This window comes from Scyliorhinus canicula, chromosome 15 (genome assembly GCF_902713615.1).
Source record: "Scyliorhinus canicula chromosome 15, sScyCan1.1, whole genome shotgun sequence".
Lineage (NCBI taxonomy): Eukaryota > Metazoa > Chordata > Chondrichthyes > Carcharhiniformes > Scyliorhinidae > Scyliorhinus > Scyliorhinus canicula.
The window spans coordinates 102,647,882-102,719,970 of record NC_052160.1 but is presented as its reverse complement, the minus strand read 5'-3'; positions in this window follow the sequence as shown (position 1 = coordinate 102,719,970).

The window sequence follows — 72,089 nt, the reverse complement described above, 5'->3', positions numbered from 1 at the left end:
TAAACCCCGGAACCTGCAACAACCATTCCTGTCCCTGCTCTATCCATGTCTCAACCTTGGATAGAGCAGGTTCCACCAACCTTGGTGTCATCCGCAAACTCACTAATCAGACCACTTACATTTTCCTCCAAATCATTTATATATACTAAGAACAGCAAAGGTCCAGTACTGATCCCTGCGGAACACCACTAGTCACAGCCCTCCAACCAGAAAAGCACCCTTCCATTGCTACTCTCTGCCTTCTATGACCTAGCCAGTTCTGTATCCATCTTGCTAGCTCACCTCTGACCCCGTGTGACTTCACCTTTTGTACCAGTCTGCCATGAAGGACCTTGTCAAAGGCCTTACTGAAATCCATATAGACAACATCCACTGCCCTACCTGCATCAATCATCTTCGTGACCTCCTCGAAAAACTATCAAGTTAGTGAGACACGACCTGCCCTTCACAAAACCGTGCTGCCTCTCGCTAATACGTCTACCTGCTTCCAAATGGGAGTAGATCCTGTCTCAAAGGACTCTCCAGTAATTTCCCTACCACTGACGTAAGGCTCACTGGGTGATTGTTCCGTGGATTATCCTTGCTACCCTTCTTAAACAAAGGAACAACATTGTCTATTCTCCAGTCCTCCGGACATCACTTGAAGGCAGTGGGGATCCAAAGATTTCTGTCAAGACTGCAACAATTTGCTCCCTTGCCTCCTTCAGTATTCTGGGGTAGATCCCATCAGGCCCTGGAGACTTATCTACCTTAATATTTTTCAAGACGCCCAACCACTCGTCTTTTTGGATATCAATGTGACCCAGGCTATCTACACACCCTTCTCCAATTCCTTCCCTTTGGTGAATATTGATGCAAAGTATTCATTTAGTTCCTCGGCCATTTCCTCTGGCTCCACACATAGATTCCTTCCCTTGTCCTTCAGTGGGCTAACCCTTTCCCTGGCTACCATCTTGCTTTTATGTACGTGTAAAAAGCCTTGGGATTTTCCTTAACACTATTTGCCAATGACTTTTCGTGACCCCTTTTAGCCCTCCTAACTCCTTGCTTATATTCTACACAGGCTTTGTCTGTTCCCAGCCTTCTAACCCTGACAAATGCCTCCTTTTTCTTTTTGATGAGGCCTACAATATCTCTCATTATCCAAGGTTCCCGAAATTTGCCATATTTATCTTTCTTCCTCACAGGAACATGCCGGTACTGAATTCCTTTCAACTGACATTTGAAAGCCTTCCACGTGTCAGATGTTGATTTACCCTCAAACATCAGCCCCCAATCCAGGTTCTTCAGTTCCCACCTAATATTGTTATAATTAGCCTTCCCCCAATTTAGCACATTCACCTTAGGATCGCTCTTATTCTTGTTCACCAGCTTCACTTTAGAACTATTAGGTCTCTTACAAGTGAATCATGCAGATTTTCCTAGTTACATGTTTTAGCTAAGAGCTTGAGATCTGTGCTAAAATTATTCACAGGTTCACCAATTTTTTGAATTCTCCGATGAAATTTCAGTCGTTCTAAAATCTCATTTTTCTGCATTTTGCAATGTTAATCAAACTTCGCTATCACTTGATCAAATTTGGTTTTACCTTCATCAACACTAAAATGAAATGAGTTGAATATTTTGATTACTTACTGTCCTGCAAGGGATAGAAATAATGTGATCCTTCTAGCTTCTGGTGCTGCACTTAAATTACTAGCTTCTAAGTAAAGTTGAAATTGCTGCCTGAACAACTTCCAATTTAAATTTAAATTGCCAGTGATCTTCAGATGTCTTGGTGCTTGAACTTGGTCTATTGATAGGTCGTTTGCGTCAAATTTTCAAAGTTGCGATGATTGCTATAGTCGAATAGTTGAATCAGTTGTGCTTTTTTCTTTCTTCTTTTGTATGCTAAATCTTTGTTAGCCTTTCTTAAAAGATGTATAACTTGCTGGTACCATGTTATATTTTAAATAATGACTTATCTAAAATATATATACATATTACTCTTGAATCCACCAGGATGATAAAATGACCAATAGTTTTCTTGTTAAAAGATGAACTATTTAATGAGTAATAAAATAATAAACTGTGAGTCCTTTTACTCAATACTAAACTAACAATAAAGAATTAAAGTACAATACAGATAACTATATAACTATACACTATTATAACAAACTAGTTCTAACTTCTCTCACTCTAGCTATTCTATGTCTTGCTTGTTCTGAATCACAGCATCATGTCATCATCTGACTTAGAAAAGGCGGGAAACCAGTTCTTATAGTATCTGACTGTGAGCCAGCTAGTGTTGAAATGACTGTACTACATTTACATACATTGATCATGTATATTGATATCTGAATATCAGTACAGTAACTTCATTGCAATGTTAGGGGCTGGTTTAGCTCACTGGGCTAAATCGTTGGCTTTTAAAGCAGACCAAGCAGGCCAGCAGCACGGTTCGATTCCCGTACCAGCCTCCCCGGACAGGCGCCGGAATGTGGCGACTAGGGGCTTTTCACAGTAACTTCATTGAAGCCTACTCGTGACAATAAGCGATTTTCATTCATTTCATTTCATAATGTAAGACTGCTTGTGACAATAAAGATTATTATTATCATAATGATCATGAAACAGCTGGATTGGTGTAAAAACCCTGTTCGGTTCACTGATACCCCTCGGGGAGGGAGGGGGGGGTGGGGGTGGTTGAAATCTGCTGATCTTACATGATCAGGCAAAGCAATGTGGTTGACTCTTAACCACTTTCTGAAATGGCCCAGCCACACACTCTTACCATCTTCTCAAGGGAAACCAGGCATGGGCAATAAATGCTGCCCTTGCCAGTGATGTTGGTGTGAAAATATAGAACGGCTACAGCTTCTTTGTTGTTAAAGCAGCTGACTGACTGTCCAAAAGTTCAAAAGGTCCTGGGAGATTGGATATTATCTGCAGAAACAAGTCGTCTTCCGAACATTCCACAAACCTGAAAATAGTTCACGCTTGGGATATAGTTGCATCTCATTGATTGAAAGTAATATTCATAAAACCACGACAAATCAAATCATCAACTTAGATTCTACAAACTCAAATGATTGGCAGTACTGTATCTAAGAGACAAAAAGAAAAATGTTAAGGTTGAAGTGATCTCATATTCTCATAGCAATTCAAATTTCAAATTCAATTGCATCAGGCACTTCAAACATTCCTTCAGCTGAGAAGTAAAATAATCCATCCCCCATTGTGTTATATAATAAGCATCTTCAGATATTTTATTATGTTAAAGATGCCATATAAATGTATGTTGTTGTTGTATTTTCACCTAACAGCATATCCTATAACTTTCTGTGACCAATGTGCCGGAAAGCAGGAACATTTGGAGGCTGTTCTCGCTCCAACAATAATTAACTAACTCTGGAGCAATCTAGTCTGTGGCTTTGAGTGTCAGAGTATACTTTGAGGTTGCTTCTATATTGATCCCTGTCTATAACTATAGGGTAGGCAAATGACTGCATTCACCTCTTATTTGCAATTGAGCGGAAATACTGATTATGGTTGTTGTTGCATCTAATGCTCTATTTTGCAATTTGATGACTGGGTCACAGTGGAAAACAACAGTGCATCTCCACAATAATGTCTATGTTGGGAAATTATACTTCAAAATAACAAAACCTGTCCTGGCAGTTTTGCCAGATGTTTTCATTGTTTTGCTGGTTACTGTACTGGAAAAATATTGAAAGGCCATTCTGGAGACTAAGTCCGGTAATGGGCAGGAAAGTTGGAATGATTCCTGTTGGGTGGCAGGTTGGATGAACCCGTGCATATGCCCGGTGCAGTTCTCTGACTGGGCGGTGCTGGTCGTCCTGCTCATGAAACCGGATGGAACAGTTCGCTTGTTTTGCGACTATAGAATTATGGTCAACCGTGTCTCTCTACTGGACTGTTACCTGGTTTCTCGGATTGAGGATCTTTATGCGGAACTCAGCAGATGGCGCACGTTTACGAAATTCAACATGAGTCACGTTTCCGTCTAGTTGGTCCTGACCCCCAAGTCCAGATGCTTCGTAACCATGAACACACACAGGGGGCTATATGAATACACCCGCCTGCCCTTTGAGGTATCCTCCGCATATGCGATCTTCCAGAGGGTAATGGGAAACATCCTATGAGGCCTACCCCGCATAGCGGTCTGTCTCAACCACATTCTGATCACGGACTTGTCTGACCAGGAGCACCTATATGATCTGGCCGAGATGCTGGGGCATTTTGAGAATACCAGCATCTGCCTCCGGCAGGAGAAATGTGTATTCGGCGCCATCGAAGTAACGTACCTCAGATACCGCGTAGACGGCCATGGCTTGCACCCAGTGGAAGAGAAGATACAAGCAATTCGGCAGGCTCCTGTACCAAGTAGCCGGACAGAACAGCATTCGTTCCTGGACATGGCAAACTACTATGACAAGTTCCTTCCAAACCTGACAACCACTCTCGCCCCCCTCCACTGTCTGTTGAACAAGGGCAACACTGGGAGTGGGGCCAAGAACAGCAAGCGGCTTTCATTGAGGTGAAACAACAACTCTCCTCATCATGACTGCTAACCCACTTCAACCCATCCCGGCCAATCCTGTTGACCTGTGACGCTTCTCCATTCAGCGTTTGGGCCATGCTGGCCCACAAAATGGATGTCGGATCTGAACATCCAATCATCTTCGCCCCAAGAATGTTGGCCAAAGAAGAGAAGCATTCTGCCCAGAACGAGAAGGAGGGTTTGGCTGTCGTTCGGGTCAAGAAATTCCAGCAATATGTCTATTGCTTCACCATTTTAACGGACCACAAGCCCCTCCTAGGGCTCTTCAAGGAAGATCAAGCGATTTCTTTTTTCCCCCATTGCTTCGGCCCGCATCCAGCAATGAGCATTGCTGCTCACAGCATATGACTATGTGTTAGAGCACTGCTTCGGGACCAAGATTCCCCATGCTGACGACATCTGTCCTGCCGACCAGACCACCCATACCATCAGCGGCTGGAGAGGCCATTGCCACCCTCCATTTTATGGATTCACGACTGGTCACGGCATCCCATCTGTAGCTGGACCCAGACTGACCCTCAGCTATCCCGTGTCCACCTTATGGTGCAGTATGGAGCCCAGCACTGGGCTGTACCGTGGGATCTAAAGACCTACACCACAAAGATGCTGGAGATTAGCATAGACGATTGTGTGCTTCTTTGGGGGGCCATGTGGTGGTCCGCGAATGTAGATACAGCGCGCTTCTGACAGATCTCCATAATGGACACCCTGACACGCCCAAGATGAAAACGTTAGCTCAAAGGTACGTTTGGTGGCTCGGCATCGAGGTGGACATCGAGCGGGTGGCCTAGAACTGCGTCCCGTGTCAGGCACACCAAAAGTTGCCTCCTGCAGCCTGTTTCACCCAAGGGAATGGCCTGCTCTCACTTCCATATAGACTTTGCAGGCCCCTTTCAAGGGTGATGTTTCTCATCCTTGTCGATGCCCACTCCAAGTGGATGGAGGTCCTCAAGATACAGATGACCACAGACTGGACCACTGTAGAGAAACTCCGGCACATTTTCAGCACGCAGGTGCCAGTATCAGACAATGGTAAGTCGTTTACGAATGCCAAATTTGTGGCATTCACGTCCACCAACGGGATCTGTCACATGAGGACCGCCCCATACCACTCAGATTTGAATGGGTTGATCCAACGGGCCGTGCAAACCATTAAGATCAGCATGAAAAAACAAACATCGGATCTTGGGAAACTCACTTAGCAAGATTCTTATTCCGCTACTGAACAATCCACATGCCACAATGGGTATCGCCCTGGCAGAGATGTGGGTGGGTCGCCTCTCCACACCCGTTTGAATCTCATCCTTCTGGATATTGGCGGAAAGGTCCGCCATGCTCAGGACCGAACCAAGGCAGACTCTAGTTGCAGCAGGTGACGCGGTACACGTCCAGAGCTTCAGCGGCGGGGCCACTTGGATCCCAGATGTCATGTTGCCGAAAACAGGTCTGGTTTCTTACCAAACACGGACACAGGGCCCCGACTCTGCCGACTGTCGAGGATTCAGCGGTAATGTTTGAGGACACCGAGATGCCAGATGAAGAGCCACCTGGCTCCGATTCAGAAACTGAGATGGGCATTCTGCCACCGGCGGAGGTGGCCGTGACAGCTCTCGCGGCCATGCCCAGATGCTCGTCACTTAAATGTTACTTCCCGGTCCGATATATGCCCCCTGACGCTGCAAGATCTGCGTCTGAACGCCGTTTGCAGGCGAAATGGTTGAAGGGCCCGGTACACATATCCATGGACCATACCATTTCCCATGACCTCCCCGGAATATGAACTTCCTCTTTAAGGCAGGCCTTTAAGGGGTGAGGTTTCCCCTTTACAAGGAGAGCCCCAGCTATATATAAACTCCAGCCAAGCTGCAGGTTGGGGAGGAGCACCTTAGGGGAGTGAAGGAGTTTTGTACCTGTCTTGGAATAAACCTGTTCATTAATTTCTACCCTGGTCTATGCATACTGCTCCTCGCAGATTCAAAAGGTCATTGAGCTTACTTCTCCTTAAGCAAAATCCACACACATATGCCATATGCCACTTATTAATACAGTTAACACTCAGTAATTTACAGATTTATCCACAAAGCCCTCAGGAGAGAAGTTTTCAGAAATCAGTCTGAGAAACATACCTCTTTTCCACACAAACCAGAGCAGAACCCTTAAAATGTAACAAAGACAAACAGGGCAGGATTGAAAACAAAATTAAAAACTGACCCAGTCCTGCCCATAAGTGACATCACAGCCTGCCTAGCAGTTCATCCTTTAATCACCGTTTCAGCGAACATATCATCTGGATACCTTAGGTTCTTTTAATAACTTACTGCAACAGACACATAATATGATACATGTAAAAATTCCTTATATTCATCACAGAATGAATGATCTGATACAGTCTGACAGAGTGAGCAAAACTTCCACTCACTTCAAACTCAGACTCAAATAGGGGCATCAGACAGCCTAAGGGTAAGAGCCCACAGGGATGTCACACATGACCAGTAGATGGGACAATCAGGACTGAGTGTCTGCCAGCCACTTTAAAATCTCCATCTCATGTAAGACCTGCACAAATGGCATCTTAATTCCTTACTGGGAAGCGCTCAGCAGACACAACAGGTATGCATGCTTGTGAATTTCTCTTCCATCCATAGAGCTCACAGTCAATCCATCTGTCTTCATGCAGGACAAAATCTCCCACAACAAAAAGGGGAAAGAAAGGACAGGAGGGGAGACCTCAAAGTCGAGGGCACCCTCCACACATGAGGAACAGGCCACCAAGCTGGCAGGAGAGGATAGGGATTGTTCCTTCATGGAACACAGAACCAGCCTCCGCCAACAAGCCAGTAACATTGACCACATGGGGACATTGGCTGGGTTTCACTCTTCTGGGGACTATGTCCCTATGCCGGCGGGAGAACCGGCGCCAATCAATCCGGCGTCAACAGCCCCCAAAAGTGCAGAATTCTCCGTATTTTCGGGGGCTAGGTGGATGCCGGAGGGGTTGGCGCTGCTCCAGCCGGCACTGAAGGGATGGTGCGAGATCGTGCATGCGCTGAAGGGCCGGCGTGATCTCGAGCATGCGCAGGCCGGGCTGCGTATTTTGGCCCATGCACAGGGGGTTCTCTTCTCCGCACCGGCCGTGGTGGAGCCCTACAGGGGCTGGCGCGGAAGGAAGAAGTGCCCCCACAGAACAAGCCTTCCCACAGATCAGTGGGCTCCAATCGCGGGCCAGTCCACCGTGGGGCCCCCCTGGGGGACTGATCCCCACCACACACCCCCCCCCCCCCCAAGGACTGCCCACGCATACTCACCTGCCAGGTCCCGCCATGTGGGACCTGAGTAACCCACGCCGATGGGACTGGCCAAACATGGGTGGCTGCTCAGCCCATCGGGGCCCGGAGAATTGCCGGGGGTGGGTGGGCGCTGTCAACGGCCCCTGACCGGCGTGTCGGGAATCCCGCCCCCGCCCAAAAAATGGCACCGGAGAATATGGCAGCCAGCATCGGGGCGGGATTCGCATGGCCTCCTGGGGATTCTCCGGCCTGCCCAATGACTCTGAGTGACCTATGATATAAGGCCTGCCTGGTTAATCACAAATTCTCCCTTCTCTCAATTCCAGGTATCAGCCGGTAAAGGCAAAAGATGTCCTCCTGCAAGCATCACAGCGCACCCCCCCCTCCCGTACACCCCAGACTACCTCAAATGCCGAAGAACCATTAAATGGAGACCCATCAGCTGCCCCCTCTACCTGTGCAAATACAAACACGTCAGTGAGACCAACATTAGGATGTTTTTCCAAAGCATACTTTGCAATGGCAGTTATTTTATGACAATGAGTTCTTGGGAATGGGAGTATTCATCGTTAGGCACCAAATGCCAAAGTAATACAGGACTTACCTTGGCAGCCTTCTGATGAATTCTGACTCATGAAAGTTTATAAATAATCAAACCATGGTCCCTCTGAGTCACTCACTGTGAGGACAAGGCAAACATAACTTTCAGCTTTGGGTGCATGATGTAGAGCAACAGGTCATTGCATCCTGTTGTCCGAAGACATGTTGGGGTTCAGTAGTAAGATGAGAGTTGGCAATTGGAGAGATGGTGATGTCCGGATGCTGCTCCTCTTGAGACAGTCAAGTGCTTTAAACACTGCATGGTGTTTTTCCTGTTAGCAATGCCTTGCTAAGCTGCTGTCATAGTGGCATGAGTTCATCTCTATGCAATGGCATTTAAGCCATTTGAAAGGTGCCATGCCCACTGACCTATTGACACCATGGCTGAACAAACTACACTCTGTGTAGTTATTTAAGGAGGTGTGTTACTCGAGCGCTAATCACTCAAAATATACGAACTGCATGAGCTCGCTGGGCACCGAGCACAAACATGCACGATCTGCTTTTTGTAATCACAAATTAGCTGGACATTCAGAGAGTGAAATTATTTTCTCTTCATGAATCTCACAGGCTGCTGCCAGAGAGCTCTCAAGGCCACATGTGTATAATCAATGGCACCCTGCGCTCGTGAGAAACCTGAGATTGTTGTGCACCCAACTGTTCTGGCTGCCTGGAAACTCACCTAAGTGTGTAACATCAGTAAAGGATCCGAGCTAATTCATTGTGCATGACCTCCACCCCACCCCCACCCCCAGTCCAGCACTCAATTGAACCAAGGTCTGATCAGGGATCTTACAGAGTGCCCCTTCAATTGACCCCAAATTGTTTGGTTGAACTCCTCCCATTCACCCTGAGAACTTTCCGCTCTTGTGTTCCCCCCCTACCCACTAACCCCCATACCCCCGCCTCAATCTCATCCCTCCCATGCCTCCCATGCCTAGGCTTGGTGTAGCTGGTCCTACAGGTTGCCAATATTGCTCAGCTATTGGCTTAGAGGAAGGCAAAGCAGCATCTACTGACCTCCACGTTATGGATGAACTGAAGCTCGCCAGGTGCACACTACTTATTTAAAACAGACCATTTTAATTATCCACTGACAGGCCATGTAATTTGGAGGGGGAGTTCCGACGAGTTGACCTTTTAATGAGCATTCATGAGATGCAAATTAAAGCAACAGCGGTTCCTGATGCAGGAAACTCAACGCACCATTAACCCGCCATCCAAGTCGGAAGAACAAAATTCCAAATTACGATTCCGCTGGTGGGAAACAGGCTTTTCCAACCACACCAAATTTAGTGTCCCCTCCTAGTCACTTGTGGGGGGGGAGAAAAATTCTGTCCAAAGTCATATCACAATCAAAATATTTAAAATAATTATGCTCGCACACAATCCTTTGCCATATATCCAGCAGCACAGGATGATCCTGGCAGTGGGCGGGGCTGTATGATTTAGAATACAAAAAGGGGGGGGGAATGGTTGACTGGGGGACAGACTTCAGTGATAGAACAGAGTGAATGGTCAAAATGGGCTTTTCTCAATCCTTTGTTCATGTTCCAGCCATTCCAATGAACAACAAAAATTCGAAACAATCAAATGTTGAACTTGTACATTAAAAATTGCAATACATTAATCAAGGTAATGATGAACAGTGTTAGCATAGTCAACCTTTGGAAAACAAATGACCATGATCTGTATTTACTTCTGTTAAGGTTTTTTATTAATGACTTTACGGGTAGCAATAAATACTGATTCAAATCAGCATATTCTAATAGGATGGGATATATCTGCGGAGCATAGCTTCTTGAAATTCACTTGGCCTCTATTCCGCTTCCAAGATCAGAACCTATCTGTGATTGATTACCAAATGCAGGATGCACACTTTGTCATATCATGCCTAAAATATATCTTCTCTCTCTTCGACAATCCCTCGCTAATGAGTATGATTGTCCACCTTCCGTGGATTGCCATACATAGAATATATTTGAACCAGTAACAAAATAGCCGCGGATAGAAAACTTTGTTTGATGCAAATCTATGCTCTGCTGATCCTAGTCATGTGGTGTGTTACTGTGCAGATGTGCTCAGCTCTGAATAGTGTGGAGACTGCTTCGAGCCTGCAATTTTCAAATGGCCATTGCCTGATTCTATCTGCAAACGTGCGGCGAGCGAACGAGAGGTAGAAATAAAAGCAGCTGATCACTAGGGCTGTCCTGATAGGCTATTTTGTCTCTCGTTTCCCAGATAACATATTTTCCATTGCAATTTACTCACAATTATTTTTAAAGTTATAAAGCAAATAAAAAAGCTACAAAGTTGAATTATATAAATATTGCTTCACCTTGCTGTCATAATATATACCAATATATCATGGTCCAGACACACACTGATGGACACACACAGGGACCAATCAACATGTACAAACACTGCAGCCAATCACCATTTAGAATACACACACTATAAAGGCAGAGGGCACCACAGTTCCCGCTCATTCTGGGTGCTGCCTCTGAGTGTAACAGGAACTTATTCAGCCCAGCACAGACTCACAACACGTGCTGAGAGAATCAACTGGTTCGGACAAGGCTTAGGTCTCTAGTTCAAGTTAGCATTATTTAGACCCACAGTCTTCGTGTGTTAGTTAGTTAGAAGTAGTTAATAAAATTGAGTTGAACCTTCATCTGTGTTGGAAGTGTCTGTTCATCTCTCAAGCCTACACAAGCCAACACATCACTTGCTTATTTTGCATCTTATCCTCAGTGATAAGAATGAAAATACCCGCTGGTATCTGGTTTCTGAAAACACGATCTGAATTACTTTCTGATTCACAGTTGCCTAATGTCATATTGCAACAAATCCAACGGTTTGTGGGAACCATGAATGGTTTTTCGACTGATTGTAGTTGTATATTTCTTCAGTCCATCCCGACTGCAGGATATACACTCAATAATGAATTGCCTGCAAAGACAGCAAGCTAATCATGGGTCTAATTCCATTACTAGTCACTGGTCACTAAAGGCGAGGACAGAAATTTGGGTTGATGAAGATCGAAGGCCACAACTAGAATGCAGAGGGTGGAGGAATAAAAAAGGCTCAGGTGTTATGGAAGGGGCCATCATACCCCTCCACCCCCAAGTATTGTCTCTGTTAAAACATGTAGTGGGCAGGTTTGAGATGTGTCCATGTTTCAAATTGTTACCATTTTAACATCCCACCCAATCCAAACCTGTGTTTTTTGGGATTTACAATTTTCCCCATTGTTTGAGAATTGGGCTCAGTTCCTATTTTGTAATTAAACACCAAAGCCCATAACTTCTGTGAGTGGTAATCAGAGATGGGTTTGCCACTCCGCTCCCAGTTTTTTACCTTAAAATCAAGCCGCTCCATTCTTGCCCATCCTTCTGACTTAGGCCGGGTGAGAACAACACAGAGTAGCGGGTGTCTGAGTCCTTGTGTCAATGGCTGGAGAGTTATCGGTAATGAAGACAAGCACTCGTTGCTGTAAAGCAGTTACATTTAACGGTCCAGCCACTTTGAGAGGCCACGGAGAGGTTACATTTGTAAGGTAAGTGGGTTGGATTGGGGGTTGGGGCATCGGTTGTGTGTCAGCTGTTCAGGAGGGTTTGAGAGCCGGTGGTAAATGGGGTGGGGGAGTTGGTCTTAAGTGGGGGGAGTGGTCAATGTTGAGGGTTTAGGTGGTCAGTGGGGGGCAGTGGGAGTTAGGTGGTTGGGGGAGGGTCTGGAATTTGATAACAGGGTTGCCAGTGTGGTGGGGTTCAGGTGATCCAGGGTTGTTCAGTAGTGGAAGGGGGGGGGAGGGTGGAGTGCAGTCAGGGGTCCCATGGGGAGTAAAGGATACCATGGAGGGTTAGTGGTGTCCTATGGTGTATTGGGGAAAGAGTTATGGTGTGGAGAAGGATACAGGGAGTCCCATGGGGGAGCTTAGGAAGGGTAGTCAGAGCGGGGAAGGGGGCAGTCAGAGTGGATGAGGGGGGGGAGTCAGAGTGGGGATCGGGTGAGGTCAGTACTAAGTCAGTACAAAGAAGTGGAATCTCTTGTTAAGAGGAAGAAGGAGGCCTATGTGAAGATGAGGCGTGAGGTTTCAGTTGGGGCGCTTGATAGTTACAAGGAAGCGAGGAAGGATCTAAAGAGAGAGCTAAGACGAGCAAGGAGGGGACATGAGAAGTCTTTGGCAGGTAGGATCAAGGAAAACCCAAAAGCTTTCTATAGGTATGTCAGGAATAAAAGAATGACTAGGGTAAGAGTAGGGCCAGTCAAGGACAGTGGTAGGAAGTTGTGTGTGGAGGCTGAGGAGATAAGCGAGATACTAAATGAATACTTTTCTTCAGTATTCACTCAGGAAAAAGATAATGTTGTGGAGGAGAATGCTGAGACCCAGGCTATTAGAATAGATGGCATTGAGGTGCGTAGGGAAGAAGTGTTGGCCATTCTGGACAAGGTGAAAATAGATAAGTCCCCGGGGCCTGATGGGATTTATCCTAGGATTCTCTGGGAAGCCAGGGAAGAGATTGCTGAGCCTTTGGCTTTGATTTTTATGTCATCATTGGCTACAGGAATAGTGCCAGAGCACTGGAGGATAGCAAATGTAGTCCCTTTGTTCAAGAAGGGGAGTAGAGATAACCCCGGTAACAATAGGCCGATGAGCCTCACGTCTGTTGTGGGTAAAGTCTTGGAGAGGATTATAAGATATACGATTTATAATCATCTAGATAGGAATAATATGATTAGGGATAGTCAGCATGGTTTTGTGAAGGGTAGATCATGCCTCACAAACCTTATCGAGTTCTTTGAGAAGGTGACTGAACAGGTAGACGAGGGTAGAGCAGTTGATGTGGTGTATATGGATTTCAGTAAAGCGTTTGATAAGGTTCCCCATGGTCGGCTATTGCAGAAAATACGGAGGCTGGGGATTGAGGGTGATTTAGAGATGTGGATCAGGAATTGGCTAGTTGAAAGAAGGCAGGTGGTTGATGGGAAATGTTCAGAATGGAGTTCAGTTATGAGTGGCGTACCACAAGGATCTGTTCTGGGGCCGTTGCTGTTTGTCATTTTTATAAATGACCTAGAGGAGGGCGCAGAAGTTTGGGTGAGTAAATTTGCAGACGACACTAAAGTCGGTGGAGTTGTAGACAGTGCGGAAGGATGTTGCAGGTTACAGAGGGACATAGATAAGCTGCAGAGCTGGGCTGAGAGGTGGCAAATGGAGTTTAATGTGGAGAAGTGTGAGGTGATTCACTTTGGAAAGAATAACAGGACTGCGGAATATTTGGCTAATGGTAAAATTCTTGGTAGTGTGGATGAGCAGAGGGATCTCGGTGTCCATGTACATAGATCCCTGAAAGTTGCCACCCAGGTTGATAGGGTTGTGAAGAAGGCCTATGGTGTGTTGGCCTTTATTGGTAGAGGGATTGAGTTCCGGAGCCATGAGGTCATGTTGCAGCTGTACAAAACTCTGGTACGGCCGCATTTTGAGTATTGCGTACAGTTCTGGTCGCCTCATTATAGGAAGGACGTGGAAGCTTTGGAACGGGTGCAGAGGAGATTTACCAGGATGTTGCCTGGTATAGAGGGAAAATCTTATGAGGAAAGGCTGATGGACTTGAGGTTGTTTTCGTTAGAGAGAAGAAGGTTAAGAGGTGACTTAATAGAGGCATACAAAATGATCAGAGGGTTAGATAGGGTGGACAGTGAGAGCCTTCTCCTGCGGATGGAGGTGGCTAGCACGAGGGGACATAGCCTTAAATTGAGGGGTAATAGATATAGGACAGAGGTCAGAGGTAGGTTTTTTACGCAAAGAGTGGTGAGGCCGTGGAATGCCCTACCTGCAACAGTAGTGAACTCACCAACATTGAGGGCATTTAAAAGTTTATTGGATAAGCATATGGATGATAATGGCATAGTGTAGGTTAGATGGCCTTTAGTTTTTGACTTCCCATGTCGGTGCAACATCGTGGGCCGAAGGGCCTGTACTGCGCTGTATCGTTCTATGTTCTATGTTCTATGTTCTACTATAGTTACCCATGTCATGATATGCAGACATGCACATAATGAGATACAGACAGGCAGCTAATGAACACAGAGAACGGGACATAACCAATCAGCAGGCAGAACACTTGGGGGTGGTTTCCCATTATAAAAGGCACGAGGCACTCACACTCCACCTCTTTCCACTGGGGACATCTACAGAGTGAGTCAGGTGTATATATCACATAACCCATCCAGCACGTGGCTAAGAGCTAGTCTGGTTCAGTCAGACAGAGTAATCACACTTAGGTTAGCAGAGAGTCGAACTCACAGAGAACTGTGCAAACTGTGCGACAGGTTCAATAAATCAAACTGAACTAACTTCAAGGTCTGGAGTATCTTTCAGTTAAAGCTGCATCCAGTTGCAGCTCGTGTTATCTCAGTGTGCTTAACATGACAACCCAGAAGTTAGAAGTTGTGTTAGTTTTTCTAACATTTTCTGGATAACTAGAACTGTAAGGCAGTCAAAACTATCCAAAGTTTCAGATTTATATCGTACAGTTGATGGTTCCCAGTGCAGAGGAATTGCGAATGGAAGTTTGAACTTCCTGGACAATTGCCGTGCAATCCTTAAATAGGGACTTCTGGGTGTGGATTTCCCCAGTGCATCTTTGGATACCCACCAGTTACGAGCCCCAGAGCTCATGTTGTTCTGCCACCTTTACTTTTTCTAATACTGTGTATAGCAGAACCTTGCACAATGTCTTGAATGTCTTCATTCAAACTGAATCCGAGTGGGTTCGATGCATGAAACCATAGATAAACAGTCATCGTCCATCAGATTTGCAGTTCAGATTCCAAATACTGATATCCATCTAACTTAGTGTCAGCTACAGCTCATTTGGTAGCATTCTCAACATCGAAGGTAATGGGTTCAAGTCCCACACAAGAGGTTTGACCTGATATTCAAGCTTGACCTTCCAGTATAGCACTGAGAGGGGGCTGCACTGTCAGAGGTGCTGGGTTGTTTTTTGATGAGAGATTAAAACTGAGGTCCTTTCATCTCTCTGAGAGATGATAAAAAAAATCACTTGGCACTATTTTGAAGAATTACAGCGGAGGGTTCTCCCCAGGAGCCCGAGAAATATTTATCCTGCAACAAATACCATTAAATCTGCTTGGGCGCCATTCTCTGAAAAAGTGCTGTAGTGAGCGGCAATTACTGCGGGTTTCCCGGCGCTCGGCCCAGCGAGGCCAGCAACATTACTCAACGTTAAGTGGTCCACTTAAAGAGGTCTCACAGGCTTCTCACCCCGAATGCCGGCTCGCCAGCCGCCTGCTAACAACGTCGAGCAGCACTTAGGCTGCACTTGCTCAGCCAACCCCAGCCAGCTCGCAACAAAGGTGCTGAGGAGACCGGACCCAAGATTCAGGGATTTTGACCTGGGAAGGCTCCTGGATGTGGTGGAGGCCAGGAGGGAATGTCCTGTTCCACTGAGTGTCCCGGAGTGTGAGCCACAAGGCAACCAGTGCTGCCTGGGGCAAGGTGGCGGCAGCAGTAAGCTTGGGCAGTGTGACAGGGAGAACTGGCCTCCAGTGTCGGAAGGTCAATAACCTCGACAGGGTAGCACGATTGAGTCCCACCCCCCAACTCCACAAGGGAGCATCCCCCCAAGTGACCCCCAATCCTCTCTCCACCCCAACCCTCCCTTCACACCCGCCTCCACAACGGTGACCCACGCTTGTGGCTAACGATACCCTCTGTGTCCTCTCATGAAAAACTCTCCCATAATTGGTGGGAGAGGGCCCAGACTGGTGTTGGCGTGCCAGACTTCAGAATCCTCACCTCCCTCGGGAGCGGGCCTTAGAGATGACTGGGGTGGCTGAGGACAAGGTGGTCAACTACGCAGAGGCTGGCTGACACTGCAAAGGTGAGGGACCATCAGGCTCCACCCGGAGGACTTGTCAAACATGAGTTGTTATTGCCTTACTGACTGACCCATCCTTCCCACTGACCACATGTCCATTCTCCCACAGGTCCAGCAGCAGATGGCACCGGCCCATCCCAGGCAGGCACCCTCTCCTGACTCCGAGGAGAACACCTTGGAGGAGAGCGCCAAGAGTGCAACAAGAGTCGCGGCAGAGCTGTCATCCCCACCCTCCGACAGCGCTGATACACACACCTCCAGTAGGACATGTTAGTGGTCAGGCTTCTGGGGCACAATCTGGTGAGCACCACACTGCTGCTGATGTACATTTGGTGGAGGCAAGAACCCTCAGTTGAGACAGCAGTTGGAGGTCTGATGGATCCCTGCATCCAGCTGGGTCCCAGCCTGATGCTGAGCCTCTGGCACAGAGTTACCCGGTGTGTTGTTCCTCGTGTCTTAATAAAGCTCATAGTCTCAAAGGTGGAGAAGATGCTTTATTGTGAATTTGTTCTGTCTTCAGAGCTTAACTTACAGCTACCTCAAATGCTGCCTGCCTGTGTCTGCCAGTCCTGCTGCCAAGTCCCCCTTCTGTGAAGTGTGTCGTCACTTCCTGTCCCTGTGTATTTATAGCTCTCCCGTGCTCCCTCTAGTGCTTGCTCAGTTATATTGCATCTACTCAGATGTACAATCACCACATCCCCCTTTTTTCTTTACATATTTTCTATACATCGTTAAAGAAAATTGTACAAAACAGTTACTTATGATATGTGTGTCTATACAAGTGATGGTGCTATTGCATATTTTACAAAGCCAATTTATATTTATGAGTCCACTCTTAATAAAAACATTTATGAGTAAAAACTTGATGATATTGTTCACTGAGTTTTTTCTTTTGTTGTTGTTGACGTGGTGATATTGATATTGCAACTCCGTTGTGAATATTGTCAGTGTTCTTGTTATTTTAAGTAACCAATTTGTCATCCCGAGGTGTTTGCATGGTTGAACCACTGATGTTGACTGACATGGACTTTGTTCTGTGCTTGTGGTATCGATTTATTATCTCATCCGCCTTGAATGCTGGTGTGCTTGCTTGTTCTGGAGCAGATGTGAGTTTGTGCGATTCGTTGTCATCATGGCATGTTTGTAGTCTTGTCATTGTTTTGCAGTGTGCTGTGGCATTGTCCTTCATGTGCAGAGTTGTACCATTTTGTACAAGTCGTTGTTTCATTGCTGTTGTTTCTGTCGTTCCTGTCTTTGTTGTTGTCGCTATCTTTGTTATACTTCTTGTTGGTTTTGTTGTTCTTCTTGTAGTTTTTTGTCATTGTGCTTGTAGTTTTTGTTGGTGCAGTTGTTGTTCTTGTTTCTGCAGTGCTTCTTGCGATTTTTGTTGTTCTTGTCGCACTTCATGTTGCTTTTGTTCTTGATGTTGTTGTTCTCGTTTCTGCTGTGCTTCTTTTGGCTTTTGTTTTTCTTGTTATGCTCAATGAGTGTCCCGTGTGGATAATTTGAGTCATTGTCACAGTTGGTGCGAGTGTCCTTTGTGGAATCTGTTGCATTGAACGTTTCGTCTCGAGAATGGTGAGAATGATCTGATGTTGCATTGATGCTGGTGACATCAGTCAGTTGTGGTGGATTTGATTCCTCATCTTTGCTTTCTTGGTGCTCCTCTTCTGGAGTCAAATTCTTCACAATTTCATTTGACGAGGTCTCTCTGGACTCTCGGTGCTCCTCTTCTGGAGTCAAAATCTTCATGATTTCAATTGACGTGGTCTCTCTGGACTCTTGGGTGGCCCTACTCTGTGCTTCTGTACAGACAACCTGAGAACTGTCAGTCTCGCTGTGATCCTGTACCTCCTGTATGTCGAGTGTGGTCACCTTGTCACTGTTTTTGCATGCAGTGGGTAGATGTACATTGTCTTCTTCTTGTTTATGTGAGCTTGGTAGACTTTCATAGTCTGCTTGCGATTGCTCAGATACGGCGGGTTGACCTTCATGGTCTTGTTCATGCATGGTGTTCGCCAGGGAGTGTTTGCTTGCTTCCCTTTTGGATTCTTTCATCACTCTCACTGTGGAGCCTGTCATCGCTCTCTCTGTGGAGTCTTTCTGTGCTTTCTGTGTGGAGTCGTCTTCATCTTGGGTATTGCTGTCATCCAATGTATCGACGATCTGCCATAGCACCATGGTGTTAGATTCATCTACCACGAGTAGATTCGTGTTGAGCTTTGCGACCGTGTCGCTGATGCTGTGATCAGCATATCCGAATAACTCAGCCGTGTCTGAGTAGTATTCTTCGAAAACCAAATCATCTTTTTTTGCTTCGGATTTGGTATCGTTGTCTTCATCATTTTTTGCATATCCGAATAACACAGCCATGTCTGAGTAGTATTCTTCGAAAACCAAATCATCTTTTTTTGCTTCGGATTTGGTATCGTTGTCTTCATCATTTTTTGCATATCCGAATAACTCAGCCATGTCTGAGTAGTATTCTTCGAAAACCAAATCATCTTTTTTTGGTTCGGATTTCTTTTTGTTCTCTTCACTTTGGGTGGTGCAGATTGCTTTTTCCAGGGTGTTGTGCGAGTTGTTTTCAACTGCTGGTTTAAGTTCAGGCGTTTTTTTGTCTTCTGAGGCAAGAAAGTTTGGTTTTACCGCTTTAAGTATCTTGTTTTCAATTATCGGGCATTTCCCTTTTAAGTAGGTGTGGTACGGATGCTCAGACGTCATGACGCTCGTGACATCATGCGTATGAATCAATTGCGCATGCGCAAATCGGCCTTCCTTTACTGTGCGGTTTTGTGTCCACTGCGCATGCGCATAACGATCCGCGACCAAAACGCTTTGAGACTGTGCATGCGCGGCTTGCGCATGCGCATAATGATCAGCAACACAAACTTTTTTAAACTGCGCATGCGCGGTTTCTGTTTCCTGCGCATGCGCAGACGCAGATTTTAGTTCTTTGTTTGCCAGAGACTGTAAAATGTGCTCCGAAGCCATTTTATCGCGGATTTCAGCGTTTTTCTTTCTGATAGTTGTAAGTTACCTTTTCCTTTTGATCTGGACTGCATTTCAGCGTTTTGGCTTTGTGAAAAATTCAAGTTATTTCTTCTTTTGATCTGTACTTTTCACTCGCGATTTCTTGACTGAACCCATTCTGTTTTGATAGTGATTGTTTGAGTTTTGCATCACTGAGTCTCTGTGCAGTTTGGCCTCTGAGCATACCGTGCTGTTCAAATTCCATACAGTACTCTTCAAATTTTTTTAGTATTATTTGTAAGTTGTTGCTGTCTTCATCTTTTGAGTATTTAAATCCATTATATACTTTCCTAGCTTCATGTCCTGCGATGAGCATTGCTATTTTAATTTCATCTGAAGCTGCTGCTACATCATTAGCTATGATATAAAAATTGAACATTTGTTTAAATATTTTCCAGACATTTCTAACATTGCCGGTCATGTCCAGCAGAGGTGGGGTTCCAAGCCACATCCTCGAATAAGCGATGTCTTCCCAAGTCGAATGTCCAGTAGGAGTTTTTCTTGCAATTTTGGTCTTTCTGTGTCTGCAGCTGAGTTGTCTTGTAGTAAGCGTCTGAAGCCACTGCTGGTACCATGTGTTGTTCCTCGTGTCTTAATAAAGCTCGTAGTCTCAAAGGTGGAGAAGATGCTTTATTGTGAATTTGTTCTGTCTTCAGAGCTTAACTTACGGCTACCTCAAATGCTGCCTGCTTGTGTCTGCCAGTCCTGCTGCCAAGTCCCCCTTCTGTGAAGTGTGTCCTCACTTCCTGTCCCTGTGTATTTATAGCTCTCCCGTGCTCCCTCTAGTGCTTGCTCAGTTGTATTGCATCTACTCAGATCTACAATCACCACACCCGGAGTTGATGGGGGCGATAGGGAGCGGCCTTAATGTTCAGAGGGAGATGTCAGCATCACTCTACCAGAACCATAGCCAATTGGACGAGTCCCAAAGGCTACGGCGCAGGAGATAGCGCTGGTAATGAGTGGTACCGAGACCAACACTGCTAGGGTGGCGACCGCAGTGGAGAGCCTGGTGCACGACATTGGCACCATGAGTGAAGGTGTCCAAGGCATTGCGCAGTTGGTGACGGCCATGGCTGAGAGTCTCAGCAGTACATCTGCCTCACTGGAGGATGTTACAAGTATCAAGCCAACCTTGATGGGGTTCTGCGGGACTTGTCCCAATCTCAGGTAGGAATGGCCGAGGCGCTGCGGAGCTTGTCCCAGTCGCAGGTGGGCATGTCTGAGGCACTGCAGAGCATGGCCCAGTCACTGGGGATGTGTTCCAGTCACGGACAAGCATCGCCGAGGGGGTCGACACAATGGTGCGGACTATGGAGAACCACCAGGGCTGGCAGAGCCAGATGATACAGGGGCAGCCAGGGCCCGAACCAGCTGCTCCTCCATCCCAGGGTGAACCCCAGGGCCCTATGGGCACCGGCTGGGAGGAGTGGGCACTGGGTGCCAATCCAGGCCCGTCCCATGGGTCGGCGACGGTGGCCACCAGCACTCCTTAGTTCCACCTCCCTGATGAGGCCCTGTCTCGGGGTCAGCACATGGGACAGGGTGGCACAGCTGTGCATGTGCCATCAACAAGTGAGCTGGCACCCTCCGGCCCCAGAGTCCCCAGAGGACGCCCGCCAGGAGCATTGAAGGGCCGAGAAGAGGTAAGCAGCGTTGCTGCCTCTACCTCAGATGTGCATCCTGGGGCAACACCAAGATGTACTGGTAGAGCTCAGAAGGCCAGGCTCTATGAGCATCACTGAGGGCACTGGGGTAGGGGGGAATGGTTAGGTAGGGTTTGGGGGCCGGGGGGGGGGGGGGGGGGAGTTGGGAGGGCATGGCACTGCTGGAAATGGGCTATTGTACAGCACATAAAACAACTCTTTGCATAAACATGATGATGCATCTGTCAATTTCTTCCGCAATGCAGGCTGACCCTCGGACCCTTTGCCTGTCTCTCCAGGCAACCTCCTCCTCTCTCAGGGGCAGCACGGTAGCATGGCGGTTAGCATAAATGCTTCACAGCTCCAGGGTCCCAGGTTCGGTTCCCCGCTGGGTCACTGTCTGTGCGGAGTCTGCACGTCCTCCCCGTGTGTGCGTGGGTTTCCTCCGGGTGCTCCGGTTTCCTCCCACATTCCAAAGATGTGCGGGTTAGGTGGATTGGCCATGCTAAATTGCCCGTAGTGTCCTAAAAAGTAGGGTTAAAGGGGGAGGGGGGGGGGAGTTGTTGGGTTACGGGTATAGGGTGGATACGTGGGTTTGAGTAGGGTGATCATTGCTCGGCACAACATCGAGGGCCGAAGGGCCTGTTCTGTGCTGTACTGTTCTATGTTCTATTTTCTCCGTGGCACCCATCCACCCTCCGGGAGTGGTCATGTCCTGGGAGCTGTGTCCCATACACTGGGTGTTTAGATATTGGCTGCTGCGTGTGTGGTGTTGTCTCCACACAGTGTCCAGGCATCAAGGTGCGATTAGAACGCTAGGCAGTGACTCCCACATGCTACAGGGCCTGCCTGCTCATGGGAACCAGCTAGGCATGTGTCAAGTGCTCACGTAACCACGATTACCAATGCCCTATTAGCGATAGCCTTCAGACACGCAGCCAGAGGTCTCAGCAGTCAGTGGGGTGAAAGGTGATTGGTGGGGCAGACGGGCAAGAACAGGGGTTGCCCCAGGAATGGGGTTGGAATCAAAAGGTTGGCATGGTGGTGCCACGGCTGATTACCCCCCCCCTCAGCGCCTCCCCCCAACCTCCCATGGTGGCCCAGCCCTACGGAGGGTCCCCCCACCCCCTGCCGAGCACTGGGCTGGCAAGCCCAGCGCTCACAGTCTCTTTCCCTGTGCACAAAGGTTGCTACTCCCCTCCTCGGCTCCCCATGGAAGCACTTCCACCAGGTTCACGTTTGTCAAAAGGAGTACCAATCGGCGCCAGCGTGACCACTTGCTGGGGAGGGTGGTGAATGACAGGAAGCCGTTGGATGACAGGTGGCTCGCGTTAATTGTGTGGAAATGGAGCTTTAGTGGTGATAATTGGTTTCTCCCCACCTGACGGCGAGATTCCAAATTTGCCTATTGGAGCAGACCGGTTGCATCACAAACAGCTTGGCGCCTGGCGGGTTCCGGTTTTTGGCCTTTCCCACTATTCACCGGCTTTGTTACACTTGAGCGCGAGTGTAACGAGGCCGGAAGATGCACCCTTTGTCTCATTAATTCATTGCTGTTTGTGGGGCCTTGATGTGAACCAATTGGCTGCCACATTTTCCATATGACAACAGTGACTACACTTCAGAAGTACTTTATTGACTGTAAAGCATCTTGGGATGTCCTCAAAGGCATTTTAAAAAACTATTTCTTCAACCATATTGTGTTTTCTGAGACATCAGCCTTTTCTTGTGAACCGGTGTCACTTATTTATTTGTCAAGCAGGAAATATAAATCACGAAGGGAAAATAAATCAATGATTTGAAACATTATTGGTCTTTGTTTAAAATAGTAAGTAGCAAGAGCCAGAACATCTTGCATAATGTCACAACGTATTTTATTGTGTTAACCGAAAGAACCTTCATTGCTGCAATCAGCATTTTTAGATAGAATCTCAAAATCTGATAGATAGGGAAATGCAAAACGAGCACAATTATCATAATGATCACTGACTTGGTGAATTATTTTTCAATTTCTTTTACACTCCTTTGCTGCATTTCTGGGTCAACCTGCAGCACATTCCGCATTACTGAAGTTGGTTTTTTTTTTGCGGATCTAGTTGCATCAATGACGGCTGAATTGATCTTTTTTTTTTCACTCTCCCAGCATCCTATCAATCTGTTTAATAGCAGTTCCCTTCCAACTAAAATAAACTTATTTTTATCCCTCTTATTCAATGTTTTTACCATCTAAAGTTTGTCAGAAAAGCTTTAAGTCTTGATGAATCTCAGACTATTATTTACTTTCTTCCGACCTTTTTCCTTGACTCATGCTGGGGCACCTTTCCAAATACCCTAATGTCCATGCCTTCATTCTTCACGTTCACTCTTTAAAATTGGACAGCAAATCTTAGGCTATTCATCTAAAGGGCATTTAAGCCAGGCCTATTAAAGCACCCCAGCTGAAGTCAGGCTATTGCAGCATGGCATTACCACTAGGCCAAGGGCAGAACTCAGATTAATGGCATTTACGATCTTCTAACAGGGAGCAGTGCCAAATTCCAAAGAAAATTCCAGCTCTCCAACTTGAATTGGGGAAATGGTGGCGAAGTGGTATTGTCACTGGACTAGTAATCCAGAAACCCAGGGTATTGCTGAGGGGACCCGGTTTCAAATCCCACCCCCGCAGATGATGAAATTGGAATTCAGTAAAAATCTGGAATTAAAAAGCCTAATGATGACCATGAAACCATTGTCAATTGTTATAAAAATCCATCTGGTTTACTCATGTCCGTTAGGGAAGGAAATTTGCTGCCCTTACCTGGTCCGACCTACATGTGACTCCAGATCCACAGCAATGTGGTTGACTTGCAAATTGCCATCTGATATGAAAGTGAAGAGCAAAAAGTGCTGGCTCAGCCAGCTACGCTCACTAACATGCTAAAATGAATAATAAAAAAAACATTGGGTTAATATCTCAAATTTGCTGAAGCAATTTGTTTTTGGCGGTGAAGCTTAGCTTTCAAAACATTTAAACCCACCACAGGAAAAAGATTATGAATGTTTGAAGATAATACATGTAAATTCTAGAAGTGAATCTTCGGCCACGTCGCGCTCTCGCATGAAAAATGGCGGCTCGATCTCTGAGTTCAGCTCCTCAGAGCTAAAAACAATTCTAAGTGTGGCCTAAACCAGCGAGAAACACCCCAGGGCCCCAAAAGCTGTCTGAGTGTCATTAAACAGCAGTGGGGAACTCGCTGGCAGAGCCGGCTAGAGATTCCATGAAAAGTCAGCCACAAATGAATTTAGAACGTTTTTGAGGGAATCGGGCCCATAATTTTTAATAAATTTGACAATTACTGAAGAAAGTTCAGAAGCCAGTAAATATTTGGCGGAGGATATTCTTAAACTTGGTAATTTTGACTATTTGACTCTATGGCACTGTGAAACAGTGGTTTTCAGTGAAATTGTGGAGAATCCATTGCTTTCATAGTCATAATCTGTGTGTGTAGGATTTTTCCTACGGATATCGGAATCCCATAATAGAGCTCAAATGAGGGCCAGAAGCCTGAGCTATGTGGGGTGCAGTCATTCACTTGTTGCTTTCTCCAATTTGTCCAATTCATTGCCAGAGGAAAATTTACTGTTTCATTAAAGTCAGCGGGCAGTCTCTCAAAGCTGGAGGGCTAATAGGAGGTTTTCCAACTTGGAAGAAGCAGCCGACAGCTCTTACAGATAAGCGAGGAAGGAATTACACAGTGCCATGTTAAATCCTACACCGGGAACCAATGTGAAGCATTTAATATCTAAAGAAGTCTATAAAGCATGCCACAGTTGTGTAGTGCTAAATGTAGTCTTTGATGGTGCCATAATAGTTGCCAAGTTATTCTTTAGTTTACTTAGATTAAAAGCTTCTGTTCTCATGCACAATTAATTTTTTTCAGTGTTTACTCTGGGTTTTTGATACACAAAGTGAATGTATACCTAGGATGAGTTCATATTAAATCTGCTCCGGCAGGTAAACAAAATGTTGCATGTTAATGTTATGGTTTGATTAATCTTTTAAGGAAGTTCATGGGGTAAAAGTAAAAAAGAACTAATGGCAACATAATTTTCTTTGCTTAATATAATGTGTTTACGTACAGATAAGAGCTGGGTTTGATTAAGTATACTTCTGAAAAGGATATACTAATATGAAGCAAAGTACACCTATCAAGCAGAGGCCCATTCCACACCATTATCCCAAGGCTTGTCCTTTTGCACATCAGAATCTTACACTTCACCTTATTGAGGTATATGGAAGATGGAGCCACTGGAAGGAAGTAGTAATAACTTTATCATTTTAGTTTGAAATCCTGGAACTCCCTGCCGACTGGCACTGTGGGAGTACCTTCTCCATATGGACTGCAGTCGACCCACTCAAGAAGTAAGCCCATTCCCACCTCAGGGGCCATGAGAGATGGGCACTGATGCACAATCAATTGCACAAAGACGAGAGTTGGATACAACTGAGGCTTTATTGCTCTAGGATGTGTGGCCTCCTACAGCAGCTGGCGAAATGGCTGCAGCATGGAGGATACGCACATTTATACTCCGCCTACTGGGCGGAGCCACAGGTAGGGACTACCGACATACCTATAGTACAGGTCCTACCATATATCACCTAATATAGGTGCAACAGTGGTTTACCACAGGCACTGAATGCTGGCCTTGTTTGGCAACACTCACATCACAAAAAATTATACAAGGAAACCTCCATTTAACTTCAAATTCCTCATACTAGGGAAGATCATTCGTGTGGGAATTTTGAAGAATGAGTGGGAGAAGGCCATTCTATTATGGGCTATTCAACTGGGTGGTGTGTCATAGCCAAGTCCAATTCTGCCCTCAATCAATATCTACACACATATACTTCCAGGGCAGATATATCGATAGCATGTAAGATAGAAAAGCCTTGTAAATTTTGTCCTTCCTCACACATTGAGGTAAATCATAGCACACCCACTGCCCCCATGGTCGATCTGTTTATATTTTTAAAATATCATCATTTAAAAAGCAAACGTTTCATTGCTTTTGTCACTTACTTATTCCTTTGTGGAGCTAAAGGAATTAAAGTGAAAAATGGCATGACTGCGTGCAAGCTATTGTTCTTTGAAAGCAAAATTACAGCAAAACATAACAGTTGGCCAGCAAATGTAGAAAACAAAGGCATTGTACGAGATTCTCCATCCAGCGACGCCGGGCACAGAAATGGTCAAAAGCCAAATCGAGATCGGCACTGGGCGCCCAAAGGAATGCCATGCTCTGGTGCCTCAATAGCGACGTGAATATGTTCCATGCCGCGCAAGGGCGTGGGCATGCAAATTGTACAGTGAGGCCATTAGCATTATTATTGACGGGCCCAACCCAATATTCTCTAGCCTCCCGCGATGCTTCACCTCTGCCAGGCATAAGTGATGAAAACGCCGTTCACTTGTGACATTGAAAATCGGGAAACAGGTGCCGTAGCTGATGAGAAGGAGTGAGAGGAGGTGAGACATATTCCCAAAGGTGCAGCCATGGGCTTAACATCGTGTCGCTGGCTGAGGAAGTGGGGGGCCTCTGCCAGGACCGGGGGCAGTAGTGGGGGGCAACCAGGGGATGGGCTGTGAGGTTGGGGTGTCTGGGCATGGACCGCCAATTGCTGCGGCCTGCAGGGCAGCCATTTTGCTGCGCACCCCACTGGCTGCCCACTGTAGCCCCTGGATGCACAGAATACCACTGGCCATATAGGTGTCCCCCACACATGCTCACACACATGCTCACACAAGGCCACCGCCCTAGGAGCCCAGAAACCCCAGCTGATCCATCCACAGGAGTAGCAGGGGAGCTGTGGAGAGCACCCCGACCGACAAACACATGCACTGTGGCCGTTGGCACCCATCCTGCCCCTCACAGGGTAGACATCCCACCAGTGGCACCCTCTGGCAGCCTACCCTGCATGACCACTGTTCCCCTGCCCTAATCCATCCTGCCTCAGTCAAGTAGACACAATGGGTATGCCGCACAAAGGACCCACAGCGTACCGCAGCTACAATCCAAACAGGTGCCCCCCCTCGGCTGAGACCCCACCTATGTGCCCTTCCCACACACATGCCACCGAACATGGTGTTGGCCGGTGATGCACTGCGTCTACCCCACCCACAACCTGCCACCATCCTGCTGCTGAGATATCACATGGCCCACTCAAGGAGGACCCTCACAGTAGACCACGACAGGGGCCGTAGAGTGTACTGCTGACATGGCTGGTGGCAGCCAGCAAGGCTACAAAATCACCCATGACTGGGCCTTAAGCCACCATAATTGGCTACCATAATTCGAGTACCATCCCACCTCTTTGAAAGGGGGAATATGCCAGGAAGCAGTCTGACCTGGTTCCTTTCTATTTTCCTGCCCTGCCCCAGCCTCCAAGCCCAACACCATTGGTCGGGATAGGTCCACCTATATTTTTGTCCCTCTGCACTCATGGCTTAAATGGGGATGGTTTAGCACACTGGGCTAAATAGCTGGCTTTTAAAGCAGACCAAGGCAGGCCAGCAGCGCGGGTTCAATTCCCGTATCAGCCTCCCTGAACAGGCACCAGAATGTGGCAACTAGGGGCTTTTCACAGTAACTTTATTTGAAGCCTACTTGTGACAATAAGCGATTTTCATTTCATTTCATTTAATTCAAATTAAAAGTTCAGGCTTACATTTTCCATTTTATTTATGACATATTTCAATAATATCTCTCATGTTAAGTTAGTTTTCGAATGTTCCATCATAATTTTCACAGTAACTTCATTGAAGCCTACTCGTGACAATAAGCGATTTTCATTTCATTTTTCATAATTGAGTCCTCGAGCACACCTTGCCATGTCGCTCTGAATTGCTTCCTTGGTTTTGAAGCTGTCTCTCGGCCTCAATGATAAGCCAAAATAAGCTGTGGTGTAAAGGTCCACAGTGCCGCATTAACAATGTGCCTGACCTGAGCATCAACACAATGATCTCGGATTTGTACCCTGTTGATTTAGCATTGTACCTCCATATTCCGTTAAATTTATTGGTTATTGGACATGAAGAATGTTAACTTTACTCTCATTCCAGAACATCTTTATGCTATTCCCCCTTGTCTGGTTGTCCCCGTTCATTAAGCAAATATAGTAGACCTTCAACAGCTAAGAGGGTTCAGGCTTGAATAGAATAAACAATAAAAATGCCAAAGTTAAAAGATTACAAAAATCGTGAACTAATTTTCTTGATCTATATCTCTCAAGGACAAGGGTATGAATGGCACAATGATGGCTGATGGACAAGCGAACAACAACATCAGTGAAAAACAAAACTTACAAACTGATTTCTGTCAATCCAGTTGTGTCCTTATCTTCTAAAAATCTCCAGAAACTGAATCTTCCCAATCCAATTTGTGCTTTAGCTTTTAACCAACAGGACTTACTGACCTCTTTCATCCAGTTCCCAGCCTTGTTTTCAACTAAGAGATCAAAGATTTACACAGCTACCCTTCAGGATGAGAACTACAAAATTGAATTGCCAAACAGTCCCCAGTCTTGCCCCTCAATCTCTTTACAGAAATAGAACTGTTAATAGAACATACAGTGCAGAAGGAGGCCATTCGGCCCATCGAGTCTGCACCAACCCACTTAAGCCTTCACTTTTACATTTCGTACTTACATTTGATTGGGCTCTTAAGGTCAATGTTGTGAGTAATCACTATGCACCTCACTTCACGCGCGCTTGCTTTATGTTCGCATCACTTCAGTTATGCGGTATGAAAAAAGCTAAGCAGATTGGAAACTGGCAGATGTGGCAACTCTGTGCATGGCCAAAATATCTTGCGGGCCACACTCAGAACCCTGATGGGCCGCATGTGGCCCCGGGTCGCAGGTTGCTCATCACTGTGGTATTTCCTGCATGGTCACTGTCATGACAGGAGGAAACTATGACTGAGTGAGCTCTACCTACAACTTCACCAGCTGACCACCGACATAAAGTCCAGTTCAGAGACGTTCTTAAGAGGAAGGCATTAAAAATTCAAAAGTTCGACTTTGATCAGCTGTGGTTCTATTAAAACAATGGAAACTGCGAACCAGACAGAAATTCATCAGGCATTCAAAATCCCCTGTGGAGGATGAAATAACTCCATCCACTGTCAATTTCAATCTTAAAACATGTCGAAGGTTTCAGAAATGAAAAGATAAGAAAAAGGGTTTACTTGCTCTGCAACAATGACTGCAAGATATGCTGATCAAATTCATTTCGAGGAATATACAGACAGGAGTTTTACAAACTGATTCTGCCAAGCAGAATCAGGATGAGGAGAAGAAAGAAATATCACAATCATCTAAAACACTGCTAGAAAACACTAGTAAAGATCTCTCTAATTTTCTCCCTCTCTGAAGCTAAAAGAGTGTCTTCAACATAGTGCAAGTCAACTCCAGAATTCTACAGGACAGCAATTAACTTCAAAGGACCACAATGTTTAACAATCTGTGTCTTAATGACAAGAAAATGACTTAATCATATATGTTTTTCACATTTGATTGGACTCTAACTTCCTTACCAATCATATCTGTATGTGTTGCCATGCCTTTATTATTTTTTCTTGGCTTTCATAACTATTTACTCTTTATTTGACTCAAGAATATCTGGTTTTATTGTCTCCTTATTAGCAAATAAGTACATTTGTATTGGAAAGGGCATTGATGGGGGAAATACATTTTAAAACCTTTGTTGCGACCAACCCAGGGGGCTGAATTGAAGGGGAGTCAGCTCACTCTTCCTTACCCAGTGGTCAAAGGTGAAGGTCACTCCTCATGGGCAGATTCCCTGTGAACTGTTTCAAAATGCCACTTTTGGCAGTTTCAATGCACCCAGAATTTAGTGGACATTTGAAACTTGTCAAAGTTAATGAGCATTAAACGGACGTACCCTCACACTGTTTCAATGGTTCACCACTCCCCTCACCACAATGATGACCTCATTAAACCAAAGTACGTTTCAAGATTTGCTTGATAGGATCCTTATTGTGAGTATCTTGATAATCAAAGGTATTTGTGTCATTGACATGCTACCTGACCCCTAATCATTACAGGTTATTTGGCCATTTTATTATCCTGTTCCTGCCTTAGAATTGCATGCTTGCTTACAGGTGATCGTACATTACTACTTTCCACTCACATAAATCTAATGTTCCCACAAAGGTCAAGCTGGAAAGTTCAGCAGCGGTCAATTTGACTTAATCCAATTGTGTGTTCTGTACATTCTCAAAGCATAATCGATATGACCTTAGTTAAGTCACACAGCTGAAAATGAATCAGCTATCTTGTCATTTCAGTCCACGATACAGTATTCTCCACACTTTTTCTTCCTGCGAGTAAAATCTTATCTCCAATATTGAACGACATGCATACAATTCTGGACACGTGGAAATTTTAACGACATAGGTTGTTCTCTGCAGGTTTTTATCAAATGTCTACTAATTTTTGTACGATCTACGAACCTTATACTTGTGATGCATTTCTGAATCCAGATTTCTGTTCTAGATCCGAAACGCTAAGGTTTCCCATGCAAATCCCCAAGACATTCCACTCCGTTCAATTCCTGAGTCAGCATTGCTCATCCACCTTCAGGGTTTATGTTAGACAGCCAATGCTCTGAGAGGGCATATTCGGTGAGTGAAAATTGTAACTGAGTCAATGCTCTATGAAAAATGTGGTAATCAGATATTTGAGGCAGTTTGACGTGCACCTTATAAATACAATGAAAAATCAATCATAACGGAGGCACGTTGGTGGCACGGTAGCACAGTGATTAGCACTGCTGCCTCACAGCTCCAGGGTCCTGGGTACAATTCCGGCCTTGGGTGACTGTCTGTGCGGGTTTCTTCCGGGCACTCCAGTTTCCTCCCACAGTTAAAAGATACGCACGTTAAGTGGATTGGCCATGCTAAATTGCCCCTTAGTATCTAAAAAAGTTATGTGAAGTTACTGGGTTACGTGGACAGGGTAGAGGCATGAGCTTCAGTAGAGTCCTCTTTCCAGGGCCAGTACAGACTCAATAGACCGAATGACCTCCTTCTGCACTGTAAATTCTATGATTACAATGTTTTGCAAATTTGAAGTTTCCACCGTCTGAAAATAAAAAGCATTACTGAGGAACATAGTGTGAGGTTTCAACTCTTTAGTAAATTTAATGGGTACATTGCACGCCTGGAGGACTCAGCTGGGATCCAAATGATTTTCAAGACAAAGTCTAATGTAAATTAACACAATGAGCTGCCAGCATGAAATGCACTGCTGAAAAGCAGCATGCCAATTGACTGGAAGAGAGTTCTGGTGGGAAGCCTCTAATTAAAGGCATCCTGCAGTATTTCTAAGGTAGGGGTCACACAGCAATAGTTTTAATGACTTCAATCTGGGTGCCAGATTCTTTGATGCAGTGCTGAAGGGCTAATTGACTAAGTGGATCTTATTTCCCTCTGATGAATGAATTGTCAACAAGGTGGCACAGTGATTAGCACCGCTGCCTCACAGTGCCAAGTTTAATTTGGGCCTTGGCTGACTGTGTGGAGTTTGCATGTTCTCCCCGTGTCGACGTGGGTTTTCTCCAGGTGCTTCGGTTTCCTCCCACTGTCTAAAGACGTGCACATCAGGTGGATTGGCCATGCCAAATTGCCCCTTAGCGTCCAAAAGTTTAGATGGTGTTAAGGGATAGTGCAGGGGAGTGGGCTCTTTTGGAGAGTTAGTGCAGACTCGAAGGACTAAATCGACTTGTTTATCATTGTAGGGATTATATGATTTTTTTCTAACGAGAGAGAGATAATGAAACAGAAAATTACAGCATAGGAAGGGGCCATTCAGCCCTTTACATGCACAGTGGTCGGCAAGTAGCCATTGAGCCTAATCCCACTTTCCAGCTGTCAGAATGCATGAGGAAAGGCGTCATCAGCTTCACCTACAAGGAAAGGGGCACAGGGAGGAAATTAATAATTGGTCACCCATTTCACTGTTGAATGTGGTCTCTAAAATTTTGTCTAAGGTCATTGCCAATCAGTTCAAGTCTGCTCTGGAATTGGTGATCCACCCTTACCAGACCCATCTATACCTGCCAGGAAGATCTCTGATAGTCTCGAGCTATTCAGGAATACGGTTGCCTCTGCACACGACAGCGGTGTGCACACGTGCCTCACAGCCTGGAGCAGAAGATTTGTGACAGAATATCGCATATCTACATGACGGATGTGCTCTCAACAGTGGGGTCTGGGGAGGAAATCAGCAATTGAATCCAACCGCTCTCCAGAAACATCAGCAGCACAGTTTCAGTCAATTGATGGGAATCAGAAAGCTTTCCAATTAAATCTGGAGTCATGCAGAGAGAGTCATGCCTCTCTCTCTCTCTCTCTTGTCCTGTTCCTGTGTTGCACTAGAACCATTTGCTGAGTCCATTAGGAAGGATTCGGGCATAAAACAAGTGATGATCCCAGGCAGTGGAGGCATTCAGGTCAAAGCCTCCCTGTACATGAACAATGTCACCATCTTCTGCTCAGATCTGCTGTCAGTGCACAGACTGATGAACATCTGCAACCATTTCCAACTGACCTTGGGAGCCAAGGTAAATCACAGCATGAATTGGGCTGACCAATCTTTCGACTCCATCGTCACCAAGTCAGATTGACTGAAGATGCTGGGGATGTGATTTGGAGGGACCTGGGCATGTGCTAGAAATTGGAATGAATGAGTAGCTTTGGTCAAACAAAACTAGACATGTGTGAGCACTGCCCACTTTCTACTGGGGGTAAAAACCTGATCATCAGTTGTGAGGCACTCGCAGTGTTGTTCCATGTGGCACAGATCTGGCCCATTCCTCACTCCTGTGCTGTGGCGAGCTCCCAAGCCATCTTTCGCTTTGTCTGGAGGTCAAAAATAGAACCTGTTTGTAGGGACATGATGTGCAAACCTCTATAGAAAGGGGGAAAAACATACCCAACTTCGCCCTCATCGTGATGGCCCCCTTTTTGTGCAGTAGAATCAAGCTTTGCTTAGATCCCTGGTACATTAGCATCAAGCACTATGTGCTGAGGTTCTACTTGTTCTCGGTCTTACAAAGGATCGGTTGGGCCACATTGTCATGGAACACTCCAAGTAGTTGCATCTGCCGTACCAGCTATCCCTCATGGAAAAGTTTACGCAGAAAACTCCTTTGACCACATGTCCATCAGGCAGTGGTCTCCATGTAACTGCTAGAGGCCCTATGGGAAAAGGAGATGGTGGATTCTATCAACTGATATCCCGAGCAGACCGCCAAAGTAATTTTGCATACAGTAAGTATTACATGGATCACAACTGTATTGAAGCACCTCAAGGTGCAACACGATCGATTCAGGAAATATGAATATTATTGCACTTTCTGTGAAGGCCATTTTGAAATGTTTGCAATGTTCTTAAATAAGCTTTTGAAACAAAGTAGATTTACATCAAAAAATAGCCCTGGAGTGGGGACTTGAACGCAGACCTTGTGACTCGGAGGGGAGAGTGTTGCCAGCTGAGCCAGAGTTGATAGTCCAAGCTGCTGCAATCTGCAGCAAGACTTGTTAAAGCCACCAACAATGAACATCACAGCAGCTCTTGACTTAGCCATAGTTGTGTTCCAACTCCCATGCAGCCTCTGTGGAGACAGCACCCAGAAGAAGCGAGGGAGCAGGTAAAGGAGTACTTAAACATGCACTGGGGCTCACACCAGTGTGATAGTTAATGTACAGGCATTTATATAAGCCAGGGTAATGTTAATTCTCGGTAGAGAGCAAGGAGGTTATGCTGAATTTATTTAGGCCTCAACTGGAGTATTGCGTGCAGCTCTGGGGAGGCGGTGGCATAGTGGTATTGTCACTTGACTAGAAATCCAGAGACCCAGAGTACTGCTCTGGGGTCCCAGGTTCCAGGTGCCGCCACTGCAGATGGTGAAATTTGAATTCAGTAAAAAAAATCTGGTGATGACCATGAAACCATTGCCGATTGTCGTAAAAACCCATTTGGTTCACTAATGTCCTTTGGGGAAGGAAACCTGCCATCCTTACCTGGTCTGCCCTACCTGTAACTCCAGATCCACAATAATGTGGTTGACTCTTAACTGACCCTCAAGGGCAATGAGGGATGGGCAATAAATGCTGGCACAGCCATGTCCCATGAACATATTTTTTTTAATGGTTCTGGGCACCACATTGTGGGAAGAGTGTGAGTGCATCAGAGAGAGTTTATACAAATGGTTTCAGGGATGAGTAACTTCTGAGAATAAAGTGGGGAGATTCCACCTATTCTCCTTGGAAAGAAGAAGGAGATTTGATAAAGATGTTCAAAATTTTGATGGGGCTGGACAGAGTAGATAGGGAGAAACTGCCACTTATAAAAGGTCAAGGATGAGAGGGTGCAGATCTCAAGTGATTTTCAAAGAAGCAAATGTGATGTGAGAATGAACGTTTTCACAAAGCTAGTGGTTTGGGTCTGGAATGCCCTGCCTGGAGGAGGTAGGTTCAACCAAGGCCTTTAACAGGGCATTAGATGATTATTTAAGTAGAAACAATGTGCAGGGGTGACGGGGAAAAGCCAGACAATGTAACTGAGCTACAATGCTCATTTGGCGAGCCGGTGCAGACACGATGGGCCGAATGTTCTCCGGCACCATTACAATTCTGTGATTTTTAGTAGGTTTTCCTTTATAGCTGATGATCTGGCAATGCAGGGTGACATAAATATTAATATTGGTCATCAGGCACAGGCAATTTATTCAAGGGTAGAAAGGACTGAGAGACATGAATTACTGGGAAATGTGGAGGGGTTGGGGGGACAAGGGGGTCGATGGTGGGGGAGGAGGGATCAGGCAATCAGGTGTTGCTAAAGAGCAGCAGCTACAAGCAAGTGGTGTCACCTCCCTCATTATGCTGAACCTTTTAGTCCAATGTTCAGTCTACCCATTGTCATGTTTGCAAAGCTAAGTTGTTTTTTAAATAAATTTAGTGTATCCAATTATTTATTTTCCAATTAATGGACAATTTAGCATGGCCAATCCACCTAGCCTGCACATCTTTTTGGTTGTGGGGGTGAGACCCACGCAGACACGGGGAGAATGTGCAAACTCCACACGGACAGTGACCCAGGTCCGGGATCAAACCTGGGACGTCGGCGCTGTGAGGCAGCAGTGCTAACACTGCGCCACCGTGCCACCCGCTTGCAAAGCTAATTTACGCAGCATACAAGCAAACATTATCATATTGGACAGAGTTCAGGGACTGCATTCCAGGAAATCACCAAACCTTGTGTGGCAGCTTGGGGAATGGTCTGCTTGATGAGGGTCTGATTATAACATAGTATGTGGTAGTCTGAGGGAAGCCTCAGCCAAGTGTGCAGGGGTTCGGCTTTTATGCTCAAACAGCCAGAATCTCATTTGCTGTGTGGAAGAAAGGAGTGGGTGGGATGGTGCATCCAACTTGCAACCAACGTGGCAATTCACAGAGATGGTTTCAATTGCACATGAAACGGAAACCCTTGTGATTCACAAAAGAAAGTGAGATTCCTAAAGGAACCAGCAGGGGGGGCCCAAGGGCAGTCAATGGCATTCTGGGATGAGAGGAATTTGTGCAAAGCCAGAATTCCTCCTGCTCTCGTACAATGGCGAATGTAGTGGAAGTGTTTGCTTTACCTAACAAGGCACCAGTCAGCTGCTTAGTATAGCTGAAGATTGATTAACATTACTGAATCTCATGTGGCAGTCTGCGAGGAACCAGAAACAAAAACAGCAAATGCTGTGGAGCGAGAGAATCAGAGTTAATGGGCGCGATCTAACGGAAAAGTTTCTGAGTGTCATTTGGGATGGGTATTGCAGGGAGTTTTCTGCCGGCTCAGTCAGCGAGTTTCCCACCGCTATCTAACCGCATTCAGTCACTTTAGTGGGCCCTGGGGAGTTTCTCACCGGTTTCGCCCACACTTAGAATTAATTTCATCACTGGAGAGCTCAACTCACGGGGAAGGCCAGCTCCTCAGACACCGAGCCAACATTTTGAAAGGGCGCCCAATCTCTAAGTGAGCTTGTGGGCCCCCCAGACCCCACCACTGGACAATGGCACCCCCCCCCCCCCCCCCCCCCACATACATGGGCAGTAACTCCCCCAAGTTAGGACACATCGCTATGGGTCCCTGAAGGCTTCCCCTCTTCAGGCCCTGCCACACTCACTTAAATGACCCCCCCATTCCGGGACCCCCACCCTTCACATGCTCCTAACCTTGGCAGTGGCACCCAGGCACCCTGACACTGCCATCCTGGCACCCAGGAGTGCTCCAACTGGCTTTGCAGTGCCATTCAGGCACCTTTGGCAGTGCCAGGTGGGCAGTGAAAAGGTGCCCTCTTTCCAGGGAAGGGCCAGATAGCCACCCTGCACTATCCCTGGTCACCCAGGAGCCTCCAGTGGTCTGGGAGACCCCCCCCCCCCCCACTGGGTGTCATTCCTTCTGGTTCACGTTTGTCTGGGCCAGTACGGAATGGCGCCTGGCTCAGGCCTCTCTAAGGAGACCGGTAGAGGCTGGTAGATTCTGGGTAAGTACATTTAAAACTGACTTAAGCACGCGGCCTTGACCTGCCCATTATGGGTGGGATTCTGGTCACACCGCCTCGCACGTCTTGGGTGGATTTCACGAGGCACCGCGGCTGCCATGCACCCAATATTTCAGGCCAAAGGTCTTCTGCCGGAAACTAAAAAGTAGATGCGGGTTGTACCTGTGTTATATCATTTGCCCCTTCAGTGTGTGACTGATACAGGAGTCACACACATATACAAGGAATGTATGAGTTATTTATTTTAACTTTAACTGGAACATATATACACACACCACAAGTACAAGAGTATATTTAAATACCTCTTACCCTGTCACTCTACACAGACAACTCTCGTGTCATGTGACAGCACATCCTTTGGTGACTCTACACATTTACCGTGATCCCGGGCAAAGCTGTACTAGTTGGTTGCGGGTCATCCTGCAAGAGAGAATAGCCTTCCCAGAGCCTCCTTAGAAAGGCAAAGATCCTTATCCATTGGTCCACAACTGGATCTTCAAACTAATGGGAGGTGTGAGAGTCCCCTCAAGCATAACTGAAAATGCCGCCCCTGACTTATGCTGTGTAGGCAGGAGCAGGAACTGACAGTAGAGGAAGAAACAAAAATGCTATCAAAAATGAGTCTGCTACTTGTCCCTGGTGAAATTCTCTGCTTGTCTCGATCAATGATGGGCAATCTAGCCTAGTCAGTGGGCCGCATGAGTAGCCCTCCTTCATCTCTGTGGGCTGCAAGATTGAAATTGGGCTTGTTCACTAACCATGACCCTTAAATAAGATTGAATGCATTTAATACACGCAGAATATTTCAGAACAAGTTATGGAAAATGCTTAGTCACTTATATATTAATAGAACTATCATCAACCTTGAATGGTAAAAGAAAAATAAGTATTTCTGCTTGATTGGACACAGAGGGAGTGCACGGCTCTCACAGTCAATCATCACGCCCCTCCTTCACTTGCCTTTACTTTAGGTGTGTGTCACTTCAGCTATACTGGTAGAACAAAACTATTTGGATGGGAACCAGAGGAATGTGGCAACCCTGCATGTGGGCACAGGTCAACAAAATGTCTCGTGGGCTTCACTCAGAACCCTAATGGGCTGCATGTGGTCCCCAGGCATCAGGTTGGCCGCCATTGGTGTTGATCAAGGTTTGCCCAATAGCTGCAATCGGTATAAACCAAGCAAACCTTGCTGCAGACTCCCATCTGTGTTCAAGTGCAGTCTGGGTAATGCAATGCCAACGATTCACCCCATAGAGTTCAAAATGTGCGTGACTGGGATTCTTTCATTTTAAAGCCTGACTGATCTTTCTTTGATCTGCATTGGCAAGTAGCCAACATTAGATAGATGTTCTTTATCTCTGTCTGAATTCCAAGGTCAACAGTAACAAGTAAGAATATCTGTGTTTGAGTGTCATGTTCACATGATCCAGATCGCAATTTCATGATTTCAGATGATAAATTCTTTCCATTTGTCTGGACCTACATCCCTTCCCAGTCTGCACTTCTTTCAATATTTCCAAGTTCTTGATTTCCTGACCTTGCATTTGGTCCCAGGATAAACAAGAAAACAAATTTAAAGCTTAGTCAGGCTTAGTCAGGCTTCACTTGATATCGTAATTGCTATTTGGGTTAAAACCTGTGAGACATCCATGGACCTCACCAGCTGCCTCATTAGCATAAATCACTTCAGCTGGAGCTCTGATTACTCAATGAGGTAGAATGAATTCTTTGTGTCCTGCAACAATATCTGAGGTCATAGCTGTGCACTTGGATTGCTGATAAAGCTAATTTGTTGAAATAGGTTTGTTCATGGGGTGTGGGCATCACTGGCTAGGTTAGCCTTGATTGCCCCTAAGAAGGTGGTGGTGAAGCAACTTTTTGAACCACTGCAGTATGCAGTGTAGGGTTCGGGTTTGTGTGGCTAGGAGGGGAGTTCCAGGATTTGATATTTGTTTTATTTGTATTTGTTTATTGTTACGTGTACCGCGATACAGTAAAAGGTATTGTTCTGCATACAGTCCAAACAGATCATTTCATACATGAAAAAAAAAGGGCATACATAAATACACAATGGAAATACATGCACGCAGGCATTGGGTGAAGCACAGAGGTGTATAGTACTACTCAGCAGAGAAGATGTGTGAAGAGATTAGTTCAGTCCAGAAGAGGGTTAGAACAGTGATATGAGTTCAAGTCAGGATGATGTGTGGCTTGGAGGGGGACTTGCAGGTGGTGGTGTTCCCCTGCATCTTCTGCTTTGTTCTTCTAGGTGGTAGAGATCATGGCTTTGGAAGGTGCTGTTGAAGGAGCTTAATATGTTGCTGCAGTGCAACGTTTAGGTAGCACACACTGTTGCTATTGTTGAGGTGGGGGGAGTGAATGTTTAAGGTGGTGGTGGATGGGATGCCAGTGAATCAGTCTGCTTTGTCCTGGACAGCATCAGGCTTCTTGAGTGTTGTTGGAGCTGCTCTCATCTGGGCAAATAGAGAGTATTCCATCACTCCTGACTTGTGTCTTGTAAATGATGAACATGCTTTGGGGAGGGGGGGGTGACATACTCCCTGACTACTCTTGAACATAGAACATAGAACATTCAGTGCAGAAGGAGGCTATTTGGCCCATCGCGTCTGCACCGACCCACTTAAGCCCTCACTTCCACCCTATCCCCGTAACCCAATAACCCTTCCTAACCTTTTTGATCATGAAGGGCAAATTTATCATGACCAATCCACCTAACCTGCACATCTTTGGACTGTGGGAGGAAACCGGAGCACCCGGAGGAAACCCACACAGACACGGGGAGAATGTGCAGACTCCACACAGACAGTGACCCAGCGGGGAATCGAACCTGGGACCCTGACGCTGTAAAGCCACAGTCCTATCCATTTGTGCTACCGTGCTGTACTGGAACAGCTTGGCTCGAATCACCTTTAGTTCTAAAGCACACATCTTCTGAACAAGTGTTGGAATATCGCCAGGGTACCATCGCCTTTCCAGCATTTAGTGCCTTCAACCATTTCTTTTTATAAAAAATAATTTTTATTCAAATTTTTGCATAATATCAACAACAAAAAGACAGAATTTTTTTTATTACAAAGAACAGAAAGAACAGCCCCCACCCCTCCCCCCCCCCCCCCCCCCCCCCCCCCCTCCCCCTGGCACATACACGGCGGAAGAGATAAACTAACACCCATCATTCCCCCAAAACATCTGCCCGTCCCTTCAATAGACAGGACAGAACCCCCCCCCCCCCCTGCGTATACACAGACGAGGAAATGAATTAATGCCCGACATTGGCACAGAACAACTATGCCCGTCCCTTTAGTACAAAACAACAAAACATCCCCCCTCCCTCGTGGTATACCTCGTTGGAGGGAACGGCAGCGGCGCCGTCACCAGCGCCCAGGCTCGTGCCCACACAGGACACCATCTCCATCCTCTTCCATGCTGCCCACTCCATCACCCACTTACGCACCATCGCTGCATTGGCAGCCCAATAGTACCCACAGAGGTTGGGCAGCGCCATCCCCCCCGTCCCTGCCCCACTCCAAGAACACCCTCCTCACCCTCGGGGTCCCATGTGCCCACACAAACCCCGTAATGCTCCTGTTAACCCGTCTGAAAAAGGCCTTCGGGATAAGGATGGGGAGGCACTGCAACAGGAACAGAAATCTCGGAAGCATCGTCATCTTGACTGACTGCACCCTACCCACCAGAGACAGCGGCAACATGTCCCAGCTCTTAAACTCCTCCTCCATTTGCTCCACCAGCCTTTTAAGGTTAAGCTTATGCAGGGCCCCCCCAGCTCCTGGCCAACTGCACCCCCAAGTACCTAAAGCTCCTCTCCGCCCTTTTCAATGGGAGCCTACAAATCCCCCCCTCCTGGTCCCCCGGGTGTACCACAAACAGCTCGCTCTTCCCAAAGTTGAGCTGGTACCCCGAAAAGTTCCCAAATTCCCTGAGAATCCTCATCACCTCTGGCATTCCCCCCACCGGGTCTGCCACATACAATAGGTCATCCGCATAGAGCAAAACTGGGTGCTCCTCCCCACCACGCACCAGCCCCCTCCAGTTCCTCGACTCCCTCAGCGCCATAGCCAGGGGTTCAATTGCCAGCGCAAAAAGTAGGGGGGACAAGGGACACCCCTGCCTCGTCCCTCGGTGTAACTGAAAATACTCCGACCTCCTCCTATTCGTGGCCACGCTCGCCATCGGGTCCTCATATAACAGTCTCACCCAACTGACAAACCCCTCCCCAAACCTGAACCTTTCCAGCACCTCCCACAAGTACCCCCACTCAACCCTATCAAAGGCCTTCTCCGTGTTCAGTGCCACCACTATCTCCGCCTCCCCTTCAACCGCCGGCATCATTATAACATTCAAGAGCCTCCGTATGTTAGTGTTCAGCTGCCTCCCCCTCACAAACCCCATTTGATCCTTGTGGATAGCCTGCGGCACACAGTCCTCTATCCTCGTGGCTAAGACCTTTGCCAACAGCTTGGCGTCCACATTCAAGAGTGAGATCGGCCTGTACGACCCACACTCCTGGGGATCCTTGTCCCGCTTAAGAATCAGGGAGATCAGCGCCCGAGACATCGTCGGGGGCAAAGCCCCCCCCTCCCTTGCCTTGTTAAAGTCCTAACCAACAGGGGGCCCAACAGGTCTGCATACATCTTATAAAATTCAACCGGGAACCCAACCGGCCCCGGCGCCTTCGCCGACTGCATGTTCCCTATCCCTTTAACCAGCTCCTCCAGCTCAACTGGCGCCCCCAGCCCCTCCACCTGTCCCTCCTCCACCCTCGGGAATCTCAGCCGATACAAAAAGCGCCCCATCCCCCCCTCCTCCACCGGGGTTTCGGACCGATACAGTTTCTCGTAGAAGTCCCTGAAGACCCCATTGATGTCTACCCCCCTTCGCACCACATTTCCTCCCCGATCCTTAACTCCACCAATCTCCCTAGCCGCATCCCGCTTACGGAGCTGGTGTGCCAGCATCCTGCTCGCCTTCTCCCCATATTCATACACTGCACCCTGTGCCTTCCTCCACTGAGCTTCCGCCTTTCTGGTGGTCAACAAGTCAAACTCAGCCTGAAGGCTGCGCCGCTCCCGCAACAATCCCTCCTCCGGGGCCTCCGCATATCTCCTGTCCACCCTCACCATCTCCCCCACCAATCTTCAACCATTTCTTGACATCACGTGGAGTGAATCGAGTTGACAGAAGACAGATATCTCGGAGGAGACCGAGATTACTGATCGGCCCTTCTGTCTGAAGATTGATGCAAATTCTTCAACCCTGTCTATTGTATTGATGTGCTGGGGACCCCCATCATTGAGGATGGGGATATTTGTGGTGCCTCCTCCTTCAGTTGATTGTTTAATTTTCCACCACCATTCAGGGCTGCTGGGACTGCCGAGCTGAGAGCAAATCCGTTGGCTGGAGGATTGCTTGGCTCTGCCTATCAGATGCTGCTTCCACTGTTTAGCAGGTAGCCCTGCATTGTATCTTCAGCTGGCTGACAACACTTCAGGTATGCCTATTGTTGCTCCTGGCATGCGGTCCCGCATGCTTCATCTTGCAACTCGGATAGTTAGGTACATATTTTCACTGAATCATGGAGACTCCATGCCTAAATGGCACCAGGACTCCAGATCCAGACATCCTGATTGTGGCGTTAACTACATGTTCTTGCCTGCCCATCATAACCCTCAACTCCCTTGTGGATCAAAACTTTGTCAATTGCAGCCTTGCACATGCTCAATGACCAGCCTCTGCTGCACTTTGTGAATGAGAATTCCAAAGACTAATGACCGCTGAGAGAAGAAATTCCTCCTCATCCCAGTCTTAAATTGAAGACCCCCTATTTTGTAAACTATGCTCCCTAGTTGAGCAGAATCATCCTGTCAGTCTCTACCCTGCCAAGCCCTCTCAGAGGTCTGGATTCTCCGATCCCCCAGCTGCGTGTTTCTCGGCGACAGGGGTCAGCGCGCTGTTCGCTGGCGGCAGGGTTCTCTATTCCTGCCGCTGTCAATGGGATTTCTTATTGAAACCACCCCATGCTGCTGGGAAACCTGTGGGCCGTGCTGGCAAGATCATGGAATCCCACCACTAGCAAATGGCTGGAGAACTCCGGCCTAATCTTATATGTTTTGATCGCCTTAGTCTTCTGAAGTCCAATGAGCATCGGCCCTTTTTGTCCATATTTGGATCAAGGATGTAATGAGGTTTAGAGCTGATTGATCCTGGCAGAATTATTTCCAAACTGAGCAGTGAGCAGGTTATTGCTGAGCAAGTGCTGTGTAATGGCCCCTGTCAATGACACCTTCCAAGGCATATCCCAACAAAGTTATGCAAGAAAGTTCTTTTACCTTCAACGGTAATAGGAAATATTCAAACATAAATACAATTCAGGGCTCAATTTCCATTTTCAATTGGCATCAGGTGAACCAAACAATTGACTTTCTGAAATAAATGGAAAGAATACAAAGCTGAAACTTAAGACTCCCGGTCACAACTTAGACCTCGGTTTAGACTCTGGATGGGTGGGTAGCAATGTGAGTTAGAAATAGATAGGAAGTTTATGGGAAGTTTAGGGACCCAGAGAAGCTGGGTTAAAAATCACCCTTTGAATTTTGCCCACTCCTTTTAAACTAATTAGATTCTCGTTTGTGTAAAAACCCCATGAACACGGGAATAATATTGAAGTTGCTTGAGGATCTATCCATTTCATTTGTTTAATTTTCCAGCCTGGCTTTGGATTCATTGAACAGCAAACATTTTAAATGTATTGATTTGCTTGGCTTTTCTCCAATGTATTTTATGTAGGACTCTAAACAAATCTCAAATCTGGTCCTTGAAGGAATGAAACAATCTGAGTTTATTAATGCATAGAATTGAGAACTTGCCAATTCTCCCGACTGCTTTTATTCTGCACAACACTCCTTCAAGTAGTATTTACCCTAAAGCTGCATGGAATCACACAATCTCTTAAGACCTTGCTGCAAAGCAAAACAACAATTTAGATTGGAAGTAAAGAAATGGAATTTTGAAAACATTTCAAATGCAAAAGCAAACAAAACCTTGAAGCTGTGATGTTAAATGCAGCAATGTGTACCAACATTGGCACGTACTGGGGTTAATTAAAGTGTGATCCAGGTAAACTTTATTGAGTCAGCCTTACTGGATACATTATTAAACTGAACCATGCCTGTGCATCAATATTGGCACATGCTGGGTTTAATTAAGTGTTATCAAGGTAAATTTTATTGAGTCAGCTGGATACATTGTTAAATGGAACTATACTTGAAAACTGGTGTGACATTAAATGCGTTTACTGTGATTGGAATCGGAACAACTATTTTCACCAGTGGGTATCCTCAAGCACACATTCCTCTGTATTTGTCTCACACGCATACGGAGGGCTGGGAGAATCTGCTTGACTAACTCCTGAGACAGCTCTCCAAACTTTGTCATCAGTCAACGGATGTTGAACGGATTGAACGGATGTTCAAGGTCCTGCTAAATGTACCAATGCAATTCATTTTGATTTAAATGACTATTCTGCTCTCTTACTCAGGCACACCTTTGCCAGTTGTACACAGTACAAAGTGGGTCTGCTCGACACAAGTGTTGTGTGGGAGTCTAAACAAGCCACGCTCACCAATTCCGGACATCGACACGGGGATGGATGCCGCATCCCGTATTCTGTGGGTCATTCCCCGCATGGCATTTCCTACAGCTGCCAAGGAAGTCTGTTAGCCGGGGCTTTGCTGTGATGGCAATGGAGGAGAATAACGTTCTCTAGGGCGGAGCAGGAAGATCTGAGTGTGAGCTGAAGAGGGAGCAAAGCCAGGCTATGAGGAACATCAGCAGCAGCAGGAGCTCAAGCCTGAAGCCTTGGCTCGGACAAGGTGTAAAGGACAGAATACCCTGTATCTAAAAAGTCATGACGTACAGGAGGTATCCTTTGTAATCTGGATGATAAGATAATTGGAATCAGACATTTGAGTGAAACTGGCAATAAGAGCACCACATTCATGCCAGCTTTCATCTTTGTTCCTCCACTGCACTTTAAGTTCAGTTGTAGTCCCAAACTCATGTTGCAAAGACTGGGAATCGCAGAAAGATGAGAAAGCTTCCGGATGGTTTGATAACCATTGGATCTGCTGAATGCAAGGCACTCCTACTCACATGGTTCAACCCAAGTCTGCAATATGACTAATTTGAGACCAGTGAGCTCTTGATTGGTTGCTTTTGTATGTCTGGGGAGTTGCACCACAGTTATCCATTGTGTGATGAATGTAGGAATTTCAGATATATTGGGCTGGAATCTCCGATTTTGCGGCTAAGTGCCGATGCCAGCTTGGGAACTGTGATGTTTTACGACTCCAAAATTGGCGCCGAACCCTCACCAATCCTGGGACCGTTGAGGGGCAAGCAGCCATGGCGGGTAAAACTCCCCGTTCCCATCCCAAAAACAGTTGGAGAATGGCCGGGTCCGTGGCCGTGCATGTGCATGCCGATGACCTGCAGCGGTAGCACTGTACAACATGAATCCGGCCGTGTACTGACCTGCCAATTACCACGCAGGACAACCCTTGGCCACCCCTCACCAGTCCCCCCAGCCCACGTGGAAGCCCCCTCAGTGGCCAGCAGCACAGCTCCCGGCCGACTGTGGCGGTGCTGGACACAATCTGCGCCCACATGGAAGCCCCCCCAGTGGCCAGCAGCACAGCTCCTGGCCGACTGTGGCAGTGCTGGACACAGTCCGCGCCTACGTGGAAGCCCTCCCCCCCAGTGGCCAGCAGCACAGCTCCCGGCCGACTGTGGCAGTGCTGGACACAGTCCGCGCCCACGTGGAAGCCCCCCCCCCCCCCAGTGGCCAGCAGCACAGCTCCCGGCCGACTGTGGCAGTGCTGGACACAGTCCGCGCCCACGTGGAAGCCCCCCCCCCCCCCCCCCAGTGGCCAGCAGCACAGCTCCCAGCCGACTGTGGCAGTGCTGGACACAGTCCGCGCCCACGTGCCCCCCCCCCCCCCCCCCAGTGGCCAGCAGCACAGCTCCTGGCCGACTGTGGCGGTGCTGGACACAGTCCGCGCCCACGTGGAAGCCCCCCCCCCCAGTGGCCAGCAGCACAGCTCCCGGCCGACTGTGGCAGTGCTGGACACAGTCCGCGGCCGCCACGCCGGGTTCCTGGCTGCTGAGACCACACGCCAACCTCGCAGTCGGGAACTCCACCCATCGGGGGCGGGGGAAGAGAATAGAAAACCAACGTCAAACCGGCGCTGCCTTCGATTTGGGCATCAGAAGAGCTTCTCTGTCCGATCATCCATTACGATATCGGTGTCGGGCAATGGAGAATCGTGCCCATGGTATTATATGGAGCTGGTGCAGTAAGGTTTTAAAGCCTGGGTTAGTATGTGACTGCTGCAGAAATGTTTGTAAAAGTTCCGGTTTAAAGGACAGACACTTTGGCTACTGAGGTGCAAATTAAAGCATTGTAAAAATGAAATCATCATTCATTCCAATCAATTATACCGTTTACCTGGAGTAGGGCTCATGGAATTAATTTTATATAAGGAAGGTTCCCTAGGAGTAGATAGTTAGAGACATGGGGCTGGATTCTCCATTCCTGAGTGGTGACGATGGGGCAGGATTCGTGGACATTCACAACAGCAAAACTGGTGCCGAACCTGGACCGATTCAGTAACTGTGGAGGGGCTCGCAGCGGCGCCATGTGGAACACAATCGATTCCAATGAAAAACTGAAAAACAGGATTCACCTGAAGAAGGAGCCGTGCTCCGAAAGCTCGTGTTTGAAACAAACCTGTTGGACTTTAACCTGGTGTTGTAAGACTTCTTACAATGAAAAACTGTGCATGATTCACCGGGTCTGTGATTGACACTCGGGAGGCTAACAAGCTGCAGCTACATATATTACAATCCCCATGCACACTCATCCCAGCCAACCAGATGGCACTGGTTGTGCTGGAGCGTGCCCATACAGCTGATGGGTCGGCTGGGACCAGAGGGCACCTGTGGGGGGGTGGCCTATACGACCTGTGACCCTATGTTCACAATGGGTTGTCAGTGGCGTGTGCAGCTGCAGTGCTGCATTTCTGTGAGGCAATGGTGCTCCATGACCGTCCACCCCGATCCCACAGCCTACCTCCTGGCCACCCCCCGCTACTGCTTCTGTATCAGATTGCCATCCTACCACACGAGACACATGAAAAGAATCTTTGTTTGGACAGATCGAAGTGTTTTGGTGAGTTCTTCAAAATAGTACAAGCGACCAGACACAACATTAATCCTTGTTGTTAACACACCTGTTTTACCTGTATTACTCCTGGCATTAAAGTAGAGGCCATTCAGCCTTGCCTTACTCCCTTGGAACTTACTACCACTATATTCTCTCTGACTTAATTGCTTTTCTGTGTTTTGCCGTGTCTCTATTCTGCTAATAGTCTTTGTCCCCTCCCCCTGTCGAATTAGTTTAAACTCCTCCCAACAGCACTAGCAAACACGCCGGCAAGGATGTTAGTTCTGGTTCAGATGTAGACTGTCCCGTTTGTACAAGTCCCACCTTCCCCAGAAACGATCCCAGTAATCCAGCAATCTAAAACCCTCGGCCCTGCACCAAAGCCACGCATGCACCTGCACTATTCTCCTATTTCTGTACTCACCAGCAGGTGACACTGTGAGTAATCCAGAGATTACAACCCGAGAGGTCCTGCTTTTTAGTCTACTGCCCTAGCTCCCTGAATTCTTGATGCAAGACCCCATCCCTCTTTCTACCTATGTCATTGGCACCAACATGTGCCATGAACTATGCCTATCAGGATGCCCTGCAGCTGTTCAGTCTATTGGGGTCGGTCCAGAATTGTGACAATTGTAAATAATCATAATAATTGTAAAAACAAAGGTTCTTTAAATTACACTTTTTCATGTACAGGCTTTGTTGTTGATTGGAATAAGCATCACTGTGTAGAAGCATTTATGCATTTCATGTGCTTCAATCCTGCATTACACTAGCTAAATGCAATCACTGAATAATAAATAGCCTTTTCTGGCACAGGGGGATGTCATTCAACCCATTCTGCCTGTGGCACTTTCCTGCATGTGCTATCCATTCCGTCCATTCACTTTTAGTTTTGTGGCCCCCTTTTGATATATTTATTTACTTTAATTTTGAAAGGCATTACTGAATTCCGCTTCCACCACTGCGAGGGCATTCTATGTAAAAGTAACCTGTTTGAAAAGTGTCTCCAGGGTGGCACGGTGGCGCACTGGTTAGCATTGCTACCTCATGGCGCCAAGGACCCAGGTTCAATCCCGGCCCTGGGTCACTGTCCGTGGGGAGTTTGCACAATCTCCCCATTTCTGCATGGGCCTAACACATATATGACTGACTTTTATCTGAGCACTCAAATTTGACCCACACTCCCTCCTTGTAACCTACTTCTGTGCGTAAGTGTGTATCTATTGGATGCATGTGTGCGTGAATTAGAATCTCTACAGTACAGAATGAGGCCCTTTGGGCCATCAAGCCTGCACAAACTCTCTGAAAGAACACCCAATCTAGGCCCATACCCCCAAGCTATGGCCATAACCCAATAACCCCACTAACCTTTTTTGGACACTAAGGGACAATTTAGCATGGTCAATCCACCTAACCTTTGGACTTTGGAGGAAACTGGAGCACCCGAAGGAAACCCACGCAGACACGGGGAGAATGTGCAAACTCCACACAGTCACCCGAGGCTGGAACTGAACCCGGGACCCTGGAGTTGTAAGGCAGCAGTGCTAACCACTGTGCCACAGTGCCGTACCATGTTTTTATTTTTTTTTAATTATTGGGTATGAAGGACGATAAATGCTATTTTGTTTTGAAGAAAACCTATCAGTGTGCCTTTTACATTCACAGCACTGTGTTAAACATTCACTGTATCGACAAATTAATTGTTCTTGAAGTACTTCTTGCAGGGCGGCACGGTGGCACAGTGGTTAGCACTGCAGCCAACGTCGATGAGGACCCAGGTTCGATCCCAGCCCTGGATCACTGTCTGTGTGGAGTTTGCACATTCTCTCCGATTCTGCATGGGTTTCACCCCCACAACCTAAAGATGTGCAGGGTAGGTGGATTGGCCACACAAAATTGCCCCTTCATTGGAAAAAATATTTGGGTCCCCTAAATCTTAAAATAAAAATTGCAACACTTCTTGTGGTTAACAGAGAGGTGAAAAGAGAGAGGAGCTATTCTACCACTGCTCACCTAGGCATAACATGAGGTAACTGTAAAATAAAAAGCTGCTAGCATCTCAAGAACTTTGCCCATAATCTTTATCTTTTAAATCTAAGACATGAGACAGCCAAAGCTGAAGATGTAATCCAAGAAGAAAAAAGCCTCAGCAAAAACTACACCAAACGCCGGCGACTGCCACATTCATTTTGAAGCTAACATGGGGCACAGGGAGTGAAAATTTCATTCATTAGAATTGTAGCTCAGCCTTCACAAAGGTTAAAAATAATCTCCCTCACCTGTAAGATTTCTAGTTCTTTAAATTCTATTAGCAAACTCAGGCTGGTAGACAAATGCTGAATGCTATACGCTAAGTGATTGGTTGAGTTTGGACACACCCCTGCTCCACCTGAAGATCCAGAATTTAACTTACTGAAAGTATAGATTTAGAGATGATTGAAGTTGATCTTTCAAATTCCATTCCACCCAACCAGCTATCTTACACATGAAAGATCACTTGATGCTGAGGTTGGGGCAAGAATAAACAAGACAGGCCAGCCACCAATGTGTTTCGCCGCCCTCCACTTTCTTTACTCCTCTGTCCGCATTCCATTCAAAGTCCAAGCTGGCCATTCAATGCCCATCGAGTTTCCATCACAGAAGTGAAAAGAACAGGAATAGATCAACATTTATAGTCCAAAATCCAATGGTTAAATCTCACTTCAGTGTTGCTAAATCACTTCATGCCAGGGTTGTCAATCCTGGATGGATGGATGTATTCCTCAAGGTTTTGTCACATGATCTCCTGCCTCCAATTACTGACCCCATACGTCCGTCATTGTTCACCCAACATGTCCATCCTTACATGCACTCCCATTCAATCAAAAGACTCATTGCACAATGGGAAATGTCTTCACTTGTGGTCAAATCTTTCTCTCCATTCTTCACCTAACACCCCCTCTCCCTTCCCTCCACTGCACCTGAGTCCAATCTCTAATATTATTCCACTTATTAAACAGAAGTATTCAATGAAAATAAGGAAATAATTAACATCTCTCCGCTGCCCTGTATCCAGTTGCTCAGATCCAAGTCCTGGAGATTAATCTTTGGAAACTGATTTTTTTATTTTAATTGCTCCATCAGTGGTGGTTGTGGGCCTGTTGCTGCCTAGACCTTCAGCTCTAAAATTCTCTCACTAAAACCTCTCCATCTCTCCCTCTCTCTCCTTTAATACTCTTCTTAAAGTCTACTTTGACAAAGTTTTCAGTCATTTGCCTCAACACATCCTTCTCTGGCTTTGTGTCAAATTTGGTTGGATAACATACCGATGGAGCACTTTGAGGCAGTAAAGGCGCAGATTGTTGCAGGTGAGGTTACTCGAGCAAGTCTGTAATCATGCAATGGGTTGTTAGATGCTGTGCTGGAAGTACGTTCAGTGCAGATCTGCCAAATTAACTCCCTCTGCTGTATTTTAAGTTCACTTAGCACACTGATTTTAGAGTTTTTTCTTAAGCCTGAATGGAAACAAAGCTAACAAACCAAAATGTTCTTGAAATAAAACCCAATCTGTCTTGATGTGGTTATCAGCTGTTGCTATGCATATCGTTGCCTTCATGTGGGAATGGTTATCAAGTTTGTCAATATAAATCTTAGTTCTACCTCAAAGAAAAGCAGGAAGCTCTTGAAATGATGGCTGAATCTTAACAAAGAGCCAGATGACTGACAAATGCCAGATTTGGATTGCAGTTCTTGCGATTTCCAACATTTCTTTCGGCTTCCATAACCTAAACTAAATTCAAATATTATTGAATTTACCATTTGATTCAAATATTCCTCCAGTTAAATGCAGGGACATGGACAAATTCAAGGCAAGTCATTACTCCCTACCTCTCTGTCAATTGGTAGCATCCTCAAGGTTATGGGTTGTAGTCCCGCTCGAGTGCTGGAGCTGATCACCCAGTGTTGTGGTGATATGTATGTACATATCAATGTATATAGTTGTCTATCAATGCACATAGTTACCTGTACAACCTCCGACCAGTAGGTGGCATGTGAGATCCATCACGTGACTTAAGATACCCGCTAGTTGGTACTAAGGCGTACAACAGGATAGTCGCACTTGTAACTCCAGGAGAATTCATTGAATTAATTTAGTAGCCTTTGTCTGTATTATAGTTCCTGTGTTATTTTTTCATGTGTTTGTCAATAAATCATCTTTTTAGTTAAACAAATAGACTTTCTGTGTACATCATTACAACGGCGGGGTCACAGAATACAATTTCAGCGCCTGGAAGACATTTTGCCATTTTATAATTGCTTCATAATGACGAAAAATACTACAAATGAAGCTATAAAAAATTCACAGTCATCTCCCGTCATTCCAGGAATGGATGGGTGGTCTTGTGAAGAAAGATTGGTGAGGTTAAGGTTTGCATTCATTCGCGTTTGAAAGAGTAAGAGGCCTTTGGTCAAAACCTTTAAGATCCTTAGGGGTAATGACAGAGTGGATGTTTCCTCTTGTCGGAGAATCTAGAACTAGGCGTCACTGTTTAACAATAAGGTATCGCCTATTTAAGACAGAGATGAGGAAACCATTTTTCTCTCAGGGGCTTCTGAGTCTCTGGAACTTATTTCCGTAAAAGGCAATTGAAGTAGAGTCTTTAAATTTTTTAAGGCAGAGCTGGGTAGATTCTTGATTAACAAGGGGGTGAAAGGTTATGGGGGGCAGGCAGGAATGTGGGAATGAAGTTACAACCAAATCAGCCATGAATGTATTGAATGGTGGAATGGGCTCGAGGGGCCGTGTGGCCTACTTCTGCTCCTAATTTGTGTGTTCATGTGTTCATGACCCCCTCTATTGTGAATTTATTTACCTGCACTAATGTAGTTGTACACGTAATCACTGTTCATGGCCCCAAAACTTCATTCATCTGTGATTTAGAATATAAAATTCTCACCTTTCCCACATCGTTTCCACATGGACAGCATGCACTGCAGACTGTGCATGTGCAAGTTCACCGTTTGTGATATCACACATTGCCAGAATGCGTGGGAACAGAAACCCACAGAAGATGTTGACTGTATTAGAAATGAAAGAGTCAAATGCAACCAACATTCAGATATGTAACAAAAACAGAAAGTATGGGACAATCTCAGCAGGTCTGACAGCATCTGTGGAGAGAGAAGGGAGCTAACATTTCGAGTCAAGAAGACTCTTTGTCAAAGCTGGATTGAACAGGAAATAGGATCAAATTTATACTGTTGTGGGGATGATGCTGAGGAGCACTGGGACTGGATAGAAGGCCAGGGATAGCTGGGGATTGACAAATATGTCATGGACAGAAAGACATATGGAATGCAAGTGGTTGTGATCAAGGCTAATAAGCGTGGCAGATTAAGAGATCAGAATGTGTTAATGGCAGAACAAAGGTGATCAGTGCGTCAAAGGACATCTTGGAACAGGGAAGAGATGGTTCAAGAAGTGGTGGTGGTGGTGGGCAATGGTGACTGAATAACGGATCGATGGAAGAAATGAAAATGAAATGATAGAAATAAAAATGGGGTGAAAGTGAAGGAGAAACTTCACAGCCGGAAGTTGTTGAATGCTTTCACGTTCAAATATATACATAATCTGAACCGGAATTTAAAACTTTTACAATTTTAAGAACTTTTTTTGTGAAAATAAAATAGAAGAAATGAAAAAGAGAATTTAATTTAATTTCCTGTACATATAAGTAAGAAGAGAGAGAAAGAAAAAGAAACACCAAAGATAAATGAAACGCAACAATGGACATGAAAATCCGAACTAAAGCTTTTTCCCTCGAATTTAAATCTGCAAGTTTTTGCAGCACTTTCGTGTATTTATCATTCGGACAATTTAATTTTGTATTGACAAAACTGCCAGCGATTTCAGTTTCTCTTGTGTTCTGGAAGACCTTGGGCTGGATTCTCTGCTCTGGTGGTAGCGTATTCCTCAATGGCATGCTGTTCGCTGCCGGTGGGATTCTCTGTTCATGCTGCTTGTCAATGGGATTTCCCATTCTAGACACTCCATGCTGCCACAAAACCCATGGGCATGGGTGCTCTGCTGGCAGGAACAGAGAATCCGATGACAGAGAATACAGTCCCTTGTATACATTACTAACTAAACTGATTGAACTGTAGTCTGACAAATCTCCAGCTTCCGATGGAATTCATCCCAGAGTCCTAAAAGAGGTGGCTATTGAGGTAGTGGATGCGTTGGTAGTAAGTTTCTAAACTTCCCCAGATTCTAGAAAGGTTCCATCAGACTAGAAAGCAGCAAATATAACCCCTCTGTTCAAGAGTGAAGGGAGGCAGAAAATAGAAAACTATAGGCCAGTTAGCTTGCTATCAATTGTGGGGAAGGTGTTAGAATCAATCATTAAAGAGGTTATAGATAGAGTTCATTGAAGGAGTAGCTATGGTTAAAGGGGAGCCTGTAGATGTACTGTGCTTGGATTTCCAGAAGATGTTTCATAGGGTGCCACATCAAAGGTTATTGTGGAAAATAAAAGGTCCTGCAATCTCCTTCCTGCGTCCCACAGCTTCCTGGAACTCAATTCATCCAGACCTGGAAATGTATCCACTTTTAAACCTGCCAACACCTTCGAGACTTTGTCACTCCCTTTGTCAATTTGCTCAATAACCTCACTGTCTCTCTCCTGAGTTCCATATCTATCTCCTCATTCTCGTGGGTGAAAATAGATGTGAAGTATTCCTTCAATACCCTACCAATGTCCTCTGGGTCCACCCACAGATTTTCCCCTCAGTCCCTAATGGTCCCTACTCTTTCACTGGCTCTCCTCTACACTTATAGAATATCTTGGGATTTTCCCTACTTTTACCAGACAGAGCATTCTCATATCCCTGCTCTGCTCTCTTAATTGCTTTCTTAAACTCCATCCTGCACTTTCTGTAATCCACTAATGCCTCTGCTGATTTTCTCCCCTTGTACTTCCTAAGAACCTCTCTTTCCCTTCTCATCGTTTCCTGAATATCTCTGATCGTCCAGGCTTCACAAGGCTTGCTATTTCTTCCTATCACCAAAGAGAGAACATGTTTGTTCCTGTACATCACCATTTCCTTTTAGAATGCCACCCACTGCTCTTCTGTAGATTTCCCCACAGGTAACTCTTTCCGGTATACCTTGGCCAGATCTTGCCTTATTTAACTAAATTCTGCTCTCCCCAATGCAAAATCTTTTTTTGCAACTTGTCTATTTTCTCTTTGTCAAGAACAAACTTAAGTTGTACCATGTTGTGGTCACTATCACTAAAATGCTCCCCCACAAACTCATCAAATGCCTGTCCAGCTTCATTTCCCAGAATTAAGTCCAGCATTGCATCGTCCCTTCTTGGACTCTCTAGATATTGAGCGAAAAAGTTTTTCAGTGTACATTTTAAGAACTCTACTCCATCTAAGCCCTTAACACGATGACTATCTGATGAAGGAGCTGCCCTCTGTAAGCTAGTGATTCCAAATAAATCTGTTGTACTTTAACCTGGTGTTGTAAGATTTCTTACTGTGCCCACCCCAGTCCAACGCCGGCATCTCCACATCATGGTTCAGTTGTAGTCTGCCCCGCTTGAACAAGTCCTACCTTTCCCAGAACTGGTCCCAATGATCCAGGAATCTAAAACCCTCGCCCTTGCACCAACTCTTAAGCCACATATTCACCTGCGCTATTCTCCTACTTCTGTACTCACTAGCACATGACACTAGGAGTAATCCAAAGATTACAACCTGAGAGGTGCTGCTTTTTAGTCTACGTTTAGCTCCCTGAAAACTTGACGCAATACTTCATCCATCTTTCTACCTATTTCGTTGGTATCAACACGTAGCATGACCTCTGCCTATTACACTCCCCCTTCAGGATGCCCGACAGCCGTTCAGTCTGCTGGGGTCTGGTCCAGGATTGTGATATTTGTAAATAATCGTACTATTTCCAAAAAAACAATTCTTCAAATTACATTTTTTCATATATGGGCTTATAGATTTGTTGTTGATGGGAGTAAGGATCGCTGTGTCGGAATCTGCACACATTCCATGTGTTTCAATCCTGCATTACACTAGTTAAATGCACTAAATACACTAGCTTTTATCGCACTGGAGGATGTCATTCAACCCATTCTGCCTGTGGCACTTTCCTGCATGAGTGAGAAACGGATCGATGGAAGAAATGAAAATGAATTGCCAGAAATAAAAATGGGGTGAAGGTGGAGGAGAGAGTTCACAGTCGGACGTTGTTAAATGCTTTCACATTCAAATATATACATTATCTGAACCGAAATACAAAACATTTACAATTTAAAAAATAAATTTAGAATAGACAATTCTTATTTTCCAATTAAAGGGCAATTTAGCGTGGCCAATTAACCTACCCGGCACATCTTTGGGTTGTGGGGGGGGGGGATACCCACGCAAACACGGGGAGAATGGGCAAACTCCACGTGGACAGTGACCCAGGGCCAGGATCAAACCTGGGATCTTGGCGCCATGAGGCAGCATAAGACCAGTGAGGTAGTGAGGTCATGAGTAAGGTTTCAAAGTTGCAGGAGTGTACCTGCAAGAAGGAAGGTGGTTTAAAGTGCGTCTACTTCAATGCCAGGAGCATCCGGAATAAGGTGGGTGAACTTGCGGCATGGGTTGGTACCTGGGACTTCGATGTTGTGGCCATTTCAGAGACATGGATAGAGCAGGGGCAGGAATGGTTGTTGCAGGTGCCGGGGTTTAGATATTTCAGTAAGCTCAGGGAAGGTGGTAAGAGAAGGGGAGGGGTGGCATTGTTAGTCAAGGACAGTATTACGGTGGCTGACAGGACATTTGATGAGGACTCGAATACTGAAGTAGAAGGTTAGAAACAGGAAAGGAGAGGTCACCCTGTTAGGGGTTTTCTATAGGCCTCCGAAAAGTTCCAGAGATGTAGAGGAAAGGATTGCAAAGATGATTCTGGATAGGAGCAAAAGTAACAGGGTAGTTGTTATGGGGTCCTTTAACTTCCCAAATATTGACTGGAAACACTATAGTTCGAGTACTTTAGATGGGTCTGTTTTTTGTCCAATGTGTGCAGGAGGGTTTCCTGACACAGTATGTGGATAGGCCAACGAGAGGTGAGGCCGTATTGGATTTGGTACTGGGTAATGAACCAGGACAGGTGTTAGATTTGGAAGTAGGTGAGCACTTTGGTGATAGTGACCACAATTCAATTACGTTTACTTTAGTGATGGAAAGGGATAGGTATATACCGTAGGGCAAGAGTTATATCTGGGGGAAAGGCAATTATGATGCGATGAGGCAAGACTTAGGATGCATCAGATGGAGAGGAAAACTGCAGGGGATCGACACAATGAAAATGTGGAGCATGTTCAAGGAACAGCTACTGCGTGTCCTTGATAAGTATGTACCTATCAGGCAGGGAGGAAGTGGTCGAGCGAGGAAATCATGGGTTACTAAAGCAGTTGAAACACTTGTCAAGAGAAAGAAGGAGGCTTATGTAAAGATGAGACGTGAAGGTTCAGGTAGGGCGCTCAAGAGTTACAAGTTAGCTAGGACGGACCTAAAGAGAGAGCTAAGAAGAGCCAGGAGGGGACATGAGAAGCCTTTGGCAGGTAGGATCAAGGATAACCCTAAAGCTTTCTATAGATATGTCAGGAATAAAAGAATGACTAGGGTAAGAGTAGGGCCAGTCAAGGACAGTAGCGGGAAGTTGTGCGTGGTGTCCGAGGAGATAGGAGAGGTGCTAAATGAATATTTTTCGTCAGTATTCACACAGGAAAAAGACAATGTTGTCGAGGAGAATACTGAGATACAGGCTACTAGACTAGAAGGGCTTGAGGGTCATAAGGAGGAGGTGTTAGCGATTCTGGAAAGTGTTAAAATAGATAAGTCCCCTGGGCCAGATGGGATTTATCCTAGGATTCTCTGGGAAGCTAGGGAGGAGATTGCTGAGCCTTTGGCTTTGATCTTTAAGTCATCTTTGTCTACAGGAATAGTGCCAGAAGACTGGAGGATAGCAAATGTTGTCCCCTTGTTCAAGAAGGGGAGTAGAGACAACCCTGGTAACTATAGACCAGTGAGCCTTACTTCTGTTGTGGGCAAAGTATTGGAAAGGTTTATAAGAGATAGGATGTGTAATCATCTGGAAAGGAATAATTTGATTAGAGATAGTCAACATGGTTTTGTGAAGGGTAGGTCGTGCCTCACAAGCCTTACTGAGTTCTTTGAGAAGGTGACCAAACAGGTGGATGAGGGTAAATGTGGTGTATATGGATTTCAGTAAAGCGTTTGATAAGGTTCCCCACGGTAGGCTATTGCAGAAAATACGGAGACATGGGATTCAGGGTGATTTAGCAGTTTGGATCAGAAATTGGCTAGCTGGAAGAAGACAAAGGGTGGTGGTTGATGGGAAATGTTCAGACTGGAGTCCAGTTAGTAGTGACGTACCACAAGGACCTGTTTTGGGGCCATTGCTGTTTGTCAGTTTTATAAATGACCTGGAGGAGGGCGTAGAAGGATGGGTGAGTAAATTTGCAGATGACACTTAAGTCGGTGGAGTTGTGGACAGTGCAGAAGGATGTTACAAGTTACAGAGGGACATAGATAAGCTGCAGAGCTGGGCTGACAGGTGGCAAATGGAGTTCAATGCAGAAAAGTGTGAGGTGATTCATTTTGGAAGGAATAACAGGAAGACAGAGTACGGGGCTAATGGTAAGATTCTTGGTAGTGTGGATGAGCAGAGAGATCTCGGTGTCCATGTACATAGATCCCTGAAAGTTGCCACCCAGGTTGAGAGGGTTGTTAAGAAGGCGTACGGTGTGTTAACTTTTATTGGTAGAGGAATTCAGTTTTGGAGCCATGAGGTCATGTTGCAGTTGTACAAAACTCTGGTACAGCCGCATTTGGAGTATTACGTGCAGTTCTGGTCGCCGCATTATAGGAATGATGTGGAAGCATTGGAAAGGGTGCAGAGGAGATTTACCAGGATGTTGCCTGGTATGGAGGGAAGATCTTATGAGGAAAGGCTGAGGGACTTAAGGTTGTTTTCATTAGAGAGAAGAAGGTTAAGAGGTGACTTAATTGAGGCATACAAGATGATCAGAGGATTAGATAGCGTGCAGAGTGAGAGCCTTTTTCCTCGGATGGTGATGTCTAACACGAGGGGACAAAGCTTTAAATTGAGGGGAGATAGATACAGGACAGATGTCAGAGGTAGGTTCTTTACTCAGAGAGTAGTAAGGGCGTGGAATGCCCTGCCTGCAACAGTAGTGGACTAGCCAACACTAAGGGCATTCAAATGGTCATTAGATGGACATATGAACGATAAGGGAATAGTGTAGATGGGCTTTAGAGGGGTTTCACAGGTCGGCGCAACATAGAGTTCCGAAGGGCCTGTACTGCGCTGTAATGTTCTATGTTCTATAAGCCCATAACACATAGGAGCAGAATTTAGCCACTCGGCCCATTGAGTCTGTTCCGCCATTCAATCATGGCCAATATTTTCTCATCCCCCATTCTCCTGCCTTCTCCCCATAGCCACTGATCCCCTTATTAATCAAGCACTTATCTATCTCTGTCTTAAAGACACTCGGGGATTTGGCCTCCACAGCCTTCTGCGGCAAAGAGTTCCACAGATTCACCACCCTCTGGCTGAAGAACTTCCTCCTTATCTCTGTTTTAAAGGATCGTCCTTTTAGTCTGAGATGGTGTCCTTTGGTTCTAGTTTTTCCTACAAGTGGAAACATCCTCTCCACATCCACTCTATCCAGGCCTTGCAGAATCCTGTAAGTTTCAATAAGATCCCCCCTCATCTTTCTAAACTCCGACTACGGACGCAGAGTCTTCAACCGTTCCTCATACAAGTTCTTCCAGGGATCATTCTTGTGAACCTCCTCTGGACCCTTTCCAAGGCCAGCACATCCTTCCTTAGATAGGGGGCCCAAAACTGCTCACAATACTCCAAATGGGGTCTGACCAGAGCCTTATACAGCTTAAGAAGTACCACCCTCGACTTGTATTCTCGCTCTCTTGACATGAATGCTAACACTGCATTTGCCTTCTTAACTGCCAACTGAACCTGCACGTTAACCTTAAGAGAATCGTGAACAAGGACTCCCAAGTCCCTTTGTGCTTCTGATTTCCTAAGCATTTCCCCATTTAGAAAATAGTCTAAGCCTAAATTCCTCCTTCCAAAGTGCATAACCTCACACTTTTTCACATTGTATTTCATTTGCCACTTCATTGCCCACCCTCCTAGTTTGTCCAAATCCTTCTGCAGCCCTTCCTCAATACTACCTGTCCCTTTATAAATCTTTGTATCATCTGCAAATGTAGCAACAGTGCCTTCAGTTCCTTCTTCCAGATCATTAATGTATATTGTGAAAAGTTGTGGTCCCAGCACAGACCCCTGAGGCACACCACAAATCATCGGGTGCTATCCTGAAAAAGACCCTTTCTGCCAGTCAGCCAATCCTCTATCCATGCCAGGATCTTACCCTTAACACCATGGACTTTTAACTTATTTAACAGTCTCCTATGCGGCACCTTGTCAAAGGCCTTCTGAAAATCTAAATAAATCACGTCCACTGGTTCTCCTTTGTCTAACTTCCTTGTTACCTCCTCAAAGAACTCTAACAGATTTGTCAGACACGACCTCCCTTTGACAAAACTGTGCTGACTCAGTCCAATTTTAACATGCACTTCCAAGTACTTCGCGCTCTCATCTTTAATAACAGACTCTAAAATCCTGACTCTAAAATGACCAAAGACAGGCTAATCTGCCTATAATTTCCTGTCTTCTGCCTCCCTCCCTTCTGAAACATGGTTATACATTAGCTACTTTCCAGTCCTCTGGGACCCTTCCTGTCTCCAGTGATTCCTGAAAGATTATCACCAATGCCTCCACAATTTCCTCAGCTATCTCTTTTAGAACACTGCGGTGTAGTCCATCCGGTCCAGGTGACTTATCCACCTTCAGACTTTTCAATTTCCCCAGAACCTTCTCCTTAGTAATGGTCATTGCACTCACCTCTGCCCCCATGGTTCTCCTGGAGCTCTGGCATCCCACTGGTGCCTTCCACCATGAAGACTGATGCAAAGTAACTATTCAGTTCATCTACCATTTCTTTGTTTCCTATTTTTACTTCTCCAGCCTCATTTTCCAGTGGTCCAATGTCTATTTTTGCCTCTCTCTTACTTTTTATATATTGAAAAAAAACTCTTCATTTCTTCCTTTATATTGCTAGCTAGCTTGTACTCATATTTCATATTCTCCCCCTTATTGCTATTTTAGTTGCCCTCTGCTTGCTTTTAAAGGCTTCCCAATCCTCTGGCTTCCCACTAATCCTCGCCAGTGGATTCCAGTTCCGCCAGCAGTGCTAACCGCTGCACCACCGTGCTAACGTATACAATTTTAAGAACTTTTCTTGTGAAAATGAAATAGAAGAAAGTAAAAAGAGAATTTAATTTAATATCCTGTACAAATAAGGAAGAAAAGAGAGAAAGAAAAGGAAACACCTAAGCTAAATCAAATGCAACAACAGACACGAAAATCCGAACTAATGCTTTTTCCCTCGACATCTGCAAGTTTTTGCAGCGCTTTCCATTTTTATAATTCATTTTTTATTGACAAAATTGCCAGAGATTTCAGTTTTTCTTGTGTCCTGGAAGACCTTGGGCTGGATTCTCTGCTGTGGCAGCAATGTATTCCTCGGTGGCATGCTGTTCGCTAGCAGTGGGATTCTCTGTTCATGCCACTTGTCAATTGGATTTCCCATTGTAGATAATTCATGCTGCCACAAAACCTATGGGCAGGGGTGCTCTGCTGGCAGGAACTGAGAATATCGACCGCAGAGACTTCAGGCCCTCATGTACATCTTCATCAGTTTCAGCTTACTAACTAAACTGACTGAGCTGTGTGCTGACAAGTCTCCAGCTCTCGAAGAACTTCGTCCCAGACTCCTCAAAGAGGTGGCTAATGAGGTAGTAGATGCGTTGGTATTAAGTTTTCAAAATTCCCTAGATTCTGGAAAGGTTCCATCAGACTAGAAAGCAGCAAATATAACCCCTCTATTCAAGAGTATTGCGAGACAGAAAATAGAAACATATAGGCCAGTTAGCTTGACATCTGTGGTAGGGAAGGTGTTAGAATCAATCCTTAAACAGGTTATAGAAATAGAGAAATACAGCACAGCACAGAACAGGCCCTTCGGCCCACGATGTTGTGTCGAACTTTTGTCCTCGGTTAATCATAGAATTTTGGACACTAAGGGCGGCCATTTTGTGCGCTTTCGCGGACTCCCGTGCTTGGGCGCACCGAATGAGGGGATGGCGACGAATGTAATGCGCAGGCGTGCACCACGGGGGCCACCGCGCATGCGTGGTGACGCAACAAACGCACTAACACAACAGCGTGCGGCAACTGTGGGTCCACCCATTTAAAGCGGCAGTGTCCTGCCAAATCCCGACAATGCCGGCGATGTGGCAAACTTGGCCACTATGCTGCTTTATGCAGATCAACTCAGCCTGCTAGCTTTCGTCACTCCAGCCAGCCTCGCAGGGATGTCCGGGCCATTCAGCCCACAGACACCGAGCCTGATCCAGACCTGTCCCCTGATTTTGACACCGACGACCCGAAGGCGCCTTTTCAAGTTGGCATCACAACAAAGAACAGGATGTCTCCAAAGCACAGCACCAAGCCCATTCCGATACACAGCATTGACCTGGATGATGAGTGATGTGCACCCTTAAGGTCAACCGGTTCCAAATACGATTCCGACTGGACACTGGTGCCTCCGCCAATCTCATTGCCCGGTCTGACCTCCAAAGCCTTTGTGTCAAACCAGCCATCCTGCCATCAGCATGCCACTTACCCGATTACAATGGCAATGTCATTGCTGCCAGCGGCTCATGCCAACTGGAAGTGACGCATCGGTCACACAAATCCATCTTGCCGTTTGAAATCATAGGGCAGCACGGTAGCATTGTGGGTAGCACAATCGCTTCACAGCTCCAAGGTCCCAGGTTCGATTCCGGCTTGGGTCACTGTCTGTGCGGAGTCTGCACATCCTCCCCGTGTGTGCGTGGGTTTGCTCCGGGTACTCCGGTTTCCTCCCACAGTCCAAAGATGTGCAGGTTAGGTGGATTGGCCATGCTAAATTGCATTTAGTGTCCAAAATTGCCCTTCGTGTTGGGTGGGGTTACTGGGTTATGGGGATGGGGTGGAGGTGTTGACCTTGGGTGGGATGCTCTTTCCAAGAGCCGGTGCAGACTCGATGGGCCGAATGGCCTCCTTCTGCACTGTAAATGCTATGTAAAGGTTCCTCAAAAGCCTCCTTGCTTGGCGCGCAGGCATGCAAGCTGTTGAACCTTGTGCAGAGGATTCACTCTCTCTCTCCTGTTGATGCGTCTGCCTTTCCAGACACTGACTAGGGCACAACTCAACGCCATTGTCAACCAGTACCACGACGTCTTCGAGGGCATGGGCATGCTCCCGTATACTTACAAGATTCTCTTAAAGCCGTACGCCACGCCTGTGGTACACGCACCACGCAGGGTCCCAGAGCCCCTTAAGGACTGCCTCAAGCAACAGCTCCAAGACCTCCAGGACCAAGGAGTGATATCCAGGGTCACGGAACCAACCGACTGGGTCAGTTCCATGGTATGTGTAAAAAAGCCTTCCGGCGAATTGAGAATTTTTATCGATCCCAAGGATCTTAATCGCAATATCATGAGGGAGCACTATCCAATTCCCAAGCGCGAAGAGCTCACATGTGAAATGGCTCATGCCAAGCTCTTTACCAAACTCGACGCCTCAAAAGGATTCTGGCAAATCCAGCTGGATGAATTTAGCAGGAAACTCTGCACGTTCAATACCCCCTTTGGAAGATATTGCTACAACAGAATGTCGTTTGGGATCATCTCAGCGTCCAAAGTGTTTCATAGGATCATGGAACAAATGATGGAAGGGATTGAAGGTGTTCGCGTCTCTGTCGATGACGTAAGCATTTGGTCCACCCCCCTGCAGGAGCACATTAATCGCCTCCAGCGCATTTTCAGACACACTCATGAACATGGCCTCCGCCTCAACAGAGCCAAATGTTCTTTCGGTCAGACAGATATCAAATTCCTAGGGGACCACATCTCCCATTTGGGTGTGCGGCCAGATGCGGACAAGGTAGCTGCCATCACAGCTATAAGAACGGCAGAAGACAAGAAAGCGGTCCGCTCATACCATGGCTCGCAGGAACCTGGTCAGGAAGACGACAGACTTCCAGTGGCTCGCTGCCCACGAGCGAGAATGGAGGGAACTCAAGACCAAACTAACCATGGCCCCGGTTCTAGCCTTCTTTGATCCAGCAAAGGAGACAAAAATCTCTACGGGTGCCAGTCAGTCTGGCATTGGAGCCGTGCTTTTGCAACGTGATGAGGCTTCATCATGGGCCCCCGTTGCGTATGCGTCACGGGAGATGACCCCCACGGAGCAGAGCTACGTGCCGATAGAAAAAGAGTGCCTGGGCCTTCTGACCGGTGTTGTGAAGTTTCACGACTATGTCTATGGGCTTCCCCAATTCACTGTCGAGACCGACTATCGCCCGCTCATCAATATAATACAGAAGGGCTTGAACAACATGACGCCTCGCCTCCAGCGTATTCTGCTCAAGCTCCGGCGATACGATTTCCAGCTGGTGTTCACCCCAAGCAAGGACCTCATCATTGCGGACGCCCTCTCCAGGTCAGTCAACACTCCGTATGACGCAGAGGGGTTGGTCTGCCACGTCGATGCCCAGGTAGAGTTTGCAGCCTCCCATCTACCTGCCTCAGATGAAAGCCTGGTCCAAATTCGCCGCAAAATGGCGACTGACCCCCTGCTACAGCGTGTTGTGCGCCACCTGACGGATGGTTGGCTCAAGGGCCAATGCCCTCAGTTCTATAACGTTTGAGACAATCTGGCAATCATTGATGGGGTTCTCCTGAAACTGGACTGCATTGTCATCCCGCATAGCATGCGCCAGCTTGTCCTGGAAAAGTTGCATGAGGGCCATCTGGGCGTGGAGAAGTGTCGCCGACGGGCCCGTGAGGCTGCGTACTGGCCCAGTATCAATGACGACATTGCCAACGCAGTGCTCAACGCCCCCACCTGCCAGCGCTTTCAGCCAGCCCAACCACGAGAGTCTCTGCAGCCCCATGAGTTGGTCACTTCGCCTTGGACCAAGGTGGGCATCGACCTGTTCCATGCGTTGGGTAGGGACTATGTTCGATCATAGACTGCTTTTCAAACGACCCGGAGGTGATAAGATTGCACGACCTCACTTCGCCCGCAGTCATTCGGGCGTGCAAAGAAACATTTGCTCGGCACGGCATCCCGCTCACAGTGATGTCGGACAATGGCCCCTGCTTCACCAGCCAGGAATGGGCCAGCTTTGCCCGGCAGTACAATTTTGCCCATGTGACGTCCAGTCCCCGGTACCCCCAGTCAAATGGCAAAGCAGAGAAGGGTGTTCATATAGTCAAGAGGCTTCTATGCAAGGCTGCCGATGCTGGGTCTGACTTCTATCTGGTCTTGCTGGCCTATCGCTCCGCCCCGCTGTCCACTGGCCTGTCGCCCGCACAGTTACTGATGAATCGCACCCTGAGGACGACGGTGCCGTCCATCCATGCACCCAATCTCGACCATGTTCCAGTTCTTTGCGTGCGTATCGCAGATGTCTCGTGCGTAGCACAAGGCGACTCATGGTTCCAATGCTGCTGATCTCCCCGCTCTCACTCCAGATGACAATGTTCGCGTCCATCTCCCGGATGGTGGCTAGTCTGCAACTGCTGTTGTCCTTAGGCAGGTGGCCCCCCGCTCGTTCCTGGTTCGGCTACCAGATGGTTCTATTCTGCGCCGCAATCGACGCACCCTTCGCCTCGTTCCACGATCGCCATGTGATCCCCTGGTGTTGCATCGCTCCCCTGCTGACCCTGCCACGGACTATGCAGAGCTCCCTGTCACTCTGCCTCCTGCCGACTGTGATGCAGTCCAACCTGCTCCTGAACTGGCAGCTCACGACCCACCCTTGAGGCGGTCAACCAGAATTTGTCGCCCACCTCAGAGACTGAATTTATGAACTTTACAAATTTATGGACTCTTTGAGTTGTTTCCTTGCCCTGTTTGAACATTTTCTTGGTTTGTACATAGTATTGTTCTCATTCTTTTTTGTTGCATACTAGTTCTCTGCACCAGGCACCTTCCCTTGAATATAGCTTAGTTTTCATGTACAGAGTCCTGTAAATAAGTCTTCGCACCCCACACGTAGTTAGGAACATTATCAACACACACTATTTATTGCCACAAACATACAAATTTCTTTTTCAAAAAGGGAGGATATCATAATATACACCAGTATATCATGGTGCAGACACACACACTGACGGACATACAGTAGGACCAATCAACACGCATAACACCGCAGCCAATCACCAGTTAGAGCACACTCACTATAAAGACAGAGGGCATCAGTTATCCCGCTCATTCGGGATGCAGCCTTTCAGAAGTACAGAGCTTACAGTTTACAGCACAGATCCTCACCATGTGCTGAGTGATTAGACTGGTTAGGACAGGCACAGGTCTTTAGTTAATCTAACATCATGTTAACCCACAGTAAGAGTATGTTCAACAGTTTATAGTTTAATAAAATAGTGTTGTACTATTTTAAGTGTTGGTGGCCTGTATGTGTTCCACGGATCCAGAGCACCCAACATATCAGGTTCGGTCCACATTGAAGTGGATATATTGATATATTTCAGGGCGACCATTACCTTGCCAGCCACAGGGAGCAGGTGTCCTCCTCCATATCCCCACAATGCCAGGTATGCCATGATCTGGTAGATATGTTGCACTGTCTTCCTCAGGAGCCAGATTCTCCAACGGCATGTCCAGTCCAGCAGGTCTTCGAATGACAGGCAAACAGGCACTGCTGGGATACATGAGGCCTCATGCGGCGCCTCCTCCTCCTCGGCCTGTTGGGCAACCGGCTCTCCATCCTGGGCAGCTGCCTCCTGTTCCTCTAGGATGTGCTCCGCTGTTGCAGCTTCCTCCTCCTCGAGCAGTGCCAGCTCGTACAGCCGCAGGGCATCCTTCAGGGCGACGGCAGGAAGATCACCATTGCTGGTTGAATTCCAATATCCGTTGTCTGCAAGGGATGAAAGACCAGCATGTTGGCATGGTGGTAACCAGGTCCACCGGGGTACATGGTGGCCGTGGTTGGCACTATGGGGGCTACCCCCCCCCCCGCGCGGCATCTCATAACCCCCATCCCCTCACACTTGGCTCCGTCAGTGGCCGGCACAATGGGGGCCTTTGGCCCTGTCGCTTGTCCCTGATGCCAGGGGTCCTGTCAGCTGGCACTGCCTTTGCCAGCGGTATGCTCCTCAGGCCTCGTCCGGCAACCCCGTAGTGGCGTTGCCCTTGAATGGGCCGCCTGATGCCCCGCCGATGGGAGACGGCCGGTTGGGTAATGAGGGTATGGCAGAGGGGGGCGTGCAGGTATAGGGGGCTGGGGGTTCCCATATGGCCGGTATGAGTCTGCAGAACCAGGGGCCAAGGTGGGTGGTCAATGTGATGCGCAACACGATGGCTGCCTTGCAGGCCACAGCAATGGCAGTTCGTGCCTGGACACGCCCTCGGTCCCGTGGAGGGTCACCCTGGCCACATGGCCCACTCCCCGTCACCCCCTTTCCCCGACCTTGACAGGGCCCCCCTCCACCCCAGCCAGCCCGGCCAGTGTCCGGTCTGGCAGCCCATGGTTGTGCTTCACTGCGTCATACCTCTTCTCTCCCCCTCATCAGCAATGACACCAGTTTCACGATATTTAAAAGCACAAGTGAACCACGCCCTCGGGAACTCGGCCCATTGGAGGCGGAGAATCGCGGAGGCCCCAGAGAATACCGGGTTGCCCCCCCCATGCAAACGGTGTTCACTGTACATGGGTTCCGGATTGCATTGATGCCAATATCGAGGTAACAGAGAATTGCGATTTGGCATTAAATAGGCACCTGCCGCGACTTTGGCGTCGGAACCAATTCTCTGCCCAATCCCGTTTCGCGATTTCGGTGTCAGCCAATGGAAAATCCCGCCCATAGTCTTAGTTCTAATCAGATAAAACTTTGAAAATACAATGCCACAGCGAATATCAATTTAAGAATACCCAGCAGTATTCATAGTAATGTTAACTGAATCCCTGAGTAAATCAGTTGTTGGGCAGCTGGATACAGGTGTATTCTTCATGATATCCAACTCCTCGACAATTTGAGAAATATCAAAGGGTTCCCGGTGCCCTCCTCAAATATTTCTAATTGTCTGAAAGGAAACTGGAAAATTTCTGCCCTTCTAAACCAAAATAATCATTCTTTAGTAGCCATGGGTGTTGCCTCTTTGATTAACTCCTCCTTCAAATGTGGCCTTGTTGTTCACTATTATTTAATTGTTAAAATGGGCTTATTATATCCACACTGTGAGTCTGATCTCTGGTCATCATGTTCTTAGATATGTCCTTGATATATTTCTTGTCTACCTCCAAGTGTTTCTATTTTTTCATGAAAGTAATTTTAATAAAGGATGTTAGATTTTTTAAATCTGTTTTCCTAATTTGCTGAGCTAAGTTCTAAGAATGTCTTCTTAATCGATAAGGAGAGACAATACCATTGTAATTGCTTCTAAAGATTCTTTGAAAATGATTTTTAGAGCCTTTTTCCTTATCGTCTCCAAAATTCCTTCCCTTATGTGAAGAGAACTTGAAAGGCCTGGTGTTACTTTATGCGTGGGACAGACAGGGTCTGTTTAATATCTGTTGAGACCAAAGCTGTGTGCTGGTGATGACCACGTATATGGGCGGTAAGATGGCACAGTGGTTAGCACTGCTGCCTCACAGCTCCAGGGACCAGGGCCGGGATTCTCCCCTACCCGGCATGGCGGGGGGTCCCGGCGTAGCAGAGTGGCGCCAACCACTCTGGCGTCGGGCCTCCCCAAATGTGCGGAATTCTCCGCACCTTTAGGGGCTAGGCCCGCTCCGGAGTGGTTGGTGCCACGCCGACTGGCGCCAAAACCGGCGCCAATAGCCTTTGATGCCCGCTGCCCGGCATTGGGGCTGTCCGAAAGGCCTTCGCCGGTTCGCGCATGCGCCGGTGCGTCAGCAGCCACTGACGTCACCACCGGCGCATGCGCGGTAGGGGGGTTCTCTTCCGCCACCGCCGTTCACGATCGGTGGGCCCCAATCGCGGGCCAGGCCACCGTGGGGGCACCCTCCGGGGTCCGATCGGCCCGCGCCCCTCGCCAGGACCCCGGGGGCCCGCTAGCGCCGCCAATCCCGCCACCCAGAGGTGGTTGAAACCATGTCGGCGGGATTGGCCTGTCAGCGGCGGGACTTCGGCCCATCGCGGGCCGGAGAATCGCTGCGGGGGACACGCCGATCGGTGCAGTGTCATTCCCACCCCCGCCAATTCCCGGGTGGCGGAGAATTCCGGCCACGGCGGGGGTGGGATGTACGCCGGCCCCAGGCGATTCTCCGACCCAGGTTTCAATTCCAGCCTCGGGTGACCACGTAGAGTTCGCACTTTCTCCCTGTGTCTGAGTGGGTTTCCTCCGAGTGCTTCGGTTTCCTCCCACTGTACTTAAATTCAATGATATGTTTCAAGGCTTCAGGGTAAAAATGGCAATCCATGAATATGTGTTTACTTTCTCAATTCTAAACTGTCATAAATGTCTGAAATTCATAGAATCATAGAATTTACAGTGCTGAAGAAGGACATTCAGCCTATCGGGTCTGCATTGGCCCTTGGAAAGAGCTCCCTACTTAAGCCCACACCTCCACCCTATCCCCGTAACCCCGTAACCCCAGCTAACCTTTTAGACACTAAGGGGCAATTTAGCATAACCAATCCACCTAACCTGCACATCTTTGGAGTGTGGGAGGAAACCGACACCGACACAGGGAAGAAGTGCAAACCCCACACAGTCACCCAAGGCAGGAATTGAACCCAGGTTCCTGGAGCTGTGAGGCAGCTGTGCTAAACACTGTGCCCCCGTGCCACCCAGATTGTTACATATATTGTATTTTCTATCCATTGCAATAATGTTATTGAAAGCCTGGTTTACGGTATATATATCTGCTGCAGTATTATTATTATTAAGGAATCTAGGTTAAGATAGCCTGTCTGTATATCAGCTAAGATGGCAATTAAGATATTGTAAAAGTGAGATAAGTGAATGTACTTGTTTAGCTATATGGGGTTAATGAATTATCGGGTATATTGGATTGGTACATTGTGTTTACATTTAGGTAAGCAGGTCATGGGATCGGAGTGTGAGAGAGATGCTGTATTAATGGGAGGATCCTGGTCTGCAACAAGCAGTTTAGGCTCTAGGATTCTTTACTCTGACAAAGAGGAATTTGCAGGCTGTTCCTGAAAGGGTCTCTCTCTCTTTCCAAGCAGTCTTTACAAGAAATATCTACACAACAATACAGCAAGTAGCCCTATGTGTGCTAACTTTATTTATTTATATAAATTTAGAGTGGCCAATTATATTTTTCCAATTAAGGGGCAATTTAGCGTGGCCAATCCACCTCCCCTGCATACCTTTGGGTTGTGGGGGCGACAACCCACACAAACACTTGGAGAACGTGCAAACTTCACACAGTGACCCAGAGCTGGGATCGAACCTGGGACCTCGGTGCCGTGAGGCAGCAGTGCTAACCACTGCGCCACCATACTGCCCAACTAACTTTATTTATAAGTGGCTTTGATTTGCTTAATTGGAACTAGAGAAGGTATAAGCTGGTAGTTAGTGTTTCCCCTGTTTTTTTTTAAGAACTGTTTAGCTGTTAACTTTAGAACTATTTTTTGTGATGTTAATGTGGTTAGCACTGTGTTAATAATAAAGATTGTTTGAGTATAAAAGATCCCTATTTGTCAGTGGAATTACTTGGAAAATTGCCGGGTCTCATTCGGTTTCCTGACATAAATTGGGGTCTGGTCCGGTACAGTAACAAAAGTTACCATTACAACAAATTCAGTAAAATTCAAGAAAGAATTAGTGTGAATCCTGTTGCAGAATATTTCCATTTAATTACCTATATGAAAATTAACAGTGAAAGCCAAACGCTGGACTAAAGTCTCACTGTGAATTTCTAACAGTTTAACGCTCCTGAGGATGAAGAAAACCAAGTTGTTTGCTTGACATCTGTAGGCTACAGTTAATTCAGCTGCTGGGAAACATTTCTGGCCCACAACAAGGAACAAAGTGCTCTCTTCACTGCTTATCAGGAGAAACCTTCATCCTGAACTTAAAAGAGTCAACAGAATTTGTCCCCTGTTACCTGCATGTGGCCAGTCCCTTCAGGAAATAGGGGAAATGTAAATAAAAGCATGGATGCTGAAAATATGGGTGGAATTTCCCACCCCTGTTGGTGGCGCGAGCGGACAAATGATTCGAAGACCGACAGTCAGTTTCATGTGGTCATGAAAACAGTTCGCAATCGTCCACTGTCCCTGTCAATGGCGGCCTCTTTTCCCATCGTACAACGTCGCGGGTGTCATTTTAATGCACTTACGTCTCATCACCTTGCATGCCCACCGGAATCATCCCCCGCCTCATTGGATTTACCTCCCACATCAGTGTCACTTCAGGACAACTTGATTCACCGCTGCCTTTAGAAGGTATGCACCCGGAGAGCTAAACTTCGAGGGGAATTTGAAGTTGGCTGACAGTGCAGTGCCAGGGCAATGACTGCACTATGAGTGGGGGCGAGGGAGGACAAGACACCATGGTGTGTGGCAGTGTACAAACATGTGCAGGGTTTGGTGGGGGGATGAAGGGAAGTGACCATGCATTAGGGAATGTTTATATAAAGTGAGCATTCCTCTGAAGCTGAGACAGTTCAGGCGCAGCTCCATCGACATGCTTGGAATCAGGCCTCAAGCGTATCTGTCCACTTATGTAACACAGATGCATGAAAGTGCCAGCAAATGGTCCTGAACATTTCACCCCTTGGGTGCAGACTGCAAATTAATGAGCATTTTAGGGGGTTTCAGGATGATTATATGACTGGGCAAGTGGTACAACCTCCTTGCCAAGGCTAGTCATGGAGCAGTCACTGGCAGAGGTGCACACAGTCCCTTGCAATATCTTCATTCTGGACCAGTCTCCCTATGCTTCAAGTTAACAACGTAACATAGAACATAGAACAGTACAGCACAGAACAGGCCCTTCGGCCCTCAATGTTGTGCCGAGCCATGATCACCCTACTCAAACCCACATATCCACCCTATACCCATAACCCAACAAGCCCCCCCTTAACCTTACTTTTATTAGGACACTACGGGCAATTTAGCATGGCCAATCCACCTAACCCGCACATCTTTGGACTGTGGGAGGAAACCGGAGCACCCGGAGGAAACCCACGCACACAGGGGGAGGACGTGCAGACTCCACACAGACAGTGACCCAGCCGGGAATCGAACCTAGGACCCTGGAGCTGTGAAGCATTTATGCTAATCACCATGCTACCCTGCTGCCCCTATGCAAGTCAGGAGAAAGCCAGCACCTGAGCTGAGCACACAGTATACAGTCCAGTGGGCAAGTTGCCGGCAATTGGTCAGGTGGAGTGGGAAAGAGGCGGGTGTCCATCATGCTGGCCATCCAAGTGGTGGCCAATGTGGTAGTGCTTATTAAGGGTATTACGGTACCTGGGTTGAAGGTACCTGATGCTGTAAGATCATTGGTGTTGGAGGTACCTGATACTCTAAGATCATTGGTGAAGCCTGCCTGCTGGTTCCGCTAGGGTGGGCCCCAATCGCGGGCCTGGCCACCGTGGGGGCACCCCCAAGGGCCAGATCCCCCCGCACAGAAAGAAATCTGATACCTGCTGAGCTGTACTGACACTGTAATAAAATCTTGTGCTGAGAAATAGGGGTCTGATCCTTTTATCTTACTGAATCTCAGTTTTCTCATGAATCTGCTTTTCCCTGTCAAGGAATTCTGATTGGCGTTTATGTAAATCAGCCACTTAAATTGTACCTGTGCTAACTATAGTGGATTGAGCCTGTATAGCTGTGGTTTAAGTGGAATAACATTCCCTGTATCTACATCATGCAGAATTACTTTCCTACTTCTCATATTATTCCCCGAGACAACTCTATG